Raw genomic sequence first — 72089 nt, 5'->3', positions numbered from 1 at the left:
AGTACTGATTTACTTACTTAGCGACTTTTTTGTGTAATTTTAGGATACATGGTTTGGTGATAAGCTGCCAGTTTTATACATTTTGTGTATTTAAGCACTACTGACCCAAATACCTCACAAGAACGAGAAAAAGCTTACATTTTTATACATCCAGCTTGCATACACTACCATTCAAAATTTGGGGTTACTTAGAAATATCCTTATTCTGGAAAGAAAAATAGTTTTTTTTCAGTGAAGATAACATTAAATGAATCAGAAATACGGCTTAGACATTGTTAATGTGGTAAGTAACTATTCTAGCTGGAAATGGCTGATTTTTAATGGAATATCTCCATAGGGGTACAGAGGAACATTTCCAGCAACCATCTCTCCCGTGTTCTAATGCTACATTGTGTTAGCTAATGGTGTTGAAAGACTCATTGATGATTAGAAAACCCTTGTGCAGTTATGTTAGCACATGAATAAATGTGTGAGTTTTCATGGAAAACATGGAATTGTCTGGGTTACCTCAAATTTTTAAATGGTATAATTTCATGCATTTCTGTGATGCTGGCCGTCACTTTTCTTCCTTGCCTGGAAATCCAGACTGACTTTATTTATGTATTAATATAAATACAAATAAAAGCAGTCTGACATTGTGATGATACGAGACGATTTCAAAAAGGAGGGGCTAACGAATGCAGATTGAACGAGAAAGAACCAATCAGCGTAACACGGATGTGACGCACAAACAAATCGACCTTGTAGTCCATGTAGTCCAAACAACAATGGCATGCAGCCGAGAAAGCGTCGCGGTGAATGATTACTGCCGTTTTTGTCACAAAAATCAGCGAATACATGGGGTACTCTCAAGTACAACACTTATTTTTGAAAAGGCTATGCAACAAAAGACTCCTTCCGAATGATTAGCGGTGTTAGGAATAACTTTAAATCGGAGCCAAACCAAGTCGGTGCATATGTGTAAAAGTTGCTCAAATTTACTCACACGTTTGGAACGGGATTTTCCTCTGTACAAACAATGGCAAGAAGGCGAAAGTAAGGAGCCACCTACTGCCTCCTCATCGTCGGAAACGTCAAGTGAAAAGAGACGACTAACGCCATCCAAAATGCCAAGAGACCACAAAAAGATTCGCTTTGGCCCCCCTCCTCCTCCTCCTCCGGCATCATCTTTATGGGTAATCCAGGCGCTGAAGATGACGCAGCATTAACTCCCGCCTCCCGTGCTATGATTGGTCGTACCAAACTGTACCGGGAGGGAAACGCGATTCAATTCGCACAATGTCAAACTGACTCTCCTGTATCTCCCAACATGGAGATAGGAGATTACATGGAGATTCAGTTTGGATTTTCCAAGCTATTTTCTTCCAGCATCCTTATAGTTTAATAAAAACATTGGGATATGTTTTGACATGCAAATCGCCAAAGAAATGCTTCACATCTGTAAGGAACAAGAAAAAATCTGGATATATTGGCTCCTGTGAAGCAGCTTACTTTCTCTGGCTTTTATTAGCTATTAAACTAATCTTTATTATGTGAAAAGCGGGTTAGCACTTTTGCCTTGTAGCTAGAAGATCCCTGGTTCATGCCCCCACCTTCCTGGGATCTTTCTGCATGGAGTTTGCATGTTCTCCCTGTGAATATGTGGGTTTTCTCCGGGTACTCAGGTTTTCTCAACAGTCCAAAAGCATGCTGAGGTGAACTGGTAGCTCCAAGTTGTCCGTACATGGGCATCCCTGTAGCCCAGCAGGTTGAGCGGGCAACCCATGGACGGGAGCTATGGTCTCTGACGTAGCAGTGATTGGTTCAAGTCCAGCTCATGGCCCTTTGCCCTTTATCAATAAAGCCTGGAAAAAAGGCCAAAAAATAACTGGTTCCATAGGATAGACTGGCGACTTGTAAAGGGTGTCCCCTGCCTCCACTCTAAGTCAGCTGGGATAGGCTCCAGCCAACCCGCAATGAGGATTAAGCGGTGTATAGATAATGCATGGCTACACTGAGTAGTAAGATAGGAACGTACTTGAATGAAGAAGTTATAGAACATCACTGTCACAGGGATTTTTTCTAATTTGAGCAAAATCCAGGGATGCACAGACACTAAATAAATGAACATTTGCTTGTTGGCAGCAGAAAAACTATCTATCTGCCCATTTGTTATTCTCCTTTTGCAAGCCAGAGTGACACTGAGCAGAACAACAGCAACTCCTGGCTTCTGAACAGCTTCATTCGCCTCACACCAGGCCACCAAATACTCTCAGACTTTCAGGGATTTGCTGACTCTCCAGCGTGCCCTGGGTTTGCTCATGGATTTTCTCTGTTATTCAGTCATTCCCTCTCCATAAATAGTAGGAATGCCCAGGAGCCAACAGCACATTAGCTGAACCTACTTAATGCAAACTGAGAAGCTGCCTGCATGTTTTATTCACCGTCCCGCATGTATAAATCAGTTATTAGTTTTCAGCTGTAAGGTCCCCGTATTCTTCATTGTCCTCTAAAAAGTACCAGATAACTTTTCAATTTCTGAGAGCAGGTGTCACTTCTTGACTCAGCACTATTCTGAAGATTGTTCATCACTTATAGCAATTCCACCAGGCCCAAAACAGGCCCTTTTACCCCGAGGGAAACACTTTTACCTGCAGACTGTCAAAGAGAACCTTTCTGATTTATCCAGTCGTTCATCACAGAGGTGGAGGCTGCTCTGACTCATCGGTCTTGTTTCTGGCTCTGATATGGACATCAGTCATTGTTCAGGAGTCTGAACTGGAGCAGGGGTCATGTGAATGTAACAGGTTCAGTTCAACACACCCAACTTTAGTAGTTTGTGGAGGAAAATAAAGCACAGTTGGTAATATTCAGTTTATTTCATGCACATTTGTTTTCTTTCTGTTTCCTTCTCTTCAGCTGTTTTTTTTCTTTAGTCTGAGCCAGATTAGAGTCAATTAAACATGCAGTTTTTTCTTCTTGAAACCCAGCTATTGATAATGCAAACATCTACTAAAAATAAAAATGTATGTTATGTATAAGCTGTATTGTTTTACCCATCATTGATGTTAGGTTGTCATGAAAGCATGCATTTCTGCATGAAAAAGAAATGTCAAGTGGGGCATTTTTAAGATACTTGCTACTTTCATAAAGCATGGTTCAAAATATTCAAACATCAGAATCCAAACTTTAGAAATAAACTGAGAAAGTGGCACAAATAAATCGATGACAAAACCTACAAAAACTACAGGCAATTGGATATAGATTTGTTTCAGACTGGGACCTGGCAAGAGGTTAAATATTTATTTATATATTTTCACAGACCTTAACCACCCATTGACTTTAGGTCATTATATATGATCTTGGAATGAAAAGAAACAAACTATCTACAACTAAATCAGAAATCAAAGGCAGAACCTGCAAACATCGCTTTATAGGGATAAACTACAAAAGGAAACAATTGCTTTAAAAAAAAATGATGTATTTTGTGGTTGCCAGTGAATGCATCATTCTGAAATAAGGAGAAAAGTCAGTCATGTTTTGGCTGGCTGGCTTTATTAAAAAAAAAAAAAAAAGAATCCATGGAAGAGGCGGGATAACAGCTTTGAAAGGAATGTGTCCAGATTCATATTTCGATCCGGTGCAGGTAGTTTCTCCGATTGAAAATGACACAATAAACCGATTAAGGCAAACGAGTAAAAGCAGCCAATCCGCTGCTTTGCTGCTCGATTGCGTATTGATTCGGCTTGGATCGTCCCTGTTGGCCGCCGGGCTGCTCTCATCAATCTCAGCCACGCTCGGCACTTGTGTCTGTGTGGATCTTCACTCCATGGATCTTTTACTTTGAGACAACGGACCTGTGCATTAAAACTGATTTTTCCCCCCTCTAATTATTCTCCGCTGCTTGTGAATGAAACGTGGATTCGACGCGACGTGGAGCGAAGGGAGAGATTTTTAAACACTGATAAGAGTTTGGCGGAAAAGTGGAACTCGCGGTGCGCTCCTCCTGCTGGACTTCATCTCACAGAAGAAACACAAAGCTGCTGCTGTGACCTTTATTTTTTAACCTACAATGGCAAGAGATGAGCACGCTGCGGTGCCACAATAAAGGAATAATTCAGTAGTGACACAACAATCAACAGGATCATCTCCGGGATCGATCGACGAGGCTGATTGAGGAGAGTAGAGCTGAAGTCTCTAAACTGGATCCTACTGCGAGCATCGATTAACGGAATTGACTGATCACCTTCACACGTTTAACACCCTCAGAGGTAAGTTGTGGATATCGGCCAATAAATTACCATAAGTGGGGGCGAATGAAAAGGCTGCAGCTTATTATTGTTTCTTCACATTGATATTTTTTATCTTCTTGCTTTCTGTCCGCATTAAATCACACAAGTAGCTCCCCTCAGGCCCACACCTGTTGTTTGGCTCAGTCATGATGTCCACTCATTGGAGCCTGCTGCTAAATTCTGCTGCAGTTTTATGTGTGTCAGCAGATGGTGAATGCTGTGTGGAAAACGGGTCCAATTATTACTTTTTCCTGCAACCTAACAAGTCTTTTGTTCCATTTTGCGTAAAGTTTGCAATTTAAGTGTCCACCTGCTTTATGCAAATTGATTTCCAACAACTGGGCTTTCAGAGATTTCAAATGTGAGCGTTTGATATTAACTTACAAACCGAAAGCTCTCACTCATGAGGCGACATGAGATCTGAGCAGAATGTCTGATTAGTAGATCACCGCCGCTGACGCCTGTTGGTGATGCTGGCTACTGCACAAATGTAATTTCTGTTACACTCATGACAAGCGGCCCACTGACAGTGTTTTGTGCTGGAGGAGGGGTTGGTGTGATGCGGGCTTCAGGCTCTCACTGTGGACCCCTGCCGGGACGCCTCCCACCGTCTCCATCCTCCCCTGGTTGCGTAGCATCCAAGGCGCGCTCTTGCTCCACACGGTGGCGCACGCTTGTTGCAGGGCGCGCTCTCACTCCGCCAACATGTACCTGTGTCTGTGCGTGACGCGCCTTCACAGCATCCCTGTGTTGACCCGCAGAGCGCACTAATCCACTGGATAAAACAACAGATATTCACAAATAGTTTCTCTTCTCTTCTGTCAGCCCCTTCTTTTCTCTTCAGCTCCTTTTGGTCCCCCCTACATTTGTCATATCTGTCTGCACCTTGTCATTCTTCCTCTCCTTCTGTCTTTCTTTTTCCCCTGCCTCTCCCTTCTCTCTCTCTCCAGCCTCTCCCTGTGTGTTTTGTGAGCACAGCCGCAGGCAGGCAAGAGCTGAGTCTGTCATTGGGACTCACTAATGAGCCCTCCACTCAGTTTCCCATGTGGAGGAATGTTTGCACTGGAGAGTGAGTGAGAGAGCAAAGGGGAGGAGAGGGAGTCAGAGAGAGAGAGAGAGAGAGAGAGAGAGGGTGGGAGGGAGAAGGAGCCAGAGGAGTGGAGTGTGAGAGGAGCCGACGTACCTGCTGCTCTCGCTGCCTCAAATATTAACAACGGATTTCTGGGAACTGATGCTGCTGCTCTGGGACAAGCCCAAACTGTGGAGGCAGCCGGGCTCAGAGGTCTGTGGACAGGCGTGTGCTGCTGCTGCTGGAGGCGCCACTGCATCTAAGAGTCTGATGGAGGAGGAGGTCACAGAACCCGATCCTCAGACGCTGGAGCCCTCCGGCATGCCACCTCCAGGACGCACTCGGAGGTAAACGGAGACTTGCCGGGAACCCGTACCTGAGGACGGGACGCTGGACGTGATGGAGAGTCCAGCCAGGGAGCCTGAGGTGCTGCAGTATCCTACAGAGTACAGTGAGAGCCACCAGTGTGGGTAAGAATCAGCAGAGGAGAGACAGAGAAAGAGTCTGTTGCTGCAGGAAGCAGCTGGTAATGTGTGGAGAGAGGCGGCACTTCTGTGGGACACTCCCGTCTTTTGTCTCCAGCTTTCCAGTGATGCTTTGATGAATTGTCTTGCACCCACTTGGCTGCATTTTCCAGCACTTGTGTGCTTCTGTTGCACAGTTCATAACACGGAAGAGTCATTTAACTATAAATTGCTCTGACAGAAAAGTCAAGGCACGCTTCATTGATTACTAAAATACTTACTCTTTTTTTAATGAACATTAAATGGACAAATTGTGCCAAACTAATTTGTCATCTTGCTACAACTTGGTGTTATTTTATTCACCTTATAGACAGGAAGCACTGGATGTTCGAAATCAGGAAGCGATTAATGCGTTTGATCATGACTTCCTACAAGGAACTGCTCTGGTTTGTGCATTGATGGTTTGTTGCATCTCCTTTGTGTGTTTGCTGCAACACTATAGATATTGTCAAGGCTTGCTGTGTTTAAACAAATCCATATGATTGATAACAGTTATCAGACGGCACCAAGCTGCTTCCACTACGTAGAAACACAGCTGAGAGCGGCAAGAAAATTGAAGTGTGACCAGAATACCAAACTTCTGACTGATCTGATGATATGCAATGTAAACCTTCTGTTTCTCAATTTAACAGCTGTTATTTCTGAATGATCATTTTTATGACCAGTTAAGCTTCTTTTAAGCAATGATGAAAAATGATGAAACAACATGAAAACATATCTTTCTTTTAATAGAAACTTTTGTGAGTTTTCTGCTAATGTGACCACACCTCAGTCTGTGATGCGTTTTTGTTTGCCGTCACATCGCGGATGTAAATGGAAAAAGAAACGTATCTGAACAGAATAGCGCAGGAGGCATTAAATGCACTCTGTTGGTCAGTGTTGATCAAAGCACAGCTTCCCTTCCTTTTGTTATCTCACTTCAGCAGTTTTTCCTTGTGATGTGAAGGGAATCCATTTCATCAGTGTTATGTAATAGTGACTGTTTTGTGCCTTGAAAGGGAGGTGACATCCGGCTGATTACTCCATGCATTTAAACTAGCACTGAGTACATTTTTACACTACTCATAAAGATGTCGTGTATCACGGTCCTTCCGCAAAGTTGATTTTGTGGCCAGAGGCCTGCCGCCGGTACACTGTGTTCTGCTTGTGTTTTCTCTCCGTATCGGCCCATTGCTATTGGCCGTTGTGCTGCAGGGTCTGATGTAAGAAATTGCCATCTGGCCTCCTTGTCATGCAGAAAGCTGTGAGTAAAGCTGTGCTCTTTTCATCAGGTTGCACCTCTTTCAAGAGTCAAGTCTCAGAACTGAGGGCTGACTGGTTTGGCACTCTGGTGTGGTCATGGTCCGATTAGTCATTTTTTATAGAGAGAGAGAGAGGTTTGGACTCAAAGGACTGGCTCAGTTTTGTGCATAGTTCATTTCAATTCAGTTTTATTTTTACAGCAGAAAATCATAAAGTGCACCATCTCAGGGTGTTTACATCGTAAGGTCAAGACAAGAAATTTTCAAGAGAGACCAAATAGTTACCCATTTGGCAAAGAGAAAACGTTGACAGAACCTGACTCAAGGTGCGCAAGTTGTCGGCTCCAGCTAGAAAAAATAAAGATGAGGAAAGTATTAAATTTCAAAGTTTCAGTATAAAGGAGATTGATGTGTAGAAACAGGCTGCTTAAAGTATCTACTTGTGCAAACATCATCTAACATTGAAATAAGATGTGATGCCTTTTCTCTGCAGACTATCTTTGAGATATTGTCTTTTTCTGCACAATTTGTTATAACGTGAAAGCGACATGTTAAAGTTGTGGTGATAAGATGATTTATGAATTATTTCATGGATGGAAAATTAAAATATCTGACCATTGATCAAGTCATTTACTAGGCTAAAGAACAACAAGTATTTGTTGTTTCAGGTCCTCAGATATGAGGAGTACATGCTTTTTTTTTTTTGTTTAAAAATTTTCTCATCATTTGTACGCTGAATATTTTTTATTTGACCTTTCAGGAAGGCAACAGATGCTTATTTGGTTTCTCAGAGTTTTTGATGTGCTTCTTTTGGCATTTTATTGACTGTAAACTTAAAGAGGTGTAACTGATGCCTTTCTCTTTCTCAGTGTCCTGTGATCTTGTCACAACAACTCCATGTTGTGTCTTAATGTGTGACACCAGTCTGTGATGTCTAGTTGACGGACACAACAAATTTACAAAGAGGACTAAGTTCATTGTTCCTTCCTGCGGGTTCTTGAGGACGTGCAGCATCTTAATGGCAACTGCATAATTGCAGCTTTCTGCTTCTTCCTTCAGGGTCAAGTGTTTTGATTAGTCATGTCATCTTTGTCTTCTCCTTGAAGTGTCCTGGACAAGAAGTGCTTTCCCTGTAAGGCATGCTCACAACTTCAGTGGAGGTGGTTTTATTTATGTCTCTGCTGTAATTGGGTTCATTGCTGCTGTGACCCAGTCTTAACGACACTGGAAAGACTTAAAGTACTATAATGATGCAGTAATAGTTTGCCTAATGTCAAACCACCTTGAAATAGTTCATTGTGCATGATGGAGATCTACTTTGAAAGAAAACAACTCTTTAAATGTTGAGAATGGATTTTATTTGTTAAGTTTACCATTTCTAAGAGAGGCAGCTTTTAAAGCAAGAGATTTTTTAAGTTGATCTTTGTTTTCTTGACTAAATATCCATCATCATCAAAATTTAGACGTCAACATTAAATCCAGTCATGTATGAAAACATGGTCCATGAGTCATTTTGAGGCTCTAATCACTGTAATCCATCAAAATAAACTAGAAGGACACTCGCAAAGTGCATCTTCCACCCAAGGCCGGTGCCCCATCTCGCCCTATTTTTAGCAAAAGTGGTCTGGAGCCACACCAAAATTTAACGGTTTCTTCTTTTGTCCACGTTGCTCTTCTCCACTTTGTTTTCATAAAATTCAACTCTGTGGTTTTTGTGTAACCTGGCTGACAAACAGAAAAACAAACGGCGCTGAACACATATTTTGGCTCTCGATGTGACAGTGGGAAGAAAGAAATTTGAGCTTCTGTCTGTTGAATTTTGGCAGTTTTAATCATGGCCGTTTAAAGCATTAAGATATGCTCAGACGTTTATCCAGTGATCAGATGATCTGATGAAGATCTTTGTTGATAAATCTTGTTTAGGTTAAAGATTTGTGCAGAACTCTTTGCTTCATTTTGTTTATTTCTGGTTACCATTGTGTGGGAAATTAGAAAATCAGCAGTTCCGATTAGTCATTCAAGTCAGTTTTTATACCCCAGCAGGCAATGTAGCCAATACCTGAAATATTATAGTGAGAAACATAGCAATTAACTATTTGGCAAAGGGATAAAATTCAGCAGAACTTGGTTCAGGGTAAAGCCGTCTGCTTCAACTGGAAAACAGAGCGAGAAAAGATGAACAAAACAGTATAAGTCTTAGTATGGAGAAGATCAGTTTGTGCAAAGATCATCCAGTACGTATTCATAAAATCTTGTTGAGGTTGACGATGTATGCAGTCTTTTACTTTATTTTTTTTATGTGGGAAATTGGTCTTTCTAATTTCAGTACAGTAGTCGCCTGTTTATTTCCATATCTCAGGTGTTCTGCAGTATTCCTGAAATCAAATTACCGACTTCAGTCAGTTTTTCTCAGTCGTCAAACTAAACTGTGATCTCTGGTGAAGCACCTCTATGAAATCAATAGACTGGTCACAGAGTGGAAACACATTTGGGATGGAATTTGGAGCACAAGGAGCAGCAGAGTGGCAGCTCGTCTCTGTGATTAAATGCTACAGGTCCAATCACAGCTAGTGCAGCCATCAACAGTAGTGCACTGTCAGTTCAGTCTCTGTCCTTGAGCCAGACGCTGTCTCCCAAACTCACTCGCTGACGGAAAGTCACTTGTGTAACAGCATCAGCTTAATGGCCTCAACCTGATCTAAAATTTGAGTTACTGGCCTATAAAGCTGCAGGGCAGGTTTCCATCTGTTTTAGTGTCACATTCACGTGTGATTTTTACAGATTCTTGGGTTGCCTCTTGTCTGGCTGAGTGTACTGCTGCCACTAAAACAATTTTCCGCCTAGGCTTCCGCACTTTCACGGCAAGATAACTCCTCGTCCTTTTAAGGAATGAGCAAAATTAATAATCAGCTATTAATACCCAGTGGATTGAATGAAATTTGTGAGAACTTGCTGCTTTTCTCAATTTTATGATGTGAAATGGATTTTGGACTTTGGATGAGACATATCAAGTGCCATTTTTGCCTGTCATGATGCTATTTTATGATATTTTATCGCTTAAACATCATCATTTGAACAAATAATCAACAATGAAACCAGTTGTGAGTTGCAGCTGTTTTGCAAAGAGGAGAATTTGAGCATCCTGCAGCCTGCTCAGTAAGATTCGGAGGTACCATCCTGTGATTCTTATCTCTAAGTCATTTCTGTGGCTCAGTTTTATCAAACTGTCAATCTGGTTATTAAATTCCACAAACTTTGCCTGCTTTTTCTATTGAACTGATATATCACAGTAAGTAGGGAATGACGATTAGATGAGGGAAAATGATTGTGGTCTTGGTTGAGGCGTCAGTGATGAACTCCTGATTTAAGTGATTACTGCATGTTGCTCTGTTCCTGAAGGGCAAATTAGCTTCTTCAGCTGAGACCTTGATCAATTTAATCAAGTGTAATAAAGCTGAAGGCTGTGAACAGCTCTGTTCTACAGCATCTTGAAGATCAAGTGTTTTATGGTTTCACCACGTTATATCATGTTTCATCTTGGGTATTAATAAACATTATGTCTTTGTAGCAAAATATGGTGATGTGTTATTTCTTGTTAATGTGGCACAGCCTGTCAGTATTCTTAGACATATTTGTCTTAGTCAGTTTTTGCACTCTTTGATGTGTGTTCAAATTTAAAAACTAACGAATATGTCAATACAGGCAGCTGAAGAAGTGAACTCATCTTTTCAATGCTTCAAAGCAGAAAATGGTCATACTGTTGGATTAGCTGGAAGATGCTGCTGCTCTTTGAAGATGTTCTGAGCAGCAATAAGGATTCTGTAGGGAGAACAAACGAAGTCTCCTAATCAACGTGCATGTATAGCAAATCTTAATTAAATAAGCTATACCAGGAATATCCCCTGAGGACAAGGTTGGTCAAAGGAATTGTGGCATCAGGCGATGTGGGTATGAACCAATCAGCAGAGAGACAGTGAGAAGTAGTGTCGGGTTGTAATGTGTGAAATCTGAAAGCCAATCTCTGACTTTTGTATTCTGCTTGAAGGTGGGCTATGCTTCATTTAATCTGTAGATTTCTTTTTCTTTTATTCTTTCTGCAGTGTGTAAAAGCCTTAGACATTTCTCAGAGCTCTGTATTACAAATTAAAGTTTCTTATTTTGTCAAGACTACAGTCTAAAACCCCAAATTATTTAAATTACAGCGACAGAGAAAAGCAGAAAATCCTCAAATTTAAAAGGCTCGCACACTCTAATTTAGGCTTAGATAAAAGTCTTTAATGGTTGAGTTTTAAGATTCATTCTAGATCTTGGACAAAATAGTGTCACCACATGATTTATTCAGAATGGGAAATTAAAGCCTTGTTGAAAGAGCCACTTGTTACTTTGTAGTTTTATGTAAAAGAAGTTTACATACACTTGTAATGACCATGCATGTATGCAATGGCAGCCTGGAGTCCAATACTCCTGTAACTCATTTGAAAACTCGTGCTCGTTGTCACAACAAAAACAATCATGCATCGTAGTTCTTCTATGGATTTCATAATAGGGTCTTTGGAAAAATGACAAAATCTGCTTTAACAGTCTTGTTAAGGAAGTTTCACTTGATGACTCATTAGTTTATGTTCTGAACTCTTCAATTTATGCTGATGTTTACTCTCTGTGTCTGTTTTGTTCACAAAATCCCCTAACTGGAAAGGAATAGTAACTCCAGCTATCCAAAAAAGGATAAAAATGCAGCATTTATGTCTGAAATGCACGTAATACTAGCTTACCAAAGCATGGTCACCTAACACTACATGTAGTTCTCAACAGCAAAAATCCCGGTTGTTATTATTTAAAAAGCGTGTCTCCACTCTCCTTATTAGCACTCGTGTGAGCTTTTAGTTGGATAAACAGATTACACGAGAATGCAGAGTCAAAGGTGTCAGAAACGTGAGAAAACTCACAATGGACAGCCACAGTTTCCGCTCCTCGTTCACAGAATACGCACAGAGAACACATGGAGCACGCAGATTTTCAGGTTTTTACTGCTGTAAACAGAATGTTTGAGCTGAATAACGCTGCTGATTCACCTCCACACTCCGCTTTCAGAAGATTTCCAAAATCATTCACCTTCTCAGAACAAGCCATTCATCTGTTTATTACAGAGTCCACCGTCTGCTCCTCAAGACTTTCTCTAATGAAATGCGTGAAAATTCTGCCCCTGCATGGTAAATCATTCTGATCAATGCTGCTTGAAGCAACAGAGATTCAGGACAGAGTTACACTGTGTCAAACACCTGACAATATATGGATTGGCTTGTAACAATAAATTATAAAGAGCGGACAAGAGGGATGATTGTAATATTCAAAATGACAGCTGAGACATGGCTGAATAATTGATGAATTAGGAAATGAAAAATGCTGACATTATGTGCGAGAAAAGCTGCTCCTAATAGGTGCCGTGGCAGACTTCTTGATATGCATGCTTATTAAACTGACAAACAAGAAAGATGCAGGGACCAGCTTTGATTTGTGAGGTAACAGTTGACTTGTAGCTCAAACCGCTGAAACACGGCCATTGTTAGGTGCTGACTACAGTCTTAAAAAGAAGAAGAGGGAGGAACAGAGAAAATGAAATCTATATTTCATCAATTATTGCAGAGATTTTTATAATACAATTTCCCTTCGTTGCTGTGGAATTTTAAGAAAAGAGATTTTCTTTCTTCTGGTGGGCTCATTTTAAACATTAAATCTTTTCCTTTTCCTTTTCCAACTTTGCTGAAGTCAGATTTAATGTGCATAATGCCGTGTTTTAAAAAGTTATTTGAACTGTAACCAAATCGGGCCTGTCAAATCTCTATTCAGATTACATAGTCATCACTTTTTCTCAGGGGTTGATGAATTGTGCAACTTTTCCAAAAAACTAAACTGCCTTTTGAAGTTCTAATGTGCTTGTGTTGTACCTCTGTTAGTTTCATCTTTTATGCCGTTTTTTGCACCGAAACTGTCCTATAACTTGCTCACTTCCGTCCTGTTAGATGAATTTCAGAGTTTGAGACGCTTCATTATTTAAGGATACACAAACTGAGGCTTTTTAGCCATCAGAAACTCTTAACTTGTTCTAAAAAGCTTCTTGCTGATTAAGCATAAGTAATGAATAAAATACAACTTAGAAACCCCTTGTTAATGTCTTTTTGCGGAGCTGTATCTGTAATGAAGTGACTTTTCATGTGGAGCTTGTTTAGTAGAGGGAATGTAGAAACTGTGCAAGCTGGAGAATTAAACTTGCTCGCCTCAGGGGGGCACATATTTGTATATCTTGTTGACAAGCTGAAACAGCAGCCTGTGTAAGTCATGATGAGGTGACATTCAGAGCCTTTAGTTGTGTGGATGCTGCTGAAAATCCTCTCCTGTCTCACTTTTAGATGCTTGTTAAATGTACGTTTGTGTTGTCAACGCTCCTGACACAGGATGATGTAAAGTTCAACAGGTAAATGAGGAAACTCTGAAACCGATGCTTCAATGTATCTTCGGTGTAATATCTCTGCTGATTTGGAGCTCCTCATTCCATCTCCGAAAGCTCCCCACCAAGTCCTCATCTAGATGAAATCCAATTAGAACATAAGAAGAATCACTCGGATCTCGCTGCTCTATGTGCTCTTATTTCCCCCCCCCCCGTGCCCTTGAGCTCCAATTTATGGAATAATTAATTGCCTCAGACTCATTTGCACATACGCTAAACACACGCATGCTTTCTCAACACACACACACACACACACACACACACACACACACACACACACACACACACACACACATGTTTGTACTTCTATCTTAGTGAGGACATCCATAGGCGTATAGCATTCCTAGAGCCTTACCCTAACCTTAACCATCACAACTGATTGCCTAACCTTAATCCTTACCCTAACCCTAACCAAACCTCAATTCATACCTGTTCTCTAAAAACAAGTCTTCACCCTCAAACATGGCTGTTTCAAAGTGAGGACCGGCCAAATGTCCTCACTTTGTAAAAATGTCCTCACTTTGATAGTTAAATGCAGAAAATGGTACTCACCATGTAGCAAGTACAAGAACACACACACACACACACACACACACACACACACACACACACACACACACACACACACACACACACACACACACACACACTCATATTCACTGCATTTACCCCAAGTTGTACGACTCTCCTCCCTGTGTGGCTTCTCATTTACCGAATGAGTTCTGCTTCATTTATGGATTCCGTTTATGCTGCGCCCCTTGGATGTTAATTTGTAGTAGCTTCTTCACTATCGCACGAGCAAACCAGCTTGCTGTAGCCAATTATGGGTTCATATTTCATGTTGTTTTTTACTTGATTGTACGTCTGGTTGGAAACTTGATGTGTTCACCTCATCGATTCATCCTCGTAACTTTATTCTTGATGAAGTAATTTGAATGCACACGGGACTTCCTGTCTTTCTAAGCATATGTAATTGTTATCCAGAATTGATTTTTCCCAAAACAGCCCACATAAACATTTTTTTTTTCTCTGTGATCTCTCAGGAGAAGATGCCGTTCCACCATGTGACGGCAGGGCTGCTCTACAAGGGGAACTACCTGAGCGCTCGCTGTCCGACAGTGACAGTGATGTGCTGGCCAGCATCTCTGTTGAGGAGCTCGATGGTAAGACGTCTCCATAAACTGTCTGGCTCCTGTCCAGCCTAATGTCCATTTAAAGTGATTAGTCTGTTCCTGCTGCCTGTCTCTCTACGCCCATAATCACTGGAAACATTTCACTACAAATGAAGATCATATGATATTTCAATATCTGTTGCATGTTGTTATTGTACCCTGGAAAAAACGTGCTTGATAAGTTTGTTTGAAGATGTTGCATTTACTAACTGGCGTTTTAGTGAGTGTTACAAGCCATGCGCATTCAAAGATCCCAAATTCATTGTGCCTTTTCTGGGAAAACAAGTATTTGTGTTTGTTGTTTTGTTTTCAGCAGCAGCTATAGTCCATTTGGCCAATTTTTCAGCAAATTTATTTCCATGAGGTGGCACAAGTTTCACCTCCCCAGTGTAAAAAAGACAACAAAGTTGGACTAAGATACTTGAAATATGGTTGCTGCATACAAATTATCACAAACCCACTGCAGCTTTGTGTTTAGTTACGCTTCATGCCAGCTTGAGGAGGGTGTAGAACCAGAAATTAGTTGAACGGCTACCAAAAGTTAAAGAAAAACACTGGATGGAACTGAAAAACAACAGAGCTGTTGAGAATTTGGAAGATATTTGGCTGTATGCAATGAAGTAAAATAAGTTTAATGGACCAGAGGACACCAGGGTAAGCATAGCTGGTCATTTGGAAGAGTTTTGCTTTTCAAGAAATCATTTCCAGCTGCCTAACAGATCTACCAATCACATGGTACTGGAATAGCGACTCAACAGATTTTGGGCTAAGTTCTGTTTTAAAAGACAGGTGCTGATCCAACTTATAGTTCTATAGTCAGTAGTGTTTTAAAAGACAATAGAAACCAGCAGCATCCTCCTCATCTGAGCCAAAAAGGCACAGTAATGCATTATTCTCTACGCAGCTTATCTCACCCGGAGCATTCGCAGTCTGCTGGACTCTCTCTCTGGGGCTGTTTATGAACCCTTTTGTTTTCGAGTCTGTCTGAGAGTAATCACCCGAGCCTGTACAACACAAACCTGATCAATAACAGTCTGCCGGAGTCAGCAGTGGCAGCCTCACAGGTAGCAAACAAACCAGACTCCGCCAGACCTCCAAAATAATAATCCATTGATGCGACATTAAGCTGCCGCCCGAAAAATTGGCAGCACAGCGCGTGGTAATAGCCAGATACTCTGTCAGGGTCGAGTTTTAATATGCATGAAGGAATTTGCTGCATATGAATTCCTCATTCCTGTTTCAATGGGTTCATGTTGTTTGGTAAATAAGAAATGAGTTGTGGTTCGAGGGTCCCTCATGAGGTCCATTTAAAACCACTGCGACCGACCTGTCAGCACTGTAATTACTGCGTCGCTGTTTACCATCCGCTACATTCTGGATTGATGGCATCACAGAGGGCTTGTTGCTAAAAAGTCACTAGTTTGGAAAGTTAGAGCTTATGAAAGGAGGAATGAATCACTCAGGCTGTGACCAGGTACTAAAAACTTATGGTTTCCTCTTAGTGCAGGCGTGTCTCCAAAGCCTCCTGTTTAAGTGAACTGCATTCGCACCTACATGTCTAGCAAAACATATTTGCTTTCAGATTGTATTTGTTTGTGATGTAGCACAAATATGTCTCAAATCAGCATATCTTTGCCTTTTATTATATTGCTGTACTCCTTTTTCGTCTAGAAATCGTATGTTGTGGGACTCAGACAGTGGAGGAGAAGCATCAAATGTGTTGTGAATTTTTTTTTTTTTAACCCAAACCATGACATTTTTATTAAACCTAACCAATTTTGGTGCCAAAGCTGAACCACACAGCAAATGAAAACAATGTAGGAAAATGTTCCTCCACAAGCATTCTGTCATCGTGCCTGCGTCTGTTAAGTTTGTGGCTTTTTAAACTGGAAGTTTCTTTTAAAACATAAATAAAAATGCCATTTAGTTGTATAGGAACATCTTTTTTTTTGGGGGGGGGGGGGCAGAATTATGGTTTGCTTAGTGTCATAAATTAGAAAGGGGGGAAAAAACAGCATAGATATTATGCACATAATGTGTTTAACCAAAGCATGTTTTCCAGTTACGTCTGCCAGTGTCGAAAAATCTCTGTAGAAATCATATAAACAGTTTTTTCATGACAATAGATCTTCCCATAAAATCACATCTTAGTGATTTTTATATATTTTTTGGAAGTACATGATTAGGGTACAGAGATTGTTAGTGATTGTTATCATTACAGGACAATTTTAGTGGAACATTTTAGTGGAAACTAGCCAAAAATACTAAGTAAATGCCATTAGTTATTACTGTTGTCTTTCCATGACAGCTTTGTGCATTTTTTTTTTATAAAACACATCATTCTGGCTCCTGATTTTGATTGAGGCAGTGTTCGAAGCTGTTGTGTAAAACTCCATAAACACACACCTGTGACTGCATAACATCAGTACTGCTGTGCCAAACAAATTGCTTCCAAATGTCAGATTTTGTTGTGAATTTTGATGTACTCGTTGGACTCAGCATGTGCCTAACAACAAGCCTGAAGCTTATTGCTTCATTAAAGTCTCACAAATCACGATGGGAATTGTAGCAGCAAAACTGGAAACATGTTTATCTGAAACTGGAAAAAAGAAACACAGGAATGACAAAACACTACATGATAGATTACATTGGAATTTGACAGTACAAAGATTCAGCATGTTATGTCTACATGATTCTTTATATACTTAGAACACTGACATCTTTGAGGTCATATACATTTATTGTGTGTTTTTCAAACTACAAAGCATTTATTTTTCAAATATGCAGTATTGTGTCAGACATTTTGTGCCGTTTACAGAAAGTAAGAAAATAAAAGAACAGCTTTACAAGGAAAAATGTGAAAGATTTGCAGGCTTATAGCCCAGTGCATTACACCAAACTGCTAAAACCCTCTTAGACCTGAAATATTAAACCATGAAAAGAGTAGCATACATAGCAACAGGACTGGAGGTGGTCAAGATCCCTCTCATGGAGTGATTTCACAGCATACAGGTGTTTCTAGTTGTGCTGTTAAAGCTCTTAAAGTACAAAAAAACAAGGTTGGTGACTGTAGATGCAGAGCTCAGTCAGTTCAGCAGATGAATGACACATAAGGCTAGTTTACCTTCACAATAAATGTTGCTCAGCAGCGTCTTTAGCTCAGAATCAGCAGGAACTAGTGGGACTCTGGTGCAACAGTGAAGCATGATGGAGGTTTTTTGGCTGCATTTCTGCAAAAGGGATTTGGAGTAGTGTCCTCGGGTGGTAGAGTAGTAATATAGAAGGACAGTCAGATGAGTAATTATCACATTATACCATCAGGGAGGTGTCTGATTGGTACATAATTCAGTTTGTATCATGACAACAGCCCCAAGCCTATACCCACATTCATTTGGGCTACCTTCATCAATAAGAAGAACCACGAGTCCTACAACATAGATGGCCTGGGCATTACAGAGCCCCAGTTTTCTCATAAAGGATAAAATGATGAAGATTAAGACATTATGACAGCCTAAATCCACAGAAGCACCATGAAAAGTTCTACAAAATGCTTGATAGAACCCACCTGTCAAATATCGTCAGATTAAAAACTGCCTCTAAGCTAGAGTCATAAGAGAAGCAAACTCTGACAAACACGAACGCAGAATGTCTGCACCTGCATGTCTGTCAAAAATGTAATTTACTCACAACTACAATTGGAGAATCTGGAAATATCTACATTGTTTTGCACCTTCTTCTCATATGCAGCACCTTGTATTTATATAGTGAAGCTGTATACAATTGCACATTGTCTTGCAAGGTTTTTGCAAATGTTCAGCAATGTGCACTGTTAAGAAGTGCAACATCTGTTCAACATCTGTTTTTATATGTACCAAAGAAGCAGTCTTTTCTTGTTTTTGCTGTACTTACAAAAACAACTGTTGTCCGATTGTGTGAATGCATTGACAAAATTGCTGCATAATTTCATTGGACAGTGTGCAATGGCCAAAAAGGAATTCTTCTCTGTTCAACCTTAAAAAACTGCGCAAGTGTGCTGAAGACACTTTGTGCCCTTTTCAAGGCTAAGTGTGGTCACACCAAATGTTGATTTAGCTTTTGACTTTTGTGGTGAAACTTACAAATGTGCTCTATAAAAAAGTGTCCTGCAACAGTATATAATACCAACAGTGTGCCTTATGATAACATTTTTGGATAGCACTTTATTTGGTGCATAAAAATATATGGCATGTCTATAAAAAAACCATATCGGCTGCTGGATAAATATGTAAATAAACACAGTAACAGTGTTTGTCAGACTTTTGGCAAATAGTGTGACAATGATAGCAGCTTCATGCCTAATATGTCTGTGGTTCTTGTGGAATAAAACAACAATCGGACAGTACAAGGTTTTTATCAGGTTCTGTCTTGTGACATTTCCACCTGTAAGTTTCCCTCTGGTTCCAATTCCCAGGTACAGCTTACACAGCCTCCACTTTCTGCACATTCAACACTTCTGCTGCGCAATATTTAAAGAAGCAATTTACTGTATTTGTCCAGGGCCATTAAAAATCTTGCCACAGTGGGCTGAGCTGTCACATGGCTGGCAGTGTGGAATCAGTCAGCTGGTGCTTTTTTTTAATGTCTCATCTCTCAGGAGAAGCTGCTGTTGCCTGGAGGGACTTTAAGGATAATGGCAGGCTGTAAATTCTTTCTTACTGTGTGGATAACGCTGTAAGGTTCGACATATTTCAGTCATTCAGAGACAGCTGGCTGCGTTGGTCTCCGTGTTCATTTGCACCAAGCAAATGAGGGGGAAAGGCAACTTTGTATTTTGAGCTTCACTTGCAAAACCGTGATCGTGAATTTTGGTTAGGTTGTAGTCAAGGAAACAATATTGAAATGATTTCTTTGTGTCATTACCAGCTGAGCTGTTGAGGCCACGATCCTTTGCAGCACTAAAAAAGAAACGTACCTGTTTCCTGACCTGTGTTTTTGCTCCACATGGTGCCTGCAGAGTTGACGATGTTATTACAGCAGCAAGGAGGGTTAAATATTCTGTGTACATTCTCTAAACCAGTGCAGGATCTATAAATATCACTTGTATGATGTAGGGTTGCTGCTTGCTTCTTTGAAACACAATTCACAAGATGCTCCAGTGATCATAGAGATTTCAATCAGGGTGTGTGAACATCAGCACACCTTCTGCCAAGCTGTGCTTCAGGCCCAAGCCTTTAATCTGTGATCCTGTCAAAAGCCAAAACTAACTGAAGACCGGCTTTGTAGATGCAGTTTTGCTTTTACATCAAAACCAGTTAGATTTAACATCTCATATTAACATCTCTTCTTCCTTCTTAAAGTTCCAGACTTTATAACGTTTAGAACAAATGCCAGTTTATTTTTTCATCGACACAGCTGTCATTTATTTATCTGAATGTTGGTTAATGTCAGACCATTACAGTCTCCTTTTAGGTTTGTTGCAGAGTTGCTCTGCCCTTGCTCTATGACCTGAGTGCATTCTTTATGGGCTCTGAAAGCAATTTGTACATTTCTCTTCACCTTCCTTGATACTTTTGGGAGCAGACACTTTTGTCTTATTCATTATGCGAATTGAGTCATGGCACAAGGAAGACCTAGAAAAGAGTTCACTGCAGGAGAACAAGCCACTCCTCTCTAAATTTAAGCACAAACTAGAGACTTTAAGAAATGCCTTTATGCTTTATGCGCTCTCCTGTCCGTTGTTTGATTCTAGCTTGGGCAACCCTCTTAATCACTGGATTTGTAACCTGAAAGAACAAACGGAGCTGTTTGTACAAAGACACAGTGCGACATGTCAGGAGTTAGTCATTTATGGGGAGGAATTTTTTTTTTACTAAATTGAAGATAATCTCTTTTTGAAGGCCTCTGCCTGCAAATAAGTTCTGATAAAGGCATTTAAATGTTGTTTACATAATATGCATGACTATAATGGACATAAAATGCTCACATATTACATGAAATTCTTGTTTGTCAGTCGATTTGCTGCAGCAGGCGCTCTTATGCGCACTGTGGTGTCTGAGTCATTGTGCTGCTGAGTACGTTTGGTACTTTACACCAAGCCAAGAGCTGCATGAGGCCGCTGACCTTTGGTTACATTTGTGAATTGCGGCAACCTCTTTAAGTTTTATGCAAATCAAATGTTAACTGCAGCTGTGACCTGAGGCCAGCATGACTAGACAGGAACCAGAATTTAAATTGGTTCATAAGTTCAGGACATGAATGCATTGAAAACTGATATCCTTCTAAAAATGCAATGTCATCCACCGTCTATACTTTCCAATAGCATTTGCAGACACCACATGTTGAGGTGCATCGGAAACCATACTAGTAGTCCAGTAGGAATTCCATCAGACTTTACAATAAAACAAAGAATTCCAGGAGCAAAACCCAAAATAGGCTAATTTACTAAAGGTTTAGTAAAAGGGCAGCACAAGAAATCCTTCCTCGTTGGCACTCGGGCTCTTCTTTCACAAAGCATGCTGAGTTGGACCAGACGGCAGGACGCCTGCGGGTAGGTTTGTGTCTGTTCAGCCCACTAACATCGAGCCTTCCATGAAAAATAGACGAGAAGAGGTTTCAAATGCCATCACATATAAACAGCAGGTCACTTTTGGCAGTTATAGTGCCTGGGCAACGTAGATTCTCTGCCACCAGACTTAAAGTGGCTGAGAGACTTGACCACCTGCAGGACTGGCACTAGTAAAGAAGCTACTAGTGGTGAAAGTAGAAGCAGGTGTACTGAATGTACTAACTGCCTGCTGCACACTGAGAATCATGCAAAACTTTCCATAGACAGCTGATCGTAGCTGTAGTCTGGGAGCTGTCCAGGGTGCTGACTGTGTTTTCCCTCTGGAATATCTCAACACCAGAAGAACTTATTGATACAAGGTCAACTCAGTCGTAGACTAAAATCTGAGTCCAGTTGTAAAAGATGTCCTGAACAGTATTTAGAGAATTATGTCTTGAGATTTCTGTATTCATAATATTTCTAAATTACTGAACTCAAAAATTTGCGAAAATATATGTAAATTACCACAAATCCTATTTCAAGGATGCACCACAGTTTCATTTTCTCACTTAAAAATTCAAAATACAAACTGTACACTTGGATTGAGAACGCCCATTGGACTCCAAAGGAAACTTAATTTTAATTTTTTTGGGGGGGGATTTTACTTATATATATTACTTAGATGTGTTCTTTTGGCATGTAGCCTGAGATGATTTTAATTTGGGGTTTTCTTTTTTTTTTTTTTAGCTTTTTTATAAATGAAACTTAACTGATTTTGTTTTTTTCAGAATGCACTTTAATTAAAGGCTTTAATCCAGCATTGGCATTTGGAGGATTAAATCCCCCCCCCCCCCCCCCCCCAACTAAATTACTCTACAAAAAATAAAAAAATACCAACTCTCCTCAGATATATATTAGTTTCACAATGAACATTTATTTTACATAAAAGAATATATGCAAACCCCTGAGTTAATTAAAATAAAAACCTAAGAAATTATGTATTTTTTTAACAATGCAAGTGCTGAATGTCATCAATTTTACACACGTGGACAAAATTGTTGGTACCCCTCAGTTAAAGAAGGAAAAACCCACAATTCTCACTGAAATCACTTGAAACTCACAAAAGTAACAATAAATAAAAATTTATTGAAAATTAAATAATCAAAATCAGCCATTACTTTTGAATTGTTGATTAACATAATTATTTAAAAAAACAAACTAATGAAATAGGGCTGGACAAAAATGATGGTACCTCTATAAAAGATTGAAAACTATTTGACCAGAGTGACATGATTAACTCAGGTGTGTCATTTAATTGACATCACAGGTGTTTCCAAACTCATAATCAGTCAGTCTGCCTATTTAAAGGGAGACAAGTAGTCACCCTGCTGTTTGGTGAAAAGGTGTGTACCACACTGAACATGGGCAACAGAAAGCGAAGGAGAGAATTGTCCCAGGACATCCGAAAAAAAATGATAGACAAACATCTTAAAGGTAAAGGCTATAAGACCATCTCTAAACAGCTTGAAGTTCCTGTGACAACAGTGGCTCATATTATTCAGAAGTTCAAGACCCACGGGACAGTAGCCAACCTCCCTGGACGTGGCCGCAAGAGGAAAATTGATGACAAATTGAAGAGACGGATCGTTGGAATTGTATCCAAAGAGCCCAGAGCAACCTCCAAAGAAATTAAAGGTGAACTCCAAGGCCAAGGTACATCAGTGTCAGATGGCACCATTCGTCGTTGTTTGAGCCAAAGTGGACTTCATGGGAGACGACCAAGGAGGACACCACTGCTGAAAAAAACTCATAAAAAAGCGAGACTGGAATTTGCAAAAATGCATGTTGACAAGCCACAAAGCTTCTGGGAGAATGTCCTTTGGACAGATGAGACCAAACTGGAGCTTTTTGGTAAGGCACATCAACTCTATGTTCATAGACTCAAAAACCAAGCATACGAAGAAAAGAACACTGTCCCTACGGTGAAACATGGAGGAGGCTCAGTAATGTTTTGGGGCTGCTTTGCTGCATCTGGCACAGGGTGTCTTGAAAGTGTGCAAGGTACGATGAAATCTGAAGACTATCAAGGCATTCTGGAGAGAAATGTGCTGCCTGGTGTCAGAAAGCTTGGTCTCAGTCGCAGGTCATGGGTCTTCCAACAGGACAACGATCCAAAACACACAGCCAAAAACACCCAAGAATGGCTGAGAGAAAAGCGTTGGACTATTCTAAAGTGGCCTTCTATGAGCCCAGATCTGAATCCCATGGAACATATGTGGAAGGAGCTGAAACATGCCATTTGGAGAAGACACCCATCAAACCTGAGACAACTGGAGCTGTTTGCTCATGAGGAGTGGGCCAAAATACCTGTTGACAGCTGCAGAACGCTCATTGACAAATACAGAAATCGTTTAATTGCAGTGATTGCCTCAAAAGGTTGTGCAACAAAATATTAAGTTATGGGTACCATCATTTTTGTCCAGCCCTATTTCATTAGTTTGTTTTTTTAAATAATTATGTTAATCAACAATTCAAAAGTGATGGCTGATTTTGATTATTTAATTTTCAATAAATTTTTATTTATTGTTACTTTTGTGAGTTTCAAGTGATTTCAGTGAGAATTGTGGGTTTTTCCTTCTTTAACTGAGGGGTACCAACAATTTTGTCCATGTGTGTAGTTTTTTACTTGCAGACGTGTTGTTAAATTCAGTAATAAAGTCCGTTGAGTGCTTTTGCATGTGCCAAGCATCACTGTATTTCCAAAAGGTCAATGTGTCGCATCACATGCAGTAGGTAAACGGGCATCGGTCATTCAAGCATACAGTCAGCACACATACACACTCATAAACATTTAACACCGCAAAGCATAATTTACATACAAGATTTAAAAACCAAACTCAACCACTTAAGCTTCCGTTCCATCTAATTTGGGGTTTGTTGTGATGCCTTTTGTTACTTCTGTCTCTTTGGTAGAAACATTGCTGTGCCAAATGTCAGGTTTTGAATTGGAAAGCGGCTCACTATTTCCCTTGTGCCACGAGCCTTGATGGATTGAGGCGTTTGTGCATGAAATAGACCAAGTTATTTGAATATACAAGCCCATTCCCATCGTTGTTATTCTGTTCCAACACGCTCCAGACACAAGAAAGTACTCAACAAAGGGCTGAGTCACTGATAGATTTATGCATGAGACACCCGGTTCAATGCAGGCAACATAATCTGCATGCCTTTGACGTGAGGGTTTGTTAGCATTTGTGTGCTTGCGTCCTGGAAAATATTATCTCTAAAACTGTGTTTCGAATAGTTGCAAATGATGATGGTCCGTTACGTGCTCAGGACCAGCTGTTTGGGGAAGCAGTAACATGCTTTTTTGATGGAGGTCAACAGGGACTGTGAGCTCTTATCATCTACACTCAAAGCACTCTTCTCAACTTTATAACACAATTCATAATTTACGCTCCATTTATGCTTTGTTGTTCCAAATCGTTTACCAGAAGACTGATTCAGAGTAATAGCCGTGCAGCAGATAATAGGGTGATTGATGGGCTTTTTTCTTAATGAGTGGGTTTTGGTTCCGATCGGTAATTTCTTGTTTCTGGCAGTCATAAAATGCTGTTTATTCCCTGAAATAAACATTGAAAAACAGTCAATTGCAATATGTTTGTGCTTAGTTAAGATGGATGGTTTTTCCTTTACACAACAATCTGTGCTAATACTCGGTCTCATCTTGTGCTTTAATGTTTTTGCAGTGCCTATAAGAGACTTTTCAGCATTGAATCATGGCCAATTGAAGTTGTTTGTTTTTGACAAGAATATGCAAAAAATATAAGCATGTTTAAGTGACAACAGATTTCTACAAAGTGATGTCAGGTAATTTACAATATTTAATGTAAAACAAGTGAGTGCTTCAAATCTGTATTTGGTAGATACACATTTGGTTGCGGTTATAGCAATAAGGCTGAATTGATTTGTCCCAATCAGCCTTGCACATATAGATGCTGTGATTTTACCACATAGATCTTTGTAAAACTGCTTCAGCTCCATCAGGTTACACAGGGATTTGTGTTTGAACAGATCTTTAAGTCCAGCTGCGGATTCTCAGTTGGATTGATGTCTTGGCTCTGACTTAGTCACTCCAGAACATTCACATTGTTGTCTTTAAACCATTTCTGTGGGGCTTTGGGTTGTTGTCTCACTGGAAAACAAATCTTCTTCTGAGTCAGTTTTCTTGATGAATGCATCAGACTGTCCTCAAAGATCTCCGCATACTTCCTTCATTTTACCCTCTACCTTTACAAGTCTTCCAGGACCTGCTGTCAAGAAGCTTCCCTACATCATGATGCTGCCACCACCGTGCTTCACATCATGATGCTGCCACCACTGTGCTTCACGTTATGATGCTGCCAGCACCATGCTGCTGCCACCTCCGTTCTTTGCATCATGATGCTGTCACCACCATGCTTCACATCATGATGCTGCCACCGCCATGCTGCACAACATGATGCTGCCACCGCCATGCTTCACATCATGATGCTGCCACCGCCGTGCTTCACATCATGATGCCGCCACCGCCGTGCTTCACATCATGATGCCGCCACCAACGTGCTTCACATCCTGATGCCGCCACCACCGTGCCTCACATCCTGATGCCGCCACCACCGTGCCTCACATCAGGATGCCGCCACCACCACCGTGCTCTGTAATGGGGATGGGTGTTTGTGATGATGTCCAGTCTTTGGTGTCAGCCAAACCTAATTTTTTTCTAATGACCAAAAAAGTCTGGCTTTTGTCTCCTCAGATCAAAGGTTGTATATTCAGCTGACTTCAGAGTCTCCCACAGACTTCTGGTGAACTCTAGTCAAGATTAGATTTACTGAACTTGTTTTTTTTTTTTTAACAATGGCTGTCTCTTTGTTACTCTTCCGTAAAGTTTTGACGAGTGAAGAATGGCCAACAAGTATTGTATGCAAAGTCTCTCCCATCTCAGCTACTGAAGCTACTGTAACTCCTTCAGACAAGTCAGAGGTTTCTTGGTAGCCATTGTCACTAGTCTCTTTCTTGCTCGGTCACCAGTGCTTGAGGATGGCCTGCTCTAGGTAGATTTAGGCAAGTCCCATATTCTTTCCATTTCTTAATGGTTGATTTAAATGTACTTCAAGAGGTATTCAGTAACTTAGAAATGTTCTACACTTAGAGCCTGACTTACCCTTTTTAATACATTTTTGCAGAATTGTTGAAGTGTTTTTTGTCTTTATGGTGTAGTTCTATCCAGGAGTGCTGATTCATCAGTGACTGGACCTTCCAGATACAGCAGTCTTTTCACTGAGAACCAGTTCTGTACTCAGATAATCTCCATTCACTAATTGTGTGACGTCTAGCACTTGTTGGCTGCATCTGTGTGGAATTAGTTGAATCACTTTAAAGTGGCTAAATGTTTATCATCTTTTTTTTAAATTTTACATTGTCATTACTTACTAAAAATGGTTTTCCTTTCATATGAAATACTTTTTTTTTTTAAATTCTTCTCAAAAATGCCAAATTAAATTGGCAATGATTCAGCTTTGAATAGCAGGATAAAATGAAATCTTCTAAGGAGGTGATTCCATTTTTTTTAACACTGTATATTCTATTGAGGGCATTACAGCTAATTATGAGCAACTGTCTTTTGCATTTAAGTAAATGCAAAAGATATGATATGACCAATTGTGTCAGTTTTGTTGCTGCTGGATCTAAAACTTGCAGAGATATGTGGTGTATGTTCTCCACATATCATTTGCCAAACTCTGCCTGTTAGGTTCTTGGGAAGGAAGGAGTTAAATCGTCTATTCCATTTTGTAGTCTCGAATTATTCACTCAACAGTGTGCTCATGCGTGCCGTGCAGTCATAGTGTTCTTCAGAGAAGTGACATTCCACCTCTATTTAAAAACACCAGATGCCTGTCAGTCTCTCTCCCTTTCCTTACCATACACCCTCTCCAGTCTGTAGGCTGACTTATAAAATATGTATTTATTAAAGAGCAGTCAAACCTGTTGACTTCTACTGACGACTTGATCACATGTTGAGCAGGTACTGAACCCGCTGCTGACTTAACTGTGTGCAAGTGAAGCATTTTCGTCTCCGATCTGAGAGTCCGTCAGCTCAGTATAACGTAGCCTCAGCAGCTCGGTATTTACTGTTTAACAACAAACATACTGAAGGCATTAATGCAGTTTGCTGCTAATGTGATATTCCAAGGACTCATTTGAAAAAAAGGTAAAACTGTAAAGAAGAATGAACTGACTGTTTCATGTCTTAAGCCAGTTTACCCTGAAGGTGCTGAAAATATAACACCTGGCATGACTTTAAGGTAGCATTTTGCACAAACTAAATCCCAAATTTGAAAGGGAATAGAATGTGAAGTGTACATCTTGCTAAGCAATTTAAAGCCATTTTAAGTCATCGTTTGTGGCTATTTCTTTGTAGGCACAGTTTATGTTTTGGTCTCATATAGGCTGAGTATTGTCTCTTATCAAATGCATCGCTGTCTGACAACTCACACCTTTGCGTAATTGATAAATGCATTTGTGTGTCTGTGTTTTGCAAATTGAATATATAGTTATTTGTTCCTGAAAAGGCGGTGCATGTGTCACCAATAGTTTGCCATATTGCGAGGGAAAAAAATAAGCTGAACAGTGTTATGACCTGTTCCAAGCACTGGAAAATAATTTTGCAAAGATGAACAGTGTTAACAAAAGTAGTCCCTGATTGCCTTTTTTATATAGTCTTGTTTATTAACAAAAATACAAAATGTGTTGTCAAATTGAATCAACATTGCTGTGAATCTCAACAGAAACTGAACTTTATGTGTGAGCACCACCAATTTGGTGTTTTCTTTGGGGCTGTAAGATGTTTTATTATGTTTCTGTAATTTAACTTTCATGCAGTTGCATTAATTCTCATGAGCATTGGTCACTTGAAAAACAAAAAATATGGAAAACCCGACTATTGCAAAACATAAAGTAATTTCATGAAGTAAAGCTGTAACTGTGGTATAGATTGAACCCCAACAGGCCACAAGATGTTTTAATAGGATACGAAAGACGGGGAAAATATGTGTTTCCTTTTGACAAGGTTGTTTCTGATCCTTTCTCTCCCCCCCTTATTATGTATAGAGCAGCATCAGCGGGAGTCATATTCTACACAGTGAATGCCTTTAGTGACTAGATGAAAAATCCAATATCCTGAAGGTCACACATTTAACACTGGCAATGGACAATGTGCCCCTAAATAAAGCCCACTCTTCTCACTTGCTAACTCCTTTAATGCTGCTTCGGATGATTAACTAACTGAAAAAATACACTGTTAAACATTAAAGAAGAGATGTTGAAGGAGAACATGAACTCATAAGAAACACACTTAAGGGTTCCATATTGGGGAATGTGGAAGCATGAAAAGGAGCAGAGGACAGCGGCTGTGACAGCAGGTGGAGAAAATGAATCGATGGTTGGAATTGATCTTGTTAAGTTGAAGCAGTGGTGCGAGTCCAATTGCATAACGTGCAGCTCAAAGCTAGGTCAGACAGGTAGAGAGAGGGGACGGAGGTAGAGGAAGGTGTGCTGAAATGCCAAGTGGCTTCATCCAATGCAGTCCAAAATGAAGAGAGTTACAGCACTGACAAGGAAAGGGATCCCTAAAAATGCAAAGGACAGTGACAAAATTAACAACAAGGTTGTCTGGCAGACTTGTAAACATATTGCTATAAATGAACATCAATTTGTGTTTGCCTTTTCAGACTTGGAGCAGGAGAGGTGAGCACTGTGAGCATTGTTTCTAAAATGCTGAGTCGATATCCTGTTTGTCTTGGCAGAGATCCGGGAGGCGTTTAAGGTGCTGGATCGTGATGGAAATGGGTTCATTTCCAAACAGGAGCTGGGTATGGCCATGCGGTCTCTGGGGTACATGCCCAGTGAAGTGGAGCTGGCCATCATCATGCAGAGACTAGACATGGATGGTGAGTCACATGCGCACACATAGATGTAAAAATGTTCTGTGCATGCAGATTGGTTGCCTTCCCTCATGTTTTATTTCATGCATCGACTATGAAAGCATTTCCTGTCATGGAAATGTAACCACTGTGGCATATGTGGTCTCACCAACAGACAGCTTCCATAAGATTTACAGTCAACTATGATGTTTTTAGTGAGATGCACAGATTACATATTCCTCAGTTTTATGCATGAAACATTTATTCATTCATGCATGACTGTGTGCTCTTTATTTTCAACCACTTGTTGTTTCCACTTGACACATGAAAATACTAAGGTGAAACTGATGTCGTGCGGGAAAATCATGAATGAAGAAATATGAGATAAAGAAAATGGGATAAAGAGAATAACTAGGTCAAAGTGGGTTTTAACATTGGCTGCGTAACTAGAAGAAAATAAAAGATACAATATGAATGCATTAGCTGCAGAGCTGATTAAGGATGGAAAAGCATTGCAGTGTTGTGGAATAGCAATAAATCCAAAGTGCTCATCGTTACTTCAGTCCGAGCAGTGAAATCTGAATCTGCTGAGGTTTATTTCTGCAGCCACATGTGCTCACCTGTGACCTTTTTACCTTTTCTCCTCAGAAAAAAACACTCTCAGCAGCAAGAAAATACAAACACATGCAATCTCTTCTTTTTGTGCCAAGCCAGGTTCCACTGCAAGCCGTCTGCATTAACTGTGACTGACATTTCATAAAGGGTAGACTCTTAAAATTGTATAAGGCAGAGATGTGGAAAATGCAATATGCAAATGTCGGATCACAGGGAAAATATTCCCAATTCTTCATGCTGCTATCCGAGTCTTTGATAAGTGTTTTTTCACTTTGACTGCAGACAGAGAAATGCTGTAAATGTTCAAGGCTGAATATTAAAGTTTAAGAAGTTAGACTGCCTTTATTCCTCTTCTGACTCATACTCCTCGGAGTCTCAGGGGACCCTAGCTGCTTTTCTGCCTCAGGGCCGGATCTTGTTGCATCGTCTGCTACAACTTGAAGAAACAGGCGAGGCTACTTTCAGAGCTGACAAAGGTCACTGCAGCTTTTGTCTCCGGAAGTCTTTGACATGTAACACTGATCATTTATTCATTCACGTCATTGTTATTTGTCTTTCTGTCTCTGTGTATTGAATTTGAATTTGCTGAAGTTATGGTTTGGGAAAGCTCTTTTTCTCTGTTAAATGACCCAGGTCACCTTGTTTGTACTGACTGATGTCTTTAGCAAAATACTGTCAGATTTCTTTTTTTTTTTAGGAAGTATTGGATCTGAGGACCAGCTGAATGCCTGGCTAAGACGGTCTTTGTTTATTTGCAGAATTCTTTCTTTTCAAAGCCAGAATTTATCCAGCAGCTTTAAACAAAGCCTGCACTGAGGCGCTTGCATCTAAAGAATCTGAATGACTTGTGTGTCAACAGACAGTTAAGATGCAAAGAGATGCATTAGACCACCAGGAGGCTGGTGGTGTTCTCAAATCAAGGCTACTGTCGGCTATAAGCCTAGAGCAGAGCTTAGTTTAGGTATCGACAGAAAAGAAAATAAACACTTTTTAACTATTAAGCGGATTAGGGCTGATTACTTGACTGATTTATACTCGAAATTGCAAACTAAAACAATGCAAATCAAATAGCAAATGCTGCAATTTAGGATGTGTGTTATGCAGTGCATCTGACTCGGGGCTTAAACTGTGAAGTCAGTGGTTTTACGAACCTTGGTGTTTGATGGTGTCTTCTGTGGTAATACTCCATCACATATTTGAAATAAATCTATTACACCGTGAATATTTAAATGAAGCTTGACTTTAAGAAGTCATAGCACAATCAGAGAAGACACTGCAATGTACACTTCAACCCTCTAAACACTACTGTGGTCTGAGCATGAATCAAAAAAGTAGCTTCAAAGATGCTCCAGTCCTGTAAAGGCTTTAATGACAGTTTTGCATGTAATATAATAATAGTAAAGTGAAGTACGTAACTGGACTGCAACAGTAACATTTGTGTTTAAAAGATTAAAGTGTTCATCAGTTTAATAAAGAAATACATTTCCAGACTAATGAATGTAATTGCAAATTGCAGTCCTAATTACTTTATCCTTTTATTGATTGTGTTCACCCTCTATAACCTTTTTCAGCGCCGACTGTTTGGAAGGAATTAGTTTGCAGTTATCTTCTCATATGCTTGTGCATTGACATAATGATTAAGAGGCAGTGATCAAAGGGGCACGGCATGAAGGAGAGGATGGATATTAGCAGGTGGACGGGAACGGATGATAGCAATCGTATCTTGGCCAGATGGGCAGCTGTGAGGATTGGATCGTTTGCAGCCATTGATTCTCAGCCCAGCGGCCAAGTCCAGCTGATCTCTAGAAGATACTGATAGGTTATCTGTTCTGCTCGTCACTGCTGCCGGGCCAATCCATGTGATTGTTATTGAGCTCTGTATGCCCTTCATGGAGAGGTGTGACTGCTTGTCTTTGTTCCTGACCACGGCATTGCACCAGCCTTTGTTTTTCAGTCTGCTCTTGTTTTTCTGTGTTGATAATGACCTTGATTCCTTGTCTTTGTCCAACTTTGATTTTCTTTCTACGTTTACGTTGATGCATGTATGTGTGTATTAGCTAAAAACCAACAGAGACCAACATTTAGTTTTAATTCCCCGCTGTCTTTAATCGGATTTTGGCTTCAGCTAAAAGCAGCAGGATTTTGCGCTGTCTTTCCTAAATAATTCATGACTGTTTCTAGCTGAAAGAGGATGTTTGGTTGTGACATAACCCCGGAAGAAACCAGTCAAAAGCAGGAGGCTTTAGCTTTAACAGACACAAAAAAAAAAAAAAAAACGAGCTGTTGAGCTGACACAAACTGCGGATGCATGAAAATGAGAACTGACATCCAACCATGATGTGCTAGGTAAACAGGGTTTTTAGGGTGAATTTTTAGGGTCTTTTTCTTTAAATACTAATTTTTAAGCACATCTTTACAACATGAAGTAAAATTGAAGTTTCATTTGGAAGAATTAATTGTAAAAATTCAACAAAAAAGAATAAACTTCCTGTCAGCAGGTTTTCAGAGTTGAATGGAAAAAATTAAATTTAAAAATTAATGCAGTCATTTATTATTAAGTTGATGCAGTCATTGTCAGTTGGAACAAATGCAGGCTGTCGTCCCGGGGCAGCAGGTGGCTGAGCAGAGTGCAGTTTCAGTCATTATTGTATTATTAAGTTTAAATTAGTTCCCTTTGTACACTCGTGGCTTGTGGAGAGCTTCTTCCAATCACCTGCAGAAAAAAAAAAATGTTAAGAGTGCAACAACCACATATTTAAAGCATTGATCCATTTGTTTATTCTCTGTTTATTTCCATTCACGGCTGCCAGGGGGCTGCAGCCTCAGCCAGGATAGTGTGCACTGTGTGGGAGGTGCATGTTACAGTATGTCTTCTGGAGTATTATGAGTCATTTTGTACTTCACTAGGACACTAAAAGTAGTGGACTAATATTTGCAATAACAAAAATGTCATAGTAGCAGTTAACTTGCAGCAACTACTTTTTAACAACCAAATTGGAAAAAAATATGTCATCCTGAGAAGCTATTGTTTTAATGAGTGTCTATGAAGAATGTGTTAATGAATTTTAGCCTACAAAGGCACTCGCACCCGGCCAATGCATAGTAGTCATGTTTCTGGCCACCAGAGTCATCATTTCCTTTTGCTGTAGATTTAGTTATGCTCTGTAGCTTCTGAATCTTTCACTTTCTTCGTCAGGCAGTCAGAAGTTATTTTGTTAGAGCAGTCACTGGCTACTGACCACATTTAGAGCACTGACAGTAATAGTAGTGGACTAATTGAGAACTAATGATTGCAATAACAAAATTTCTGTTGTAGAAATGAGAGTTGACTTCAAGAAGTCGTTTTTTAAACAACCGCATTGGCAAGAAGTCTGAACAAGCTGCCAGAATTACATTCCCAACACTATTGTATCACCAAGACTCTGGAGAACATGTGAATGAATTACAGTCTACAACAAACATCCAGCAGATACATAAAATTTGTGTTTCTGACCACCAGATTCATCATTTGCTTCTGTTGTAGCTCTAGTCGGATCTTCACTAACTCCTAAGAAAGCTACGTGGCAATTAAGCTGCTGAATCTTTCCATTTCTTCACTAGACAGCCGATAACTTTTGCCATTCATTGCTGAGCAGGTACGATACAATCAGCTTTTGTCAGGAGTTCTTTACTATAAACAGCTGCTGGACCAGGTTTGACCCGGTTTCAAGCACTGAGATTGAACCACTTCGTAAATTTGCGATATAAAAATGTCATTTATTTCAGTAGAAACATAAAATATACCCCTCAGTAGAGTCTTAGGCAACACCTGTTTTATGACCCAAAGTACGCATAACTACTGCACCTCATCGTATTTTACCTTGAACCAGTTCACCCTGTCCACCTTTTGTATCCACTGTCATCCATCCATCCTCCAGTCTTGACAACATCAGGTCTCGGGGTTGCATCATCTGGCCTGTAGCTCTGCATTTTTCCCCTTGCTAAATATGTATGAAGAGAAGTCAAATGGCATCAAACGCTACAGTGCCAGCGTGGCCCAGAGCGGCGGCCACCATCAGTGCTGGAGCAGAGGTACTGTAGGCTGGGGCAGATTGAGTTGTCCTGCATCAGTAACTTTCCACTGACAAGGTCCCAGCCTCATCTGCAGATACAGCCGGAGCAGGTGGGAAGAAGAGGGAAGTAAAACGAGCTTACAACAGGGACATGAGAAACACGAGACTACAAAAGACTGAATAAACTCGGTTCTGAAATGCGGAAAAATGATGAAGAATTCTGTGTTTTGCTATTCAATTCACTAGCTTTCTTTTGCTCTAAGTTTAATTCATCACACATTTGATTCCAGTTATATTGAGTTGAGTGTGTTATCTCTCCACCCCATTAATTTAAAATCCTTCTCTTCGCTTTTGCTGCATTTTTCACTATTCCCTTAACCTGTAATGTGCAGCAAGAGCTTTTTGTGTAGGTGTGGTTCATCCAAACAAGGCAATAATAAAACCAGACAAACTCTAGGCGGGGGAGATAATGAAACCTCGACGGGATTATGAAAACTTTCCACCCAACGAGTACAAAAGAAAAGGATTCCGGGGTATTCAGCCACATCAATACAAGTCCGTGTTATGAGTCCTGTTAGTTTTGAATTTGTTGCTGTCTACAGAGATTTGATGCTACGTTTTGGCAGGAGATTCAACAGCTATCAGCAGGCCTCTGAGATCAGTAATGCTGGAATCAATGTGAGCCGCAGGAAGTCTGTGTTGTTAGTGATGCTGTAGCTGTAAACTTTGATGTGCTCCATAGTGTGTAGTATAGCGCTCACTGTAAAACTGAGCTCACAGCTTTTTTTAATCTCTCACCTCAGCAGTAAATGTGGGCTGTGATTTGAAGCATGCTGGTCTTAAATAATAAACTAAACTTAATAATTGTTTTATGTATTTGGCACTATACAGGCTTGTGCACAATGGGATTTTCATTTTGAAGAATTTACAGAATTTAAAAGTTATATGTTCGCATATATACGGCCAGATCCATAAATATTTGGACACTGACACAATTTTCAGTTTTTCGGCTTTGTGCACCACTACAATGGATTTAAAATGAAACAATCAAGATGTATTTTAAGTGCAGACTTTCACCTTTAATTTGAGGGTATTTACATCTAAATCAGATGAACAGTGTAGGAAGCACAACACATTTTAGACGTGCCCGCCAAGTTTTTAAAGGACCAAAATTAGTGGGACAATTGGCTGCACAGCTGTTCCATGGCCAGATGTGCTATTCCCTCGTTATTTCATTTACAAGAAGCAGATAAAAAGTCTAAGGTTTATTTCAAGTCTGGTATGTGTAATCTGGGGAGGTCAACTCTCCAAATGAAGTCTACTATCAGTTGAAGCAAGCCATCATGAGGCTGAAAAATCAAATCAAATCCATTGTGGTGATGTGTAGAGACAAAATGCTGAAAATTGTGCCAATGTCCAGATATTTATAGACAGTATAGCACATAACCACAGAACATCCAACAGCATCTGTACTTCCTTTTAAGTCCCCCAGTGATAGAACAACTGAGTTCCTTCACACATTGTAGAAAACAATTGAAGAAACCTTTTGCAGCCCCAAAGGCTCCAATTATGGCTGTGCTACACACTTATTTAATCTAGAAAAAGTTCAATGATGCATCCTCCTTTTCCCTCAACACTTTGCCTCCAGTGTGGTGCAGCTACAGACATTCAGCTGCAGGCTGTGGGTGACTGAGTGCTCTGCTCAGGGGCACATCAGCCATAGTTGCTCAGGACAGCAGCATCATTCGCTATTCACTCTGCCTCGCCTCTCGCTCCAAACCAATGAATGGAGACCAGCTAGGCCGTGTTCATGCTGTCTGAATCATTTCTGCTGTGTACAGTTCAGACTAAAGAGCTGAGGGAAAGAAAACGGAAACGGACAGTAAAACTATTCATCACATTATCAGATGGGTGAGGATTAAGACAGCCTGGGGGTTATTTGGTTTGATATCACATTTGATCATATTCAAGATGTTTTTTGTTGCAACACTTAGCTGCTGGCTGTAAATGACACTTATTTGATCACAGCTGCAGACAATTCAAATATCAGTACGTCATCACGTCTCAGCAAACTGTCATTTTCTTCATTGTCAGGTGACGGGCAGGTTGATTTCGAAGAGTTCATGACGATTCTCGGTCCAAAGCTCTTGTCATCTGAGACGAGAGAAGGCTTCCTCGGCAGCACAATAGATACCATCTTCTGGCAGGTAAGGCTCTCCTTTCTTTACCACATCTGCTCTGTTAGCATCGCTGAGAATGCACACAAGGATGGTGAGCTGAAAGTGCAGCAAAGTATTGCTAAAAAAAAAAAAAAGTCATTTTAATTCCTTGCCTCTTGTGTTTGGCCCAAAACTCTGGAAAGCTTTGCCAAATGAAAACTGTTGTTGTGTTTGGATGTGATTCAAGGAAGTTATGCTTAAAAACTGTGCTCAAGGCTTCACTTCAAGTGGAACAACTGGAGTGTATTCTTTATCCTGCACCACGTGTGAATCTGAAGAACCGCATTATGTACATGATTGGTTAAATTCCATTAAGGTCTTCATTAAGGAGTTCATTAAGTGTTGCATTATAATGCTAGTCACAAATTATAGTAGCCCTGAAAGGTAGCTTTTAACGTGAGAAGGAATGTCTATTTCAAAACCGGGTTACTTAATTAAGTTAATTACACTTTATGCCTCAGATTCCCCACCTTCTTAATAACGCTGCATGTTTTGTTGAAGAGCTACAGCCTTGCACAGCACAACTAAGAGGTTGCAGGATTTTATTTGGCTGTGAAAGAGTGTTTTTGCTCAGGGGAAGACATTATCGGTTTGAACTCAGTCATTTGGTCAAGTGTGGCAAACCTGGAGAGTCTTCTCTGTACTAATGCAATCGATAAATCATATTTAATGGAATACTATGTTCTGTTTCACTCAATTTCCATAACCTTTTGAAGGGCAAAACAAATGTTTAAGCAGTTGCGTATTTCAAATTGTGACTGATGGACAAATAAAAGGAGCTTAATAATGTGAAGGGACGGAGAAAACAAACTGTCAGTGCAGGAGTGAAATAAAGTGACTTTGAGTGCGACTGAGTGATGAATATGCAGACAATCGAAAGGAGGAGAGAGCATGACTGGGAATGATGACAAATCAAGCAGGTGTGAGGGAAAGAGCAGAACATTTGGCACCGATAGTAACACTTGGCAAGCCCATCCTCGTGATGTAATCGTCGCCTTGACCCAGGCTTTTTCTCGGGGGCAGGAGCTTGTGGTTTGCACCATGAGGACACAAGCCTTTGGAGGTATGAATGCAGGCTGGGTGAGCGCACTGGCAGACACATTTGGCTGCTGCAATGACCTTGGCTTGTAAAGGAGACCGGCTGGCATGAGACGGACCCATCTAAGTAAGACTGGCGGTTTGGGTTTGGGGTTTCTTACTTCTACGCTTACAAACCGACATTTCTCATCTGATGAATTGATGCCCAGAGGCAGGAATCTGCAGCAAGCACCTCATCTAATGTGCGGAGAATATTCAGAGGGAAAAAATGTCCTGCGAGCCTTGATTTATCATGATTATTTCTCCACACGCCTCACAGATGATTAGTTGCTTGAGATATTAGTTTTGTGCTTAGTTTAGTTTGTTAATGGACTGTAGTGGATGACTCAGCCTCTTTCAGTGTATTTGTTTTGTATTCCGTCATCCTTCTTGCCTATCTGTTGTGAAGTAAATGTCTTAAGTGATTTTGGCCTTTGGAATAGTGGAACAAATATGTTGCATATGATGCTCTGTCCTATAAGACAGCCTAACAAAGCATTATGTCTGTTTGTCAGGAAATAGCATGCAGTTTAGCTTTTGTGCGACAGTTGAAAAATGGAAATGATCTTAGCAATGCAAGTATACATGGAGAAAAATAACACTGTCTGCTTGAAAGCCCACCCAACAGTTCGGCAAACACTGAATAAACCATCAACTAAGACATCTCATGCTGCTGGCTCATTATGTCCCACTCATCAAAATTCAGAAGCTGCACTGGACTTTGCATCAACAGATCTCACATGCTTAGAAAACCGCTTGTCGTTTGTGTCAGTTAACTACAAGTCGTACATAATATCTAATTAATATGCACCAGAATATACAGTGTACAGAAATGGGGTTCCTTCTCGCTAATATCTGACAGCTTTTAGTTTTATTCTCTGAAGCTGCGGTATTCGTTGTCACATTAACACAAAATGTAATGACTATGTGAAATGAGAAAGAGATCATAAAGATGAAGCGACTGGAAATTCTCTTCCAATTTTACAGTTTTTGGTTTGTTAGCCTCTTGTAGTTCATTGTTTAACTTTCTCAATTATATAGCTGAGTCTTGGAGCTTTTTATCAGCCCTGACTGCAGCAGGCAGCTGGTTTTATTTAAAGAGCCGACGAAGCAAGTAGAACTTCTGCCATCTCCAGCACTATCTGCTTTACTTAGGAACTGGTGGAGAAGAAACAGGAGATACAAGGATTGTGGACGTCAGAAAAATTTCAAATAAATTTTAATTGGGTTTTATGTTAGCTAAATGTGCAGATTGCTAAAATATGCACCATAACAATCAGGTGGTTCTGCAAAGTTTCTGGTGGCCGAATTGGGACTTTTATTACCCTCCTAGTGGTAACTGAGGAGAAACTCATAAGACCAAGGCATCAATATTTATGGTTTGGGAAGAGAAAGACAGTTGCTTAATCTACTGAAAGTAAACACAATATTTCACAGTTCTGAAACAAAATGAATTATAATAACTTCATATATATAGCACCTTTAAAAATAGAGTTTAGAAAGTGCTTTACAGAAATATAGTAGTGAACTGAATATTGAATATTTGCTTTAACTGAACTTGAAAAATTGCTGTACATTATCGTCATCCTCAAGTAAAAGCAAAAATGTGTATATGTTTTGTTCTTTTTGGACCTCTGAGTAATTTTCATGCTTGCTACATTATATTTCATTAACATGGAAATTAAGTGATGTTTTGAGTGTGTTTTAGGCACTTTAAATATTTGCATTCTTATCCATTGTGCAGCAACAACAACAGGGATCTATCCATCCATCCATTCTCTATACACCGCTTTATCCTCACTAGGGTCGCGGGGGGTGCTGGAGCCTATCCCAGCTGACTCGGCCGAAAGCAGGGGACACCGTGGACAGGTCGCCAGTCTGTCACAGGGCTACATATACAGACAAACACACTCACATTCACACCTACGGGCAATTTAGAGTAACCAATTAACTGGGAGTAAGCCGGAGTACCCGGAGAAAACCCACGCATGCACAGGGAGAACATGCAAACTCCATGCAGAAAGATCCCAGGCCCAGGCCGGGATTTGAACTGGCGAAAGTGCTAACCACTACACCAAACAGGGATCTAATCAGTCCCAAATATATTCTGCAACATCATAACAACAAGCCCAAACTTACAGCTGCTCCAGAGTCATAGAGAACCATCTTCAGTGATAATGAGAACAGCCTGCGTCTTTTGTATTTTTGCTACCTTCATTATTCAGTAAATTAGTCAATTCTTTCCCCTGAGAATGCTACAGAAATACTGAAAATGTTTGTATAAGGAATTATCACCAGCTCAGCATCCTTTTTAAAATCCTTCTTTAGCTTTACTACAGTACATTCATTTAGCAAATCTAATTTTTAAAGTTACCTTTGAAGAATGAGAACCCAATAATCTCATCTTGAAGAATGACCACAGTGCATTGTAGAATAATTCGACGGATTACAATAACAGTAATTGTTTCTCTAAAGTTGCAGAACCTTTACATCCATCACAGAATGCAAAGTGGCACTCAGGACTGTGAGCAAAGTGCTTGAAGCAGTTCAGTAAACACATGAATATCCTTTTTTTTTTCCCATTAAACATGAATCATGACAAGGATACAACAACGGCACAGTGTTAAGGGGTTTTGTGTAACGCTGATAAAAATGCACAGTTACCAAAGCTTTTGACAGTATTTCACAGATTGAATTTTCCTTCATCTGGCATTTTGTAGGATTGTACAATTAAGTATTTATTTCCTGCCGCCAACTTTGTCAGAATTTGTCTTCATCAGAGGCGAGCAGGAGCCACTCAGCAGGAATGTGACACAAGTGCACCCCGGCTAACTCGTACGAGCCTCGTATTATGTTCTGGTTCGGTCTTTTTGAACCCTGAGAGTCGCTCAGTTCTTGTCTTGGCTGAGAGATTTTCTCATTCCAGTAATATCAGCCAAAGTGTCACATCCTCACCAGCTGGGGTGACGGGATAATGATTCACTCGCTGTCACACGCTCACCTTCCTACTCACTCGTATCTGCTCTTGAACAGTTTGTTAATGTATCTAATTATCCTGTTGGGTAATTATGACCTTGTAATTGAACTACAGCAAACGTTTTATTTTGCACTGTTCTCCTAATCATGAGCTGCATGATTAACAAAAGGAGATCTTCATGAATAATAAACAAAGCAGTGGACTTTCTTAAAGACTTCTGTGCTGCTTTTTGTGAGTCCATTATATAGATTTAGCAGTATTTTTTATCATTTGATAAAGTAACTTCTTAATCCTGTGTGTGATAATTGCTGAAGGTGTGTGGAATACTTGTTTTAAGGATCAGTGCTCCTCTGTGCTTTTAATTACAGGTCAGCGTTCCTTGCATTGCACTAATTAATCCCCGGGCAGGACTGTGACTCATCATTGAGATGGTGATTTATGCCAACTGAGTGACCAAAGTGAGGCACACAGCAGCTCCAAATGAGAATGGCTGAAATGCAAATCTTATAAGTGCTGTCATAAGTCTTAACTTGTAAAGCCAATGAAGCAGCACTGGGCAACATTTACAAATCAAAACACTCACAGTCCATGCCATTTATCACGTGATTTCTCTTGAGTGATGGGAAATTGATTGATAATATTGCTGATAGTTGTGTTACCTTGCTGTTATTGTAGATACAGTGACTGTGTATAATATTTGGTGGTTGTTTGGAACACATTGTTCCAAAATCCATACTAGATGCTTATACATACACACTGCAATGCTGCTGCTGCTGCTGCAAAAAGCATTGCTCTATACCTGTGTTCATGCTAATTTTCCTGTATTTGTTAAAAAGCCATGTAAGCAGTTCTTGGTGAGGAAATTTAGTACTGGCCCTCATGGCCCCAGACCTAATGGCATCAAAAAAATTTCAGTGTAGGCTTGACTGAGGTGACAGTTGTTCAATTCAGCCGGGTCTCCAAAATGAATGAATCAGCTATCTGGAGAACCTCAACAATAAACAATAGGTGTAAGTATCAGCTGTGGGAATTAAGGGCTCATCATGTTAAACTTTGATGCGTGATAATCGCATAGAGAAATCCAGACGTAATGTGTCGATAGCAGTATGTCGTCTGATTGCAGCTCCAGTCAAACACAATCCAGAGAACGAGATGTTTTGCTTTTTGGCTTAGACATGGAGAACATTTCTTTTTTCTACTCTTCACTTTGCATCACAAAACCACAAAAATCATGCAGATCGAATGTGACCTCAAAACAGAAGTAATTGTTCTAGTTTTGTGCTTTGTTTTTTCTGGGGAATGAGAATCTTGCAGCCTCACTGTAAATAAAAAACTGAGCTGTATCCCCCCCTTGTCTCGGCCCCCTGAGTCTCCCTGGCACAGACTCAGCTGTTGAGTTTGTTTTCCTCATATTTGCACAAAGTAATGTTCTCATCAGGGGCAGTAAATGCACGAAAATGAGTGAAATCAGTGTTTCCTGTGAGCCGGAGGCTGGACAACACAAACAGAGTTGGGAGCTGTGAGGTTTTTGCTGAAACTTTCCTTCCACGTCCTCATCAGTGCCCTTTACAAAGCTGCCTCGGTGGCTCCATAGTGGATGAAGAAGCTCACCTTTAATAGGGTTTACTCTGCTTAAAGATGCAAATTCAATAATACTTCAATGCAAAGGCCGCTGTGCATATTAAATTCTGCTTCTACAGGTCATCTGTCAGACCCGTAAACTGACAGCCAGGAGGAAAGACTGATTAGTTTCCTCTCCCACTTTGACAGAACAGCATGAGTGAGCTTATTTTAGAGGGGTTTGCACCATAATCATTCTGTGTGCTGTACGCCCACTTTTAATAAGAAAAATAAATGTTCATGCAATGGGAAAGTTGGATTCAATGCTTAGCTTTTAAGTGGATCAACTTTGAAACATGGCACAATATTAAAAATAAAGAGTTATTATTATTCAGCACAGAACTTTTCCACCATTTGGTCTGTTGTGTTTAGATTAAATAATTAAAACCAGTAGATAAAGGTAAAGTATCTCCATTGTTCTTCAGTTTTATTAACTGATACGAACTGATCATGTTTTAAAGTTTCATTTTTTAAAGCATCTTCTTCATCTTCATCATTTACAGTATTTCTTCTTCTTCTCTTCCTATTTTTTATTCTTCTTGTCTGTCTCCTCCTCCTCCTCTTCCTCCTTCGTTTGAAGAAAACAGAGGAGTAGAAGGTGGAGAACCACCTTCTACTCCTCTGTTTTCTTCTTCTTCTTGTCCGTCTCCTCCTCCTCCTCTTCCTGTTTCTTCTTCTTCTTTCCCTTTTTCTTCTTCTTCTTTCACTTTTTCTTATTCTTTTTTCCCTTTTTCTTATTCTTTTTCTTCTCATCCTTTTCCTTCCTCCTCTTCTTCTATTTTTTTCCACATTTAGCAATTTCACATATTTCTATGTAAGTCTTACATGATTTATTTTTTAACCTTAGTTCGTGGTGCAATTACTGTGTGTTTTTTAGAGCTAAACAAGTTGTAAAGTGGTAATTTTCAGTTTTTAATGTGTGTTCGATTCTTTCCCTACTGAATGTACAGAAGGTTATTGAGTTAGGAAATAGATATTGCAGATTCTTACAATGATACAACTTGTAATACGTGAATAAAGGCTTGAGCTACTGGAGCTCAGCTTGGTAGCTTTTAACCAAGATGTGTCATAAGGTTTCTGGGCGTATTAACCAAGTAATCCAATCCACTGCTCCCACCCAAATGTCAGTGAATTACCTCCTAAAAATCCTACTAATTATAAAACAGGGGGCAGAGCATTTGGAGCTGTTTTCTCTGAGGTGAAGTGTGTTTCTGAGAGCAGACGTCAGAAGGCAGCAGTTCACAGCAGAGAGGTGTGAGGAGCCCTGAGTCTAATGAGCAGATATTCACACTGAGCTCACAATGACTCCACCAGACCAACCAAAGAAGTGGCACGGCTTCGCTTGCTTTAGAAGGCACGCTGAAATAATTGAATCCTATTTTCCAAAGAGTATGTCAGCTACAAACATAATTTTATGTTTACTTGTTGTCACCAGAAAGCTCGCAGACCCAATTTCCGTGACATTAATACATTGAAGTGGAATTGGGTGTTGGTGAAGCCCTCCGTCATGAGTTGAGATATATTTTTTAGTCCCCAAAATCTATCATCAAACTGTCAGAAGAGTTCTTCTGTTGACTTCTGATTTGTTTACATTTCAGAAGTGAGTGATTTTGACGTGACAGAAGGCAATTTTTAAAAGCGAGGCAGGTGTCATTTCTTCTGTATTTCAATCAGTTCAAAAGTTCTCATTCTGCCCCACGAAACTGCTGTTTTTCATCATTTTCAACTTGCTTGAGGACTGATTTTTGAAGAAGCTGACTTCAAATGGAAAAGTTAAGGGTTTGTGCAATCTGTCATCATAAATCTGGGACGCCTGAACGAAAAGCTGTTCATCATTCAAAGTATAAAATGATACAGTTGGTAAACAGTGTGTCCTGTGATGCACTGTTGAAAAACATGATTTCAGCTTCTGTATAGGGTTAAAGTTTCTGGATTTTGACTTCTGTGCTGCATTTTGTTTCTCTTTCTGATCCCAGCTTCTGTCATTCAAACACTCTCTGTCTGGCTTGTAGACGTCCATCTGAAATCAGATCCATTAATCTTCCTGTTAGTGTCCTTTTGTGCCAGCGCACAATTTTAGATTCATAATGCCTTTGGAACAACTCATAGATGATGAATAATGCATGGGGCACAATGATTTTGTAGAGAAAAGCGAGAGTATAAGTAAGTATTTGTGTTTGCCCCTCCAGAGTCGGTGGAAAGTGAGTTGTGCTTGTTTTTAGGGCAAACTGATCAATTATATACAATATAAGTTAATGCCCTTATTTCCAGAAGTATATTGTAGTGTCTAGAAAACTGCAATACATCAATAACGGCTGTCAGTTTCTTATTATAAGCTGAATTTTCCTCGAACATATTTGATAGTGTGATGAATTTACACTATTATCTGTCCTGCTGCTTCCTAATACTTTCATTTTCCTTAGGTGTTTTTTTTTTGCATCTAGATTAAACAAAATTAAGCGAGATGGCCTCAATTTGCAATATCAGTGCTAAAAAATGCATTTATTGATCACATGTTTCTTTTTTATTGTTAATTTTTATAATCAGTAAGATTGAAGAGTAGGTATAGTTTGGCTGTTATTTAGGCCACACATCACCTGCTCTCTCCCCTAATGTGATTTCTGTTTGCTTCTGTTTAAGGTGACACATCTGTTTTGTTGCCTTTGTTTTTGTTGTTATGCATTCCTTAACCTACTTTTGTTGTTGACCTGACCGATTTACTGAGGTCATTTCAATTTTGTTGCAGTTTTTCTACTATTATATGCACAGTGGAGGCAACAGTAATGACAGTTTTGCTGTGCTAGTTTTGTAGAATGGCTTAGAAGTATAGAAATAATTAACTCCAAATAAGCATCAATCAATCAACATACTTGCAAAAAAATAGCTGTCTTTGTTATAAAGTCATAAGAAGCATTTAATAAAGATATTATATGGGCTTTTATTGTTTAACTCCACTTCCTGTAACTGACATACTGCAATTACTCTGCCAAGGAACGCGGCGGAGTCATGTGACAATCGTCGTACGTTTGTCTGTCGGTCTGTCTGTGTACAGCATTACTGACAAATGAACAAACGGATGTGGATTAAATTTTCAGTTAAGGTCAGAAATGACACAAGGACCACCTGATTGCATTTTGGCAGTGATGTGGCTTGTAGTCTGGATCCATGGATTCATTAAAGATTTCTGTATCATTGTGAGATAGTGGCACGACGTCACTGTAACCATGGCAACACTACGTCAGTTGCTTGCTGATGATCACATGATTGCGATGTACTGCAGATCCACCGCTGCTTACTTACTGGGGCTTATCCGTCTGAAATGGTACAATGACTGAGCAGCCTTGGAACAAATTTTACCTTGGAAAATATATGTTAGTATTTCAGCAAGTTTGAACTGCTTTAAGAGCTTCTTCCTCTCTCTTACCAAGAAAAACTTGTGATGGAATTGAGATATGCCTGTTAGATATCTTGTTACACTTTTGATTAAAAGTCTGCAATTATGATCTTTAATCACCCTCATTCATTGCACGTATTTAGACATAATTTCCAGTTTCCCAAAAGTGCCACGCTAGATTGGTGATATTCAAATGAAGAAGTCCCCCTGAAGAACTGCTGACTGTCGGAAGTCCTGCTCCGGGCAGGTAGTACGAGGAGAGCCAGCACCTATTCTAACAAGCAGCTGCTGGGTGTGTGATTGATTCAAGGCCGCCATGCAGGATGTATACACACTCTTAGGGTGCTCACATGCCTGCTGGGGAGGCAGAGAAGGGAGAAAAATCATATTCCCTTTGCCAGGCATGGCCTTGAATAGCAATGAAGGTGGCACAGGGACGTGACGTTACCGACAGCTAATCAACACCCACATATGCGTGCGCACACACACACACACACACACACACACACACACACACACACACACACACACACACACATGTCCTCCCTTCGCCTCGGTATACCTAATCACCCTCCTTCAAACAGTCTGATCTACTCCCAGTGTCGTCCCTCTAATGTGCTGCTCCTCAGATTCCAGCACAGAGGTTGGGAGGTGAATTATGGAGTGTTATCAAAGTGAAAATGACTCCATTTTTCTTAATCGGGCCAAGCATTACAGTGTTATCATGCCAGAGAAGAGCAGCATTTTGATTTCTGGCCAGACTCGTCAGCATCAGAGGCCGTCACTCTCACCAAGAGCTGTGTTTTCACCGTGACCTCCACATAAGTTTTTAATGCAAATTCGACCAGCAGATGTGTATTCGTTTCATATTTTCATTATTATTCTCATAAAATCGAATTTAATCGTTGTTTATTTCAGGGTAAATGTACAAGCAAGTTTTATTTGCTTCATTGTAAACCTTTATGGCAGCAGGTTGTAGACCTTTGTTGTAGTTTTTGTCATATAATGGCCATTTTCTTTATGTTTGGATGAGAGGTTTGCCGATTTAAGAGCAAAAGATGTATTGATACGGAGCTAAAGTGCAAGCATAATTGCCCATCATGGTGATGAATTAGGTACGGAGTCAGCTGCCTTGTTTCTGCTCAGCTTTTACAACAACAGTGTAAGGCAACTAAATTGCTTGTTCCTAAACAAGGCTTTACGTGGTACAAAACTACCAAAATTTGGTTAATACTACTCTGTATAGAGACATTACAACTGACTTTGGATCAGCTTTGGGACTGCTGACTGAATGTTATCTGGCAAAGAGTGGTGGTGTTGTGGTCCTTTAGAGTTCTTTAAGTAAAATGAGATAAAACACATGTTCTGGGTGCTCAGATAGCTCAACTGTTTGAGCAGGCAAACCATGAACAGGGACTATAGTTCCCGATGCAGCAGCCTGGGTTCGTTTCCCACTAACGGCACTTTGCTGCAGGTTCCCCCCCCCCCATTCTTCTCCCTACTTTCCTGTCTGCCTCTTCACTGACCTATCAAATAAAGCCAAAAATAGCCCAAAAAAACAAAACAAAACATATGTTCCATGCCACATATGTGTGCTTATCTTGTTTCATTTATGTTTATGGCCTATCATTTTGTGCCTCTTTTTTAGTAGATAATAGTTTAATTTTCCTTTTTTGCTTGTGAGTCTTAGTGTCTTAGTTTCTATCATTTTTTCATGTGCAGAATGTATGTTATATGTCATATTGATGCTTTTAAACATGCCACGCCACTGCGGTATTGTGATACTACTGCATGTATGGAGATGTAAAATATGCCAGTAATGCAGTGTATTTGATAATAACACCTAGTGTCTGCACACACATACACTGTTGCCAGGACACCACCTCTCAAGTTGCTATTGTTTGGAAGTTGACAAGAGGAACATCACCTTTGGGTGCAGAAGGAACTGTGTATCTGTGGATACGTAGGCACAAATAATGCAGAATATATTGAATATAGTGCACAGTAAGAGGCTTATTCACCGACCAGCTGAGCAGTTACATGGATGTGCAGTGTGAAGTTACTGTACCAATTAGTCTTTTGCATTGAGTCAAGCTGATAACTCTCCTTCTCTTGGAGCTGAGGACGGTGCTGTTTGAAGTCTTGCTGCCTTTGGAGAAGCAGCGGCAGGCACACTCACCCTCAGGCCTCCTGAGAAGTAAAAGCTCCGACGCTCTGGCTTTGAGTCTCGCTTCTGCCAGCTCTCGGTATCACATGAAACCTCTCTACATGATATAGAGAAGCTCATTTTTCATGTGCACCGTGACACTTTTTCTCCCTTTTCTGCATCCCGTCCCCTCCTCCTTATGTTCCGTGTAGCTTTAATTGCATGTGAGTCAGCTTGGCTACCTCGGTGATTCACTTCATTACAGTTCTTTCTCATCCAGGCTGCAACTCTGAGAAGTGTCAAGAACACATAACTGCGTTTTCTGCACAGTCGCTTAACTTGAAACGCGCGCGCACACACACATTCATGCTGGAGGATCATTTGTGTTACTTAATGCCCAGAATTTTAATGATGCGTCTGCCAATCAAAATAAATGCCTCCGACTACATTGCACTGACACGCTGGATTTCCTAGAGGGGACCTTCTTCACTTTTATCTACTAAGTAATCACAGCGTAGACTTCTATTTAGATGAATAGAGAAAATCATTTGTCAGCTAAATGCAATCAAAAAGACACAGGCCCTTTTCTCATTGTTCATCATTTCACAGCGTTGCTCGGCGTGCTGTGCCTTTATCCTCCAAGGTGCACTTCAAAGTCCCATCAGGGCTGCAGACAGCAAAGATGAAGAGCGAGTATGGATGTATGACTTCAAAAGAGTTGGGCTTTTTTTGCTCGTCATTCATCATTTAACGTTCTAGTTTGTTAGCGTTTCCTGGGAAAGTTTGAGTTCAGTGGGGTTTTTTGTTTTTTTGTTAACAAGCTGTACTCACAATGCTGCATGAATTAACATTTTCTCCGTGGCTTTTAAGTGCAGGCTTGTGATGCAGTTCTTGACACACTAAAACAGAGCACCTAATGTGACATTTCTGCAGAGATGATTTTAATTTCAGATAAACAGGTGGGAAGACGGATCTCTCAGCTGTCCCCTGCATCTAATGCTGATGTGAAGGAATAAAAATGGCAAAGTTCAAGGGCTTTACTGCATCTCAGGGAGAGAGAAAAAAGTGCAAAATGAATGAGCTTACTTTTAGATGTGGTGTTTGAGATTTTGCTGTGCGAGGCAGCTGGATATGAAGCTCTCAGGTTGGATTTAGCTCTAATTAGGTTTGGTCAAATTGAAAATGAGGCACTTTAAGATAACAAATCCGATATATCATCAGCTCCAGACTTTAGCTCGGGTTCTGGTGACAAAAGCAGCAGCGACCCTGTGGATTTAATTATACTGTGTGCTGAATATTTTCAGGTTTGCATCGAGCTGCAATCGAATGCTAAACCTTGAGGCAAAACTTCATTCACTTGTCTTCTTCTACCCTTTACTTCTTCAGCCCTCTGTTTGTCTCCTCAGTTCTTTTTTTCTATCTGCCATCACTCTTCCTTTCTGTCTCGTCTGTTCTTTATTCCCGTTCAGTGAAGGAGAGGAATTGCATGAGACAGAGCATATAGATCCACTGAATCCTGCTAATGAGAGCAGTGACCCTCAGGCAGCCCCTCTAGTCCAGAGGTTAATGGGAGTAATTTCTCCTTGATTAATCATACTAACAGTAATTGGCTATTGATAGGTGGCTCACTAGTTTTGTACAGTTCCCCTTCTTTCCTTATTTTCCTCACATTGCCTTTGAGTTGAGCCAACTAAAGTCTGCCGTGCTTTTGATTCACTGCTGGCACCAGCTTCATGTCACTGTGCTTGGAGTGAGTGAAAATTTTTTCCGTTTATCATGTGACATTAGCCACAGTGAAATGTTCACTGGAGTGCAGAGGTTACAGACCTCAGCACGGAGGGTTTTTTTAAAGATCTGGTCCACATGAAGGGTCTCAATGGGTCAATGCTTCTGTCACTTCGAACACTCCAGTGATTGGTTCCAGATATGAGCTCCAATTCATTTTCCCGCCAGTTGTTACCCTCGTGGCGCACGTTATGTTTTCTTTTTTTCCTCAATTAATCTTCTGTCCTTTGACAACTGAGTGACGCAGTGGTAATGGAGGCATAAATTTCTCCTGAAGGCTTCGAGCCTCTCGAGGGGAACAGATAGGCTGTTTAAAAGCAGAGATCGATAAAGATGCTGGACATTAGTTTTAACAAGGAAGAGAATGTGTGCGTGTTGGACCTGGGTACTAAGCAAAGGAGGCCATAATGAATGTAGGAACCTGAGCTAATTTACGGGCTACATGCATATGCAGGGTATAATACAGGTGTTGTAAATCCCAGAAACAGAATAATTCTTTAACTCGAGAGCAATAAATGTGGTTGAATGAGTTTTGGTACAAATGATGGTAGTACATAGATCCAGATAAATAACCTAAGAAGCTTCGTTTTACTAATGTTTAGTTATACCCAAAATGAATCATACCCCTCTTTGTTTTGTTTTTACACTTTTACTAAAAATGCCATGCCCCAAAAAGTGATTGTGTGCGTACATTTTTGATTTATAATGCATTTTGTTTGACCAATAAGTTTCTTTAGACTGGAAAAGGCATAACAGATAAAAGATGGTAAAACTTTGTTTTAGAAATAATTCTAATTTTGTGTGAAATTTTTACGTGATAAAATACCACGTCCAAAATTATTCATACCTTTTCCCAATAATTAGTGGCAAAAGCTTAGTTTCCACTGCAGCAATCAAACAGTCTTATGATTGCTTACAGATTTTTCCATGTCCCCACTTGGATTTTTGATGCCCAGGTCTAAGTTTGGAAGGTTTCCTTGTCATCACTCTGGCCTTCACTTCAGATTTAGGTCTAGACTTTGCTCCAAAATGTTGATAATGTTCTCTTTTAACTGTTTCTTGACCATTTTGGCTGTACATTTCAGATCATTGTCTTATTAGAAGGTTCAGTGGTGCCCAAGGCCAAGTTTTTCAGCAGGTCTTATAAGGTTTTGGTCTAGAATCTTAATGTTGTCCTCTTTCCTCATGTTGATGTTTACTTTGACAAGGTTGGTTGGCTCATTGGCTGAATAACACCTCCAAACCATTACATTCCTATCCCCATGCCTGGCCATGTAAATGAAATTCCTGTGGCCGAATGCTTCTCCAATCTTTTGGAAAGGATAGTTGAGCTTATGTGTGAGAAGTGGAGTCCTTTTTGGTTGGCGTCCATGTCAATGTCGGCTGGAGTGTCTGTCTTTAAATATTGGTCCCAGAGTTGCTCAGATTTATCAGAATGGTCTTAATGATCCTCATTGGATTCTTCTTGCTCTGTTGCACTGTCATTCTTCTCATTGCAAGCAGACACATGGGAAGAAATAGAAGCTTGAATTTTCTCAAAAACTGAGGACAATGGGTAGTACTGGGCTAGCAAAAAATCACAAACAAAAAAACAGAATTGTTTAAATTTTTATTTTTAACATCTCTAACAGAATGTCTTACCATCTCTAGTCACTTGTTTATGGCAATTCCAGTCAGAAGAAACCTGTTAATTGAATAAAAATCCACTATAAATCAAAGCATGGCATGGTTTTGAATAATTTGGTGTTCCACCATCCATGTGTTTAATTGTTTGGAATACATTCAAAAACGTGTTCCACTGAAAGCTACAAGGCAAGAATGTAAAAAGGTGCGAACATGTACGTTCTTGACCAGAATATGTATCATGGGAACCCTCTTGAAGATTCAGATACTCTGTTGTGAATAATGCAAGAGTGTGTATAAACTGCTTTGTAAATAATAAATGTCACGGCAATAAATATGACCAGCCACAAGCAGGAGAGAGGCCATATCTCAGAGACTCTTAGATGGAATCAAGTAATGACCAACCAACTTCATGACTGTCCTCACTTACAGGAGCTGATGGAATCAGAAATTGGCTAGTAGCTGCCAGAACCTGAACTTGTTAACTTTCATTGTCATTGCAGGTGTCAATATATATTTAAATCCATGTGCCAATATCTAATAAATGCAGTAAGCTGAAAAAAGTGATGCTCCTCTTCTTACTCTTCCCTGGATGGTAATGCAAGCAGAATCTAGAAATATGTAAAGAAAATATTGAAATTATTTTATCGATAGCTGCGACTTCCCAGAGTGCAAGAGGATGCAGTTTGATTACCTTTTTTTGTGTGGGGCAGCCAAAAAGACATAATTCTATAGAGTTATTGTTCCCGTCTCAGTATTCTCAATATGCTTTTTTGGTCCTGCTGATGTCACACCTTTCATCTTCAGAGATCCTGACAGGTGTCATTATTCATGGTACACTTGGAAACCTGTGTTGTTAATTTAAAACCCTTTGTTTATCTCATTAAAATATAGAAGATTTCTGTTTGTAGCACACGTGTAGCTCCCTTGGCATGTTTAAAATCCTCAAATCAAGTCCAGAACCCTGTGTTTGCCCCATTCATTCAAACCTGGCATGGCAACAACATCGTACTGTCATAATGCATAAAAAGAAAAAAGGCAAGACGATAGAAAACCTGGTGCTATCAGATCCCTGCCTTACATTTGTCCAACAATGAAGAAATTTGGAGCAATGGTTGATTTAGAAAACAGGCATGGAGCGCATTGTTCCTCATTCAAACCCTGTCTCTTTCCAGGATGAGCTTGTCTCCAGCGACTGCATGGTTTAATATACCTGCCATTAAAAACAAAACACTTGCGAGTCTGTGGCGTTAAATTTAGATTAACAAATGCAATTGGATTCTTCGGCATGTGTGGAGCGTTATCTGTAGCAGTATAATTTGGCCGTATTGCAAAAGGCTGAACTCAGCAGATGGATGGATGCTGGCTCTTGGCAACCGTCTCGCCGCTTGTGAGCGCCAGCAGCAGAACACGCATCATTTTACGAGGTTAGAGATGAACAGAGCTTTCTCTTTAGTGTCACTCCTCTTCCTTATGTACAACCACAAACCCACTGTGCAGTCTGAAGAACAGATACCGGAGCGATTAAGAAAAATCGCGTTAATGGTTTAATCCAAACTCGTTAAAGGGAGCCTCAGTGCATCTCAACTCTCTAACTGAACTTAATTATGCTTGTGGAAATTGTACTTTTATTTACTTTGCATATTACCTGGACAAAGTACTGTTTTAGAGGATAATGATTTAAATCTTGCACCACAGGCCCCCACAGTCTCCAAACGATTTTGTTGCCTTTAGTGCCAATTTTGTTCTTAGTACAGCCTAAAAACACATAAAATACAAGTCATGTATTACAGCTGTGAATGAACTACTGTTTTTAGTGCAATCACATTTATTATGCATTTTTTTATATGGTGCAACATTATTCCAGTGAAATATTTCATCGAAGAGCTGATTGGAAATAAAGACTATCTTTTGTCAGCTTTGTTGTCAAAAACCAAACCACAACAATCATTCCTATTATTTCTCTGTAAACTTAGACATCTAATGTTAACATTAAATTGGGATATTGATAGTGCTGTATTAAAATGCTGTCTCATTCTCTATGCAGAGATTTTTTTCCATTTTAAGATTTTGATGTTTTTTCCCTGTTAATCAGAAGCAACAAGGTGGAGGCAGTCATTTACTTTGGTACTAAAGAGGGAAGATGTTAATGCCTCACTTTAACATAGACATATACCTTATTTGTAAAGTTAGTTTTTGGGTTGCACAACCTCAGCAGGAATCTCTAGAATTCAGCACCAACATACTTTAAACAGATATAACATTATCAAAGCAGTGGCATCTTAAAAGATTTGGATCCAGATTCTTCTGTCTTATTCATGACTTAATGCAGATTAATGAGTAAATGACTTCAGAGGAGACAGATTTTAGCTCCCAGTCTCCTTTACTTACATAAGTCTTTTTGGGATTCAGTTTTATTTCGACAAAAGGCTGCTTCTGAGCTTTGACCACGGCGAGTCCTAACAGTATGTGACATTTCCAACTTTTCCATAGTGTCCATTAAAAGCCGCCATGCCCGAGGCAAGTGATTCAGACTGAACTTCTGTGATGAATGTGTGACAAAGCAGACGGAAGGTTTCCTGTGTGGGGTTCAGTATGAAACTGTAGGTCACTCAGCTCTGCGTGTCCTACTAAAGATTTTTTATTTTTCTGTGGGAGTCACTTCAGGTCCACGTGTAGCATTCTTTTCTGTTCCCCTTTTCTTTCACCATATTATCCATAAAGGTCACTCCACGCCTCACTGTGACTGTAGACTGAGAAAGTCTGTGGGGTATGAAGAGTGAAAATAAAATGGCTTTTTCTTATCTGCCACTGGAGTGCTGAGCAAATGAAGCCTTCCTCTGGCTCATCCCTCTTTTCCCTGGCAAATGAAGTTCTGGCAGTCAATTGATGTCCGCCGGTGATGTCGTCGTCGGGAGGCAGCAAGGTTGCACGAAGGTTAGGTAAACAATTAGGCCGCCGACCTGCCTCCCCCGGGAGGAGGCACCACGGGGAGTTGACTGTAACTTTAAGTGGCAGATGCTGCAGGATCGCTCCAGGTAGATCTGTCTGTTTAAGACAAGTTAGCGTCTCATCCATCTTCTCTTCCCCCACAGGGAGAAACAAACAGAGCTGTGTCGTCTGCGAGACGTGTCATCTGTTTCTGAAATAGAAAGCAAAACATCTTCGTTATGCTGTGGAGGGTGGTGTTTATTAGATGTGGATGTTTGGACTCGCAGAGAGAATTCTAGAGTTTTTGTTTGTTTTTGGTTTCTGAATGCTGATCTACGAGGTCAAACTGATGATTATCTGAAAAGTGATGCATCAGAACACCTTCATTTGAATACAAAGAGTCTCACTATAGAGCAATAATCTTATGATAGAAGCTTGAGATGTCTTTACAAGTTGAAATAGTCTGTTTGATCATTAACAAGTGTTGGAGGATCTCTGGATTCTGATAGGTATGCAATCTACAATCACAATCATTTAGTGTTTTTTTTGTTTTTTACCCATGAGCGTTTGTGGCCAATTACTTTATAGCTATTACTATATAGCTGTTGATCATAGATGACATTTTCCATTTTTCTGATTATTGGTATCTGTATTTTTATTGACAGATTAATGGTAAATAAAATGTGTTACTTCGGGTCTGATGCAGCCTCCTCTCTCTGTCTATAGTCACTCTGTGTTCTCAGAAATGTCTCTCAAGCAGCAGAAAATGAACAAGAAACACAAACAAGGAAATTAGCTTCTCTCACAGTGACTAAATGTACGCTAACAGCTAGCGGCTACGTTAGAAGGCAGACAAGGATTAACTTGAAACGCAGTCTGGAAGAAGATAATTAATAAAGCTTTAGGATCTGGACTTTAGTGGCCAATAAGAATGATAGAACAGTGAAGGATTTAAAAAAGAACTGCAGGAGACAAGCTGATCAATCTGCCCATAAACAATGGAGAACGTCCTAAAGTAATCACTCCTATTTCTGTTTGATATATTCAGTTGGAATCACCCTTATGAACTAGATGAGCCCTCAGTAGAGGGCAGAACCACGCCCTCTGCTGGCGAAAACCCTGTCCTCCCTATACAACTGATGCAATATGTATCAATTAGGATCATCGTACGTATCTCCCTCCCTACTTGATCTGCTGACCTGTAACTCCACAACTGAGCAGGGGACTTTAGACTGATCTTCAGTGCCAAGTTTGATTATCCTGACTTCAGCGGTTGCAGAGATATCAGACCGGACATAGCCACATACATACATACTTACCCAGGCAGATACCACACCGAATGCAATAACCCCGCCGACGTACCCGTCAGGCGTGGTTAATGAGGGTGCCTACTTATGGATGACAGATTTTGTGCCATCACATGCTGTTAAAACATTGCATTGTATATGGGTTCAAAATATCGGTTATTGGTCTTCTTGATTACCAGTAATCAGTATCGGCCCTAAAAAACCCATATCAGTCGATCCCTATTGGGGAACCTCCACCTTTAAATAGTACTGTAAGTTTTTCACTATTGCACCAATTATTTATAAAGGCTTGACAAAAAGTAGTTCTGATCCTGAATCAATAACAACATTTACTCACGTTTTACACAAATTTAGCTAAAAATTTTAAGAAAAACTAGTAAATGGATCCATATAAATTATAAATACAAATAGAAAATAGTGGCAGAATCAGTTGTAATTCTATCAGTATATTCTCTGGCTATAGCTGTGGCTGCAGTAATGTTTAGAAATGATCCATATGTTCTTTAAATGTATTTTATGGGTGTGTTAATTTATTATTCTTAGTTTTTATGGCCAAAAATCCTACCTGTTCTTAATTTCCTCTTCATTACAATGCGTGTGATTTATGGCTCTATTATAATGTTCCTTTTATTTTACGTTTGTCTTGCCAACAGGTACATTTCCTCTCACCCTTGATTAATGACCCGCAAAAAAAAGATGAAACACTGACCCTCACCTTTTAATATGCTTTGATAATGAATCTTTATGGGGGCTGATTAACATTTCGAACGTGATTGGTGTGAGCGTTCATTAGCTCACTCTGAGGCTGAGAGATAACAAATGGTACCAATGGTAAGTGTCCAAGTGTGATTTATGCAGTGATTTATGTAATTATCTACCCAGTGGGCTTGCCAGAAAGTCCAGTGAATGTTATCCTTCACTCGCTGGGTGAGCATCATTCATTGTAATATCGCTGAGTACAAGTAACGCATTCAGAGCTTTGGGATTTACAGACTGAGATCAAATATGTTGGTATGGGGAATTTTACAGTGAGGAATTCATAGCATTCAACAATTAATCATATTATTGACTAATGTTCCAACAGTCTAATCAGTAACTTGTCTCTGAAAGTCAGAAAATCTATTTGTCGATGTAGATGCTCCCTGGAGATGCTTTATTGTAAACGACTGGAGCTCTTCCTGCTGTTAAATGCCTTTCAGATGTGTTAAGAAGCATGAGATGAGTCCATATCCACTGTAAAATTCACCCAGACACTTTTGTTTCCCCACTGCAGGTTCATTTTACTGTCCCCTGCCATATTTTATTATTTTTACTGCAGCAGTGTTGGGAGATTTGACTTTATGTCTCAGATTACACTCACTGACTCCACTTTATTCTGTTGTCCAGTCAAAACTAAAACAAACAAGGTCACGCAAAAAAATATATTTATGCATCAAACTGTCTTGATATTAGGAAAGTAGAATGATTGAATTCTGAGTCTGAAGGTCTGCTGCTTTCGTCCTTACATTGCTATATTTGTGCTTTTTGGGAACATTAAACATGCCATACATCTGTCCTGTGATTTCATGAGCATGAAGCTGTAAATCACTGTTGTCAAATAAATGCGTATTCTTACTTTTTTCTGCTTTAATTCAAGGAAATTTGTTTGGTTTGTTTAACTGAATCTGTTTACAGGTCAGACATAGCAGAAGAAAAGCCAAACACTGTAATTATTTCGTGATTATTATTTTTATTGCTATTTTTAAATGAGTAATGATCCACTGTCCAGATTTTCAATTCCTAGCTCTGATTGCTCTGCCGTCTGGCACAGTTTTAAAGGCTTCAGCGGTCGGGCTCAGTCATTGTTGTGCAGATCCATCATCCTCTGTGCAGCTCATACTTGTCAAGGTCTTCCTGCCAGTCCTGGGTTGAAGACAGGAGCTGTAACGGAGACTTTAGAAGATGAGAGCACACTAAATCCCAAACTTCCTGCTGGGTTCAAGGCCACAGTGTTCAACATCAGTGGCACCATTGAGCCATTGTACTGTTTTTTATGGATAGTGTTCATGATGTCCCAAATTACCAGTTAGTTTATCTCCAAAGCAGATCATTTAAGTGTCAGACTTGTGTTTCTCTTATCATATCATGTCTGATGTTGTTCTTTCCCTCATAGTCAATCCATCAAAGACATTTCTGTCGTGACCACAGCTTTAGACAAGACACATACATTTCTAATTTTGTTGTTGCACTATAAACCATTAAATTGGGGAAATAAGCATTTTTCAAATAACCCGATCATAGACTCTGGACAGCCTATCGACAGATAAATAAGTTGTGTCTGTGGAGTAAAATAAATATGATGTTGGATCAGGGGTGCCAAACTGATGCTAGTTCAAGGGCCATTTTGATCTTAAGTGGGGCAAACCAGTAAACTCAGAGCATAATAACCTATTAAAAAAAACAAATTCAAATCTGTCCCTTTGTTTTATTGCAAAAAAGTACCTTCTGAAAATACTCCCATTTACAAAACATTATGAACAACCTGAAATTCCTTAGAAAAATAAATTCGATTTCAACAATATTATGCCTCAGTTTATCATTTACACATTACAACTTACAGATCACAGAGTATCTACAAAGGTACTAAACATTTAGTTGCAGGTATCTGGATTTGAAGAATGTAATATATTCCTTTATAGTCAAACCAACTTGTTAAGATCTAGAAATTCTTTTAAATTTCCGTTCATTTCCACATCTGTGTAGTAATCCTGACCACCACTAAATGGGAACTATTAAAGAAGAAGGTTATATTATCCCCCTCTCTTGTAAATGTATAAAATTTAGACATAAAAAATACAATAAATGTTGTGTCAGTGCAATAGACACATTTAAAATTGCAATTACTTTTATTGAAACATTGCAGCTAATGTCATCTCTGTAATTTTTACAAAGTCATTCCTCGGGCCGAGGCCAGTTTTGGCCCGCGGACCGTATGTTTGACACCAGTAAAGAGGTTCCGCAGTCCTACAACTCGTTCAGGACTCACTGCGCTTTGTGAACTCATTCTCAGTCAGGTTTGCATCATGTTCACTCATCCCCGAAGTGCCTCTGAAGTTTTCTGTTATCTTAATTGTGTTGCATCTTTTAAGCATAAAAATTGAATCCCATTTTCTTGAGGTACTGTTTTTTAGGGGCGAGGGGGGAGTGCGTTCCAGGATAAGATAAGAAAAAAAAGTTAAAATTTTATTAATCCCAAAGGAAATTCTTTTGCCAGATACTGCTCAGAAAACAAAATTACACAACATTAGGAAACAGAGTGCCAAACAGAAAAGAAATAGGATGTAAGTATAATACATTACTCAAAATAAAAAGGCAAGCTGAAGTAGAATAAAAAAGTAAGAAGTAATAAAGAAGCAGTGCCACACATAATGAAATATTGCACATGAAATTACAATATTGCACAGGAAGAATGAATTATTGTACATTACACTGACATGTTGTACATGAAAGTCAAATATTGCACGTTTAATTAAAATGTTACACCTGAAATTGAAATTTTACACATGATGATGAATGACTGCAGCTCCCTGAAAAATGAAATATTCCACATTACATTGACAATGATCTTCTTCAAACCAAGCTTATCTTCTGAACTTTAGATACAGAATATTTTCTTTGCTCTCAGAAAACCTTCAAACCTCTGTGGTTTACACGTGCTGGCTCGTGTTTGTGTGTGTGTTTGTGCCTGATTTGTGTAAATACTCAAAATCAATCACTTTGGAACCATAAATCATGCGCATTCAATTTAATCATTGCATTAACTCTGTGCAACACTCTGATTAAAGTGGCTGCATTAGAGGGACATGTGTAACAGCTGCTGGGACGTGTGCGGGGAAGAATTACGAGGACACGCAAGATCATTTGTGTTCAGAGTGTGATGGAGTTTTTTTACTGAAACATAGTGAAAGTATTGGTGCAAGAGTTGTTACATCAGAGTTCATACTTGTTCAGTTCATGAGCTGCCCTGCCAGGCATAGTGTGGAAATGCACAGGGATTATTTATGTGAAAGGGAAAATGGTCTCTATTTTTTTTTTTTTTTTTTTACTTAATGCCCTCTTCATCTCTTTCCTCTTGCAGTTCGACATGCAGAGGATCACCCTGGAGGAGCTGAAACACATCCTGTTCTACGCCTTCCGTGACCACCTGACCATGAAGGACATTGAGAACATCATCATCAACGAGGAAGAAAGCCTGAAGGAGAACTCCGGGAACTGTCAGACGGAGTTTGAGGGAGGTGAGCGAAAGTCCCTGAGCTAGCTTCGCGCACACAAGCACTTAGACAAAAAAGTGTGTGTTTGTGAATGTGTGCGTTGTCGACATGCTGCCTGCTGTGTGTGGGTCGGGAGAGAGAAAGTAGTCCATGCTGTCAGGAAGAATTTGAGCTGTCTCATCAAGATCTACAGCCAACAGAGTCACAGCACACCTGCTGATTTATTGATTTGCAACGTCGGTGGGGGCTTGTGTCAGCTGGTCACCTGTTCGGAAGTGGCACAGATGAAAAATACATGACCACGGTCCTGCACAACTAGCCATCCAAGATTTATGGATATCAGAGCAGTGGCCAGTATTCTAGTATTCATCCTTTCACCATGAAAACAGGAAAGGTCATTGTTCCTCTCAAGCTAATTTCAATTTTCTTTTACGGGCAGGTTTGGATTTGGGTCTTGAAAGAAACAGCTTATTTTTTCAAACAGAAAACCAGTTGAATTTACATAAAACATTTACGGTTTAATACAAAATAAGGCTTGACAGTAGAGTGTCGCAGCTCTCAGTGTGCAGTCCAGGCTGTCCCGTACATATGTGCAGGATGCTGTGTTAATAAGCATCTGTTTGACTGCAACCAAACAGATGCTTGCTGGTTTCAACCAACAGCCAATAGATGTGTTCACGCTAACTTTGCTTTTTTTTTTTTTTTTTTTTTTAAATGTATTTACCTCCTATTGCCCTCTTTACACATCCATGAACCTCCTGCTGTTCACCATCAGTCTTGTTTTTTTTATTATTATTTTGTGCCAGTGAGTCTTGAGTAGAAAGCTTCTCTGCAAAGTCATAATAGATTGGCTGAACTAGTGGGGAACAAAACAAAACTGTAAATAAAAAGTTAACTGTAAGAAAAAAACTAACCCTGAATGCTGTATTAATGCATATCACATTACTCAGAGCGCGTGCACCTTGATTGATGCTCTGAAAACAGCTAAAAAATGTGACTTCCTCGTGGGCATCCATTTGGTTCCAACAACTATAATATGAATTTGGAGTGTATGAAATGCTGAGTCATAGCACTAACAGCTCCCACATGTCCTGAAGGCAGCGTAGTCGCGCAGGTTCCTAACCTACTTTGTTATGCAGCGACACCGCCTTCATCAGAAAAATGTCTGCGACTAATACTGTACGTGTGAAATTCTAATGCACTGAGATTTTTCTTCCGAATCATGGTCATGTATTTTTCTTCTGTGGACTAAAATGATGCCCAGAGGCCGAGCAGCCCTTAATGTCTCTTACCGGACGCCGTCTGGCTGTGAATCTCTGCTGTCTTAGAGGGGATTTGCTGGGCCAACGCTGGTGGGACTGAGATGGGGACGCAGTCTGTAGCAGCACTTTATCAAGACCTTAAAACTGGTGTAGAGTGATGACAGCATGATGCTCGTAGTAGGTTTATGATGAAGACTGACCACAGCAGAATCAAACAGAGCGATCATATCTATTGGCCTCAAGGTCTGTGAGGACCATCTGCCACACAGGGGACACCAAAATGTGCTCAGTCATGGAGAAATCAATACGTCGTGTCACAGTACGATTCAGACCGAGTACGATTCATCATGCTTCTGCAGTACTTCGCCGTGCTGATGTATGAGGTAGCATAAGAGGCTCTTGATTTCCCTCCGGTATCACCTCGTTGTGGAATCAATACGGCGTGGAGCTGAAAAACAACAGAATAAAGAACGGACCCACTGATCCATAGAAGTTCACCAGGCGCCGATTCATAGCTGAACAAATTGTACCGATAGCATAAAGCGCAGAGAAACACGCCGGAGCAGCAGCTGTCCAGGGAGCACCTGGCAGCCAGCAGCAAGCATGGAAATCAACTCTGATCCATGACTGTCACAGCTGCCAACCAGGTGTGTAGGTTTAATCGCTTATTGTGCTTATTTGTGCCGTGGGCTGTCGTCATCTGGAGGTAGAATTGCTGTCTTTGTCTTTCACATAAATACCAGTGTGGCTGTTGTTGCTGCTTGATCCTGCAAATGGAGATGTAGTTTATAGACACGCAGAGTCTCAAACTATTTGTTGCAGTTATTCTTCAGTGCAAACTGTTAAATGCAACAACTTTTGTGTTCTAGGAGTATATGTTTGCATCAAGGTTTAAGTCTAACTACGCACAGCTGGTACAATGAAACTGTGAATAGCCATTAAAATGTATTTTTTCCTATTGTGATTGATTCCCACACTGCTGCTTCCAGTCTGAAGTTAATGGTTACTCACACAGTCAGTAAGTTTTTCTTAACAACGCTGCTATCATGCAAGTTTATGGGTTTGCGTCAGTCACCATATCCATACATTACCAAGAAGTGCTTTGACTTATGTATCTCCACCTTTCCTCTAAGTTTTACGAAATTCAGCTCGCCAGATTTAGTCTAATCTTGCTGACAAACTAACGGCAGTGATTCTGCCACAGCTCTCGTCTTGTTGGAGGAAAAATGTTGGTCGAAAAAAAATGCCATTTTTTTCAACATGTGGTAAAAACATGCCATATGATGAAATAATGTAAAGTAGGGCGTGAAAAACACCATGGAGCAGGTTTCTTTGGAAAAAAAAATCATCATGAATTTTGTCCAGAAAAAACACCATAGTATAGTATGCCGAAAAAGAATTCCATTTTTCCAACATGTCATAAAAACATGCCATATGATGAAATAATGTAAAGTAGGCCGTGAAAAACACTAATAGACCAGTTTTCTTTGAAAAAAAAAAAATCAAATCATCATGAATTTTGTCCAAAAAAATCACTTTAGTATGTCGGAAAAAAAATGCCATTTTTCCAACATGTCATAAAAACATGCTATATGGGCGCCTGTGCAGCTTAACGGGTTAAGCAGGTAAACCAGGTATAGGGCCTGGTCTCCGACGCAGCAGCCCGGGTTCAATTCCCGCTCGGGGCCCTTTGCTGCATGTCTTTACCCCATTCTTCTCCCCCATTTCCTGTCTCTCTCTCACTTCTTCTATCAAATAAAGCCGAAAAAAGGCCATAAAAATAATATTTTTTAAAAAAGCATGCCATATGATGAAATAATGTAAAGTAGACCGTGAAAAACACTATAGAGCAGGTTTCTTTGGAAAAAAAAAATCATCATGAATTTTGTCCAAAAAAAACGCCATAGTATAACCTGTCTAATTAAAAATGCATGGTGTTTCCGAGCAGCCAAACTTCCTTTCACTGAACAAGAAGAAATGCATCAGTTCCTGCTAACAAATCCAATACCCTCAAACTTCACAGATCATTCTCCCGGAGCAGCAGTAAGAGCATTCTGGACCAGAAATATCACCCCAGAAAATCAAATGAAAACCATTAAATAAAAATTTACCACCCGATATTGCGTCCCCACTGAGCATGAAGAGAAAGACGACTGCGCTTGAGGCACATGTGAATGTCGACGGCCATAATTCAGCAGCCTGCAGACTAGTGTACACTTCATTACCTTCAAGAACCACAGTGGTCCACTGAAGAAAGTCCTCTGTGGATACTTGGCAGCGGTACCATTACTCTGGGCGGCTGCGGAGGTGTTTTATGAGGCCGAGAGCAGGTTCAGGCGACTGGACTGAGACCTAAAGTCTAGACCGCAACTCTCCTCCCAACTTCACAGTCCAGCAGCCAAACACATGTTCTTTCCATTGACACCAAGTTCGCCTCATCCTGAACTTAGAACTGCATGCAAAAGTTTCTGCACCACTGGACAAATGACACCCTGTGTTGATTTTTGAAGTGAAGAGAAGTACATACAGCCTCTATAGAAAACAAACATGGAAAAATGTGACTTTTAAAACATGAACTTTAAAAAAATACAAATAATAGTAATAATGGCATGTGCAAAATATATTTCCTTTATAGTCTCAGAACTTTATTAACCCATTAAGGATAAATATCCACTACAGTCCAAAAGTTTGGAAGCAACTTCAAATTTCTGTTCTCAATGTCAATTCTTAAAAAGGATATGGATCTATGGATTTTGGGATGTATTTACAGCATGATCAGACTTTTCTTTCATTGATATGCACCATTTTTCTCAAATTACCTTTAGGTATACACTGATGTTACCAGAAAATTGCAGAATAAATGTTAACAAAAGAAAAGAAGGCCTTAGTTTTTAGAGTTGAGAAGATTTGCAAGAGTCACAACTTGAGTGCAAAATAAAAAAACAAATCACGGTTTGCATTATTCACTTTAGCTCTTTGGCATTTTGAGTTTGCATACAAGAATCCCAGTAAAATGCAGCTGTGTCCATATCTCCATCACTACCACAGAAATGTCTACAAAGACACATCTGAGTAAAGAATCAAGACTATATATGTGTACAAATATGACAGTTGGAGTAAAAATGTATTCTGATGAGTGACTCCATATAATAATCTTGTTTTTTTTGTTTGTTTTTGTTGCAAAGTATACCAATAAAACTATGATCATTTTTTTGTACAAAGCTGATTTTGCTTTCCAAACTTTTGGGCTGTAAGAAGATAGTTTAAAAATTGTCCTTAGGAACTATTAGCCAATGAAAACTTCACATAAACTGATAAATTATCTTTGGATCCACTGGTGGGCTCCTCTAAGCAACCAATTGAGGGACTGAAATTAAGCTAATTGATGACTACAAAGCAGGGGGAGGCTATAAAAAGATATCAAAGCACTTCACAGCTTGCAATTTCCACTGAAATCATCATTAAGGAATAGTAGCTACAGGCGACTGTGGAAGTCATGACCGAATCTGGAAGCAGGCAGGTTTAGCCGATACAGGAGTGATGCTGCACCGTCCCACCGATCCAGATGCCTGAAACAAACAAACAAAAAAAAAAATCCAATTAGAGATGATTTCCTTGTCAACAGAGCAGTTCTGGAAGAGATAGACATTCATGCTGTGTCAGCAGCGGATTAAAATGAAGTCAAACGGGTTTCTATCAGAAGATTACCAGTTCTGTCCCCAGTCTTGCAGCATGAAACTGAGTGGGGAGTGATTTTCTGCGAGCCCCCTCATTTCCATCTCTCTGATACTGACGTCCAACAGATGAGCCTGTGGTTGTACGAGGCAGCTTCAAGGTGTGAATATGAGTAACTGTGAGTGCGAGCGTGCTGTTCCTGAAACGAGAGTTTGCTCTTCGAAAAACTGTCAGATTTGAAAACATATTCTGTAGTCTACTATAGAATATTTTTGTGTACAAACAACAAAAGACAAAGTCTCAACCCTCACCCAATGCTGAGTTACATAACCTCGACCATTGGCTTCGAGCTCATTCTTAGATAATCCATTTGGCTAAAAACAAAGTCGTTATGTTTCATATTATGTGAAAGTCTGGGATCGTATTATTCAGCCCAAGATTGCCAGCTAATAACGCCGCCTCAACATCGCAGCCAAGGAAGATGTAGCCGTTTCTGTCCCACTTTCCACATTGCATTTTCTTTGGAACAGCAGTCGAGAAGCATTTCTGATGACTTCAGTGCCTCTTGAATTGGGAGTTAAAAATAGAGCGAGTGAGAGCCGAGAGGCTGTGGGTCATTGGCCCAGCTCCTCTAATTACAGCGACCCGGTAAAATCATCGGAGCTGCTCGCTGACTGGCTGCTGCAGAAGCAGTCAGGGGTTGACTGAACCGGAAAATATAGAGAGAACCTGGTCTGCCGTTGTGTGAATGTGGAGTTCAACGTGCTGTCATGTAGTCTTTCCAGAGGTATTACGGGGACAAAGAATTTAAAGTCCTGAGGTGGAATTTGCTGCCAGGTGTCTAATTTCAGTTCAGTAAGCATGAAAGTGGTACTTCTCACTGCTGCACCATCATTTACACACAATGGTGCTTTTCTAATATTTTGTCTTGCCTCTGATTTACTTGAATAATGTAAACAAAATATTACAAACTCCTCTTGTGATGCAGTACAGTCACTTCCAAAAAATAAGAGAATTATAACCATCATCAGTTTAGTGCATCAGCCTGCATTAGTGTAACAACATGAGAATGAAACTATATATTTGTGTATTTAACAGGCTTTTGTCAACATCTGATGACTGTGGCATCTTTATCCATGTAGTTAAATGGACACATTAATATAGTAGATTAAAATGTTATTTATTTCTGTAGCTTAAAGTATTCCATACCGCTGAAAAAGGTGTCAGTAATTGGGCTGTTTATCTTGACTTTTGGCTGTTGCTACGAGGTCGGTCCGGTCCTGTGAGTTGTGTTGCTTACCTTAGTGTCCCACTCTGCTGGCAGCTTCCCAGCAACCCGCTGTTCATTCAGCCGAGATCCAGAGCAGAGCAGCTAATTCTGCCCGGCAACACTAATGTGAGATCACACCTCCGGTTTATTTCTATTGATCCCAGCTTCAGTGGAAAATTTCTCAATAAACTGTGGTCTAATTTAAAATGGATTTCTGAATAAAAACTTACCTGAACCCAAAAATACTGTGCAGTTTGTTGTCTAATATTTTGCTGTGGCTTCTTTGACATATGAAAGCACACAGTATGTTTAAGAACAGCTGAATTTTACTGATTAATAGAGCTTAAGAATATATGAGTAAGAAAGAACAGAGGTAGTCCAGATTGAAGGGTTAGCAAAGTATGTTGAATCTAAAGTCAGACTTTTTATTGTCATGAAGGTGACACTCTTTTAACCACCATTCTAACTGATGCTGTACACCTAACCTGTTTTGGAGGAGGTTCTGTTCAGAGTTTGGGATTTGAATCAACCGTAAGAAGCATCTAAATTTAGCCAGTTCTTTTCACGACCATATTCTCTATAAGCGACGCAGTTTCTCACCTACACGGTATATAGGAACACGTTATGTCTGCAAATCTGTTGAGTTGTACGTTAATAGCATCACTGAACCGCGCTGTGCAGTTACAGTAGCGTCAGGTTGCCATGGTAACCTACATGCATTCAGCTGGTGATGCAAAGAGTCCATACTGTGTTTTCATGTTCATTTGCTGCCAACTCCGGTTTACACTGCTAGTATTGCTACTAACGGAACATGGAGTGGAAAATGGTCTATTGTCAATTATCTATGGTCAATTAGTCTATTGGTATATAAATTTCACTTTGATTGCACCCAACTACATTACAAGTATTATGTTTAAATCTAGAATGAGAATCAGAAAAAAAGTTGTATTGCTAAATAAATTTTCACATGCACAGAATTTGACTTGGTGTTTTAGTGCACAACAGTAAACAGTAACATATAGATTTAAAAACTTTTGCCAGTCAGTAGGCAGTGAGTGTTACAAGACACATTAACAGCAAGTGTAATCAAGGGATTATAAGTCACTAAAAGAAACAGAAATGTTTATAGTTTAACAGCTCTTAATGTGTAGCTGTTCTGTTAGAAATAAGCGGCTGCATTAAGAGTGCACTGAGTGGTAAAATAAATGTAATAACTTGCATGAGTAACAGTTTCCAACCAGCATTCCTCTCTTTTATCATTTGCAGTAGAAAAGCTTTTGACCAAAATTAGTTTTCATCTTCGTCATTGCTCTCGATGGCCTGTTCCTCTTGACTGAAGTAGGTGACATTTTGTGCAGGTGAAAGTTAAACTCGGTTTTTATGGAGATTACACAGAGCCTAGAGAAGAAAACGGAGGAAGATGAAAACAAAGAAAGTTGACAACCACCTTCATGGTTGATGTTATTGCTCTTCAGGATTTTTGGGTTTGTTGAGTCAACTTAAAAAAAAAAAAGCCTGACTTTGTCAAACTTTCTTCGTAGTACGCCCCTCAGATGCCGACATTCATCCCAGTAACTCAAACACTTTCCATTTTGGATCTAAGTTGAAATTTTTATCCGTAACAGCAAACCACAAGACAGACAAAAGAGCAAGACTTGCATTTTTATACACCCCAGGGCAGTTTGCAGCTTTGAATGGTATTAATATTTCAGAGGAGAGAGCAGTTGACCAAAGAACTAAAGGAGTAAACACTTCACATCATAAATAAATTCATAAATAAACCACTGAAAATCTGCTTGGTGTCAGTGCACCCTCTGTCTTCATTATATTTTTCATCTGAGCCCAGAAAATGATCAATTCAAAGTCCAGTCTGAAGCAAAAGTGGTGCCATCTTTTAAATCAGCACCGGAGGTTTTTCTTTTATTTATGTGCTTCATCTTTTTATTTGTCCACTTCTTTTTCTCTTTCAGTTCATCCCTCAAAGAAGAACCGTCAGACGTGCGTGAGGAAGAGCCTCATCTGCGCCTTCGCCATGGCTTTCATCATCAGCGTCATGCTCATCGCAGCCAATCAGATGCTGAGGAACGGCATGGAGTAGCCGTGGCCACTGTGAGCTGGGAATAAACCAGCCTGCATGTGCATGCCAGTGGGTGAGCTCACGTCCCTGCTGATAGGAAAATAACTACCGAGAAAGAACAAGACTCAAAATAACCATCAACGAAACTTGTTTTTAAACTTGTTTATAGTTTTTCTTTTTTCTTCGAACAAGGGGCACGTCTCCAATCCAATGTCTAATAAAACCATGAAGCCAGCATGAGGGGTCATGCAGGACTCCTCCCCCTTTACTCTGACAGGGACACTCAAGGGCTGACATTACATACTGTCGTCTCTGTTTCCCTGATGCAATAAAAAAATGTTGAAAAAAAAATGAGTGCAGGAGTTAAGAGCTGCTGGCTTTTTCCAGCAGATGAGATGTGTCTGCTGATCTGTCACCCACCAGGAGTCTGATGAGCTACCAGGGCTGCAGTCTGGACCCCAACAGGGAACCAGAAGAAGGAACAATTGCCCTCATATTGCAGTTTCTGAAAGGCAGAACTCACCACCGCTGAAGCAGAAGATCTGTACGCATCAGAGCAGAGGAAGTCCTCGAGGTGCTACGATACTTCAACTTTTCAACCCCCTGTGAGCTGCTATGAGGTGCTGGCATCACTTCATCAGCCAAGCAGTGAAAACCTTAAATGGTAACTCCAGGCTTACGTTTTGCCATGAATGAACACGAAAGCTTGAAAAATATGGCTTTGGATAACTTCTTCCTCCTGGACACTGATGGGTGAAGACGGTGCAGAGTGTGAAGAATAGGAAAAAAATCCACCCTTTAATGCTTTCACACTACATACATCATATTATATATCCTCTGTCTGTGGTGTTCAGTGGACATTTTTCCCCTCTTGGTTTGTTTTATGTTCCTACATTTCCTAAAATTACCTTGTACATCCTCTAGAGACTAATGTCAGCACATTGCATTCAGCAGTTTCTCAATATGTAGGTGAGACAAATGAGGATAATAGTAACAGCAAAATGGTTTCTAGTTGAGAAATCATGAATTGCATCTTCTAATCTGATTATAGTAAATCTTGTGGCTTAGATAACAGAGTTCCTACCTGCATCTCTCCTGATGGTTTTAGTATTTCATCATGAGGGACTGGTACAAAAACCCTAACGTGGGGTTTTAAATACCTGAGCATTTTGCTGCTTTCAAACTCAACTGGAAATAAATGTGATGTGACATCTTCACCAGTAGTGCGTGAGAAAAAGAAAAATGCACTAAACTGTAAAATTAGGAATAGAAGGCAGATGACTACCAACAGAGGAGCTTTGAACAGTGTTGAAGTCTTTTAGGGTGGATCTTTTTTTGGTGTTTTATCTTTCCAGTTAGCATAAATCGAGTTAATAAATTAGAACTTTGTGCTGTGAAAAGTTGCATCCCTGTTTCTCGTTTAGATTGTTCAACAGTTCTAAAAATTCTTGTTTTGATTTGACTTTTCTGTTGGTTTTGACATTTCTATTGATACACATTACTGTTCAAAAGTTTGGGGTCACTTAGAAATGTCTTTATTTTTGAAAGAAAAGCTTTTTTCCCAATGAAGATAACATTAAATTAATCAGAAATATAGTCTAGACATTGTTCATGTGGTAAATGAGTATTCTAGCTGGAAACGGCTGATTTTTAATGGAATACCTCCATAGGGGTACAGAGGAACATTTCCACAAACCATCACTCCTGTGTTCTAATGCTGCATTGTGTTAGCTAATGGTGTTGAAAGGCTCATTGATGATTAGAAAACCCTTGTGCAATTATGTTAGCACATGGATAAAAGTGAGTTTTCATGGAAAATGTGAAATTGTCTGGGTGACCCCAAACTTGTGGACGATAGTTTAGATGTAATGAAAGTGTATGCAAAGTTAAGGCACACTTAAATTCATTGTCTGTTTTATTAACTTTTCAATTCTTTTGTTTACCTTTTTTAATCCTGTCCTCTTTACCCATCCAGGTGACTCTTGAGTTTAATGGATTTGTTTTGACCATCCTTCAACCAAAGAGCAACTGAAATGATTAGGTAGTTTATCAACTGTTCTGATAATTCCTTAATGTCTGTTCTATCTATAAATTCTCAATGTCAATTAGCAATATTTGACTGATTTCTAACTTTCTGCACACACCACCTTGGATTTGGAACATTTATTGCTATTTCTGACACCCTATGAACTGAACATTTAGTTATTTGATGAAGAAAAAAACTCTCCGGATGAATCGATGCTGAAAATATTTCTTAGTTGCATCCCTTGTAGTTGCTATGAAGGAGTGTAGTTATATACACACGACATGTACTGTGGGTTTGCTGCCTATAATAGGATATAAAACTCAATTTTGAAGCCTTTTTATGTTGCATGATAGAAGCCATGTGTAGACCATAGATAAGGAGATCACGTCCCTCCACTTAAAAAAATAAATAAATTACAGTACAACCAACACTGCAGTAAGTCACAGGGTGCCCAAACCTTCTCACAGTACTCAATAATTTACAGACCTGACACACTGAATGCCCTCTGAGATCGGCTCTCAACTCCTACACTGACTTTCATCTCGTTAAACCCCACCAGGGGGTCAGAAGCACCCATATTATCAAGTGCATGCGATCAAGTCAGTGTCTCCTGTAAATACTGTAACCACGTCTCCAGTGTCTCCAGTGTCTGTTGAGGTGTACAGTATCTGTGTGTGTGCATGACTGTCGGTGCTCTCTGCTCACTCGGGTTCAGAGGTGCAGAGAAGGAGCTCAGCAGGCAGACGGGCTGCTGCTTTATCACAAACACGGCAGACGCAGGCGCTTTAGGCCCTTTCTGTTTCCTCTCAGCCCTCTTGCCAAAGCCATAGAACTCCGCAGAGACCAACCGGACAACACAGTATTGACGTTTTTCCTTGTTCCCACATGGAAACACAAGATCAAACGGGCATTTTCTGGCAGAAATATGTATATCATGTCGGACCTGGTTTGTTCCTGTTTTTGTGTTTTTTGCACTGTACCTGCCATCCATTCCAATGAAGTGACAAGAGGGGTTGTAGGTTTGTGCAATAGTGCCATCTAGAGGTGAAGTGAGATCACATCTTTCCATGCTGTTGTCCATCACAGTGTTTTGTGTGTTTCTCACTCTTTTAAACACTATGGGAATGTGTTGTCTGGCAGGACTCAGCATTATATTCACAATGTCTGGAAATTGTTGATATTAAATGTTAAAATTTGAGGATTTTTATCTATATTGTATAGGTTGACTTTGATCTACCAACACTGCAGGTAGAGAAACACTTGTATGCGAAACACATATTTAAACAGTGTATTTATTAGGAATAGATGTCTTGCCTATGGCAGAAAAAGTCATTTTGAACCTGTAAAAGGTTTCATTCACAGATGGTTTCTAAATATTGCATTTTGAAGACTGAATACAAAGCACTTGTGCAAAAGCAGTCTTGAAAACCTTGTAGGTCACACTGGTTTTGATTCAAATTTGTTTTTTTAATTTTTTATCTGTTGATCCTGCAGTATTGGTGTAAATTTCCTACCAAACTCACAACCAGTCACTGCTGGAAAAGTGTTTTATCATTAATTTGTTATTTGACAAGAACTTTGTCTTTTAAATTTTGCTTTCATTTGATATTTTGGGGGGATTTTGAGTTACAGTAACTGTTTTTACAGTTTGGCTTAAATTAAACTGCCCCCACCCTTGCAGAATGACTGCAATGTCTCGATGACTGAAGTGGAGTTTTGTTATGAAGGGGACATGCACAGCGTCTCTTCAGTAGCATGGTGGTTGGATCTCACAATTTCTTTTTCTTTTTTTTTGGTTATGTAACTTTGTACATAGCTAATAAGACAATATATCTATTAGACAAGCACATACTATACATACTTTGCACGTGCAATATTTAAACATGTAGACTAGAGAGTGACTTTCAGTTGTGCTATTTATTGGAGGCATAATAATTATGGAGTTGTAAATATGGTAATCTGTACAAAAGTCAAAGGATTAAGAACTGTTGCAATAAAAAAGTGTTTTTTTAAAATGGTGTTTTATGTTTTATTTCACCCTGAAATTGTTATTAAAGCAGTCGTCAATTAATTTTCAGGTTATAGTGGTTTTACCTTCACACAGAACTAGTTATGATCCTTTGCAACAAACATTTGATCTTTAAATAGACTTTACTGAGCCCCTTCATTAGAGTAGAAGAAATAAGATACTATGCCATCTAAATATAGACTTTAATTGTTACATCATAGTTTAAAATGACAACATTTACTCCCTACTGTTTACTTATGTTATTCTACACCACAGAACATTATAAATGGAGCAACGCAGGACCTAAAAAAAACAAGAGCAGGCTCATCTTTCCTGGAATCGGGGAATGAGTAAGGCTGTCTGTGCAGATATAGAGGGACAGAGGAATGAAGTCAGGTTACAAACAAGCAGTAAACAGCAGATGGAGGAAATGAGTGACAGGTGAGGCCTGATGAGGAAATGAGGGACAGGTGAGCAGGTGATGGACTGAGGCAGAAACATATGGT

The 72089-nt window shown here is 39.8% G+C and overlaps 1 protein-coding gene across 1 annotated transcript; it reads left to right on the top strand.

Annotated features, from left to right (window-relative positions):
• The first annotated feature begins 14653 nt into the window (after positions 1 to 14653).
• Positions 14654 to 71590, top strand: caln1 (calneuron 1). Its single transcript, XM_051957929.1, is given in 6 exon segments — positions 14654 to 14708; positions 14711 to 14773; positions 29153 to 29296; positions 36031 to 36143; positions 59133 to 59289; positions 67443 to 71590. Coding segments are annotated over 6 exon segments (654 nt in total). The 5' UTR covers positions 14654 to 14659; the 3' UTR covers positions 67571 to 71590.
• The last annotated feature ends 499 nt before the right edge of the window (positions 71591 to 72089 follow it).

This window comes from Acanthochromis polyacanthus, chromosome 13 (genome assembly GCF_021347895.1).
Source record: "Acanthochromis polyacanthus isolate Apoly-LR-REF ecotype Palm Island chromosome 13, KAUST_Apoly_ChrSc, whole genome shotgun sequence".
Classification (NCBI taxonomy): Eukaryota; Metazoa; Chordata; class Actinopteri; family Pomacentridae; genus Acanthochromis; species Acanthochromis polyacanthus.
The sequence above is the reverse complement of the archived record's forward strand: the minus strand, read 5'-3'. Positions and strand labels throughout refer to the sequence as shown.